Raw genomic sequence first — 71615 nt, 5'->3', positions numbered from 1 at the left:
ACAACTAGCAAGCAAAGATTGAAGTGATTTCGAGGGTATGGTCATCTTGCCTGCAAAGTTCTTCGAGTTGACGAAAGCTTGAACCTCGTAAGCGTGCTCAACGGGTTCCTCGATCACGTAATCGTCTCCTAGCTCTACCCAAAGAAAGAATACAAGCAAAGGAAACAACAATCAACCATGGTGCAATGTGCAAGCAACATGATGCAAAACATGTCATGATATGCGGGATGTGATATGCAATGCATATGCGAGCTCTGGAAGGAAAAGATTTAACCAGGCCTCAACTTGGCAAACCAAGTGTGCCGCTGTAAAGATGAGTTGATTTCGGTCGAAATCGATATAAAGATCACCGGAATCGGATGCACGGTTTGCAAATGGCAAGCAAAACAATAATGGCACAATTCTGCGATTAACAGCTAAATGCCATCTAGAATGCAACAAGGAACTAAGCTATTGCACTCCAACATAACAACAAAGCACATGGCAGTGATCTACTCAAGATGCTTGACAATAGATGAACACTGAGATACAGGTAAATCACACAAGAGCAGGTTCAAACAAGCATGGCAAAAGTGCAAAAGATATCAGCATGGCAAAAGTGCAAAAGATATCAGTGAAAATAATAACATGTCAGGAATTAACATCAGGAAGCAATGTTTAGAGCAAGATAACAACATGCTACAGGATCAGATCATAGCAATACAAGGCATGGCATGAATCTACTCAAAGCATAGAACAAAAGTCCCTTACTGACCATAAGCAAAAAAGGATCAGAAGATATGATGGCACCCATGTAAACGACCGAGACATCTCTCCGGCCAATAACCAACAGCAGGCTCTGGATACTCATGTTGGTTCTCACATGTTCCACGCTGATCTCATCGGATGAACCACGATGTCGGGGATTCAATCAATCCCGTATACAATTCCCTTTGTCCATCGGTATGTTACTTGGCCGAGATTCGATCGTCGGTATCCCCATACCTCGTTCAATCTCGTTACCGGCAAGTCTTTTTACTCGTTCCATAACGCATGATCCCGTGACCAACTCCTTAGTCACATTGAGCTCGTTATGATGATGCATTACCGAGTGGGCCCAGAGATACCTCTCTGCCATACGGAGTGACAAATCCCAGTCTCGATTCGTGCCAACCCAACAGATACTTTCGGAGATACCTGTAGTGCACCTTTATACCCACCCAGTTACGTTGTGACATTTGGTACACCTAAAGCATTCCTACGTTATCCGGGAGTTGCACAATCTCATGGTCTAAGAAAATGATACTTGACATTAGAAAAGCTTTTAGCAAACGAACTACACGATCTTGTGCTATGCTTAGGATTGGGTCTTGTCCATCACATCATTCTCCTAATGATGTGATCCCGTTATCAACAACATCCAATGTCCATGGTCAGGAAACCATGACCATCTATGGATCAACGAGCTAGTCAACTAGAGGCTTACTAGGGACATATTACGATCTATGTATTCACACATGTATTACGGTTTCCGATCAATACAATTATAGCGTGAACAATAGACAGTTACCATGAACAAGGAAATATAATAATAACCACTTTATTATTGCTTCTAGGGCATATTTCCAACAAATCCGACACGGTTCACGGAGAGAAAATATGTGCAAGCATGCACACAGTTACCGTTTGCAAAGCGTGTGTGATGTCAAACAATATTACAAACGTGCGGGCAAACTAAATGTTTGTGATAGTTGCCTTATCGTACAAGATTCGCAACCATGAACTGTTTCTGATGAAGTATGCATCGTAAACATTGCACCACGGAATAGCGTGTGCGATAGTTATCGTGTACAATGATGTTACGACAGTCCGATGTTTCGTAATCCTGTCCGACACTCGTACGACGATTAGCTAATCTTCTTAATTAGTTATCGCATACGCTCTGGAAAAAGCGAATGTGTGTGATTATCTGCTTATCATACACGTTCTATAATAGTGAACCATTTGTGATGGGCTGCGCATCGTAAACATAGCACCACAGATTACCGACTGTGATGGCAATGCAAGCACAAACGAGTAGGAGTACTGTATATGCATATTGGATCCCTATCCCGACGGTTTCTAGGTCGTGTTAAAAGGACCCCCCTATCGCCCACACTCACTTGGTGACGGTTCCAAATGCCGTCGCGGAAAGGGGTTAAAAATCGTTTGTATAGTACCTCATTGTACCAGTGATGCATTGTTCCCTCTCGGAACCACGAGCCTTCTAGTGAGTTGCTCTGGTTTGTGCGGGGTGTGTGTCCAAACTTTTGTCAAGCATGCCAATTTTTTTACCACATCATCTTGGTGGCATGACATTACATCAAGCAAGGTTTCATGTGTTTCTGATCTTTTTTTTGGAATTTAAATGCCATGGCACTCCATGCATGTGTCCATGCCATGAGACCAATATGTTTGAAATTTCATTCTAATTTGCTGCACATGGAATTGACTTGCACACAAGTACACAAATATGATTTTTCAAACCATTATGGTTAGCCGTTGCATGTAGATGTAGTTCAAATTTGGATTATGGTCAAATGACCCTTCAAATTTTCCAAATTTTGACATGACAATTGTATTATTGCACGTTAAATGTAGAAAAAAAATTAAGGCCGTAAGAGGAAGCTATCACCCGTTCGTCATCGAACATGCATTATTCCCTATCGGAACCATGAGCCTTCTAGTGAGTTGCTTCGGTTTGTGAGGGGTGTGTATCCAAACTTTCGTCAAACATGCCAAATTTTTTACCACATCATCTTGGTGGCATGACATTACATCAAGCAAGGTTTCATGTGTTTCTGATCCTTTTTAATTTTTTTGGAATTTAAATGCCATGGCACTCCATGCATGTGTCCAGGGCGTGAGACCAATATGTTTAAAATTTCCTTCCAATTTACTGCACATGAAATTAACTCGCACACAAGTAAACAAATATGATTTTTCCAAACCGTTATGGTTAGTTGTTGCATGTAGATGTAGCCCAAGTTTGGATTACAGTCATTAAATGGCTAGAAAATCACTTAAATGTCTTAAAAAGGTCAAATGACCCCTGAAATTTTCCAAATTTTGACACAACGGTTGTATTAGTACACATTAACTGTAGAAATTTTTTGAAGCCCGTAAGAGGAAGTTATCGCCCATTTGTCATCAAACATGCATTGTTCTCTCTCGGAACCACGAGCTTTCTAGTGAGTTGCTTCAGTTTGTGAGGGGTGTATATCCAAACTTTCGTTAAACATACCAAAAAATTTACCACATCGTCTTGGTGGCATGACATTACATCAAGCAAGGTTTCATGTGTTTCTGATCTTTTTTATTATTTTTTTGGAATTTAAATGCCATGGCACTCCATGCTTAATTATGTCATAGCCGTGAGACCAATATGTTTGAATATTCCTTCCAATTTACTGCATATGGAATTAGCACACACACAAGTACACAAAATATGACTTTTCAAACCGTTATGGTTAGCTGTTGCATGTACATGAAGTTCAAATTTGAATTACAGTCATTAAATGGCTAGAAAATCACTTAAATGTCTTAAAAGGTCAAATGACCCATGAAATTTTCCAAAATTTGACATGACAGTTGTATTAGTACTACAAATTTTCTCGTACATTTAAAACACCATCTGTTGCCACTTTACTCCAAATTCGTCTTTCATAGCTAATAAAAAATATCAACAATATCACACACAGTTTTTTGTAGGAACCGTTTGCGATGAAAATTCCTAGGTCTATTTAGGTCTTCCTCCTTAAGCTTCCCCGACTCATCTGCTCCAGTGCCGGCAACCCCCGAATCCAGGAATCCCGATCCCCATTCCCGCAACCCCCTTGATACGGCTCCAATGTATCTATAATTTTTTTTATTGTTCCATGCTATTATATTATTGGCTTTGATGTTTTATATGCATTAATATGCTATTTTATATTATTTTTGGGACTAACCTATTAACCTAGAGCCCAGTGCCAGTTCCTGTTTTTTCCTTGTTTTAGAGTTTCGCGGAAAAGAAATACCAAACGGAATAAAACTTTCGCGATGATTTTTCTTGGACCAGAAGACATCCAGAGGACTTGGAGTGCAAGTCAGAGAAACCACGAGGCGGCCGCAAGGAGGCCACAAGGACGGAGGGCGTACCATCAACCCTTGTGGGCCCCTCATGACTCCACCGACCTAGTTTCTTCGCCTATATATTCTCATATATCCCAAAACCACAAAGAGAGCCACGAAAATATTTTGCACCGCCGCAACTTCTGTACCCGTGAGATCCCATCTAGGGGCTTTTTCGGCGTCCTGCCAGAGGGGGATTCGATCACAGAGGTCTTCTACATCAACACAATTGCCCTTCTGATGAAGCGTGAGTAGTTTACCACTGACCTACGGGTCCATAGCTAATAGCTAGATGGCTTCTTCTCTCTCTTTGATTCTCAATACCATATTCTCCTCGATGTTCTTCGAGATCTATTCGATGTAATACTTTTTTTGCGGTGTGTTTGTTGAGATCCGATGAATTGTTGGATTTATGATCAGCTTATCTATGAGTATTATTTGAATCTTCTCTGAATTCTTATATACATTATTTTATCTTTGCAAGTCTCTTCGAACCATCGATTTGGTTTAGCCAACTAGATTGGTTTTTCTTACAATGGGAGAAATGCTTAGCTTTGGGTTCAATCTTGTGGTGTCCTTTCCCAGTGACAGTAGGGGCAGCAAGGCACGTATTGTATTGTTGGCATCGAGGATAAAAAGATGGGGTTTTCATCATATTGCTTGAGTTAATTCCTCTACATCATGTCATCTTGTTTAATGAGTTACTCTATTCTATATGAACTTAATACTCTAGATGCATGCTAGATAGCGGTCGATGTGTAGAGTAACAGTAGTAGTATATGCAGAATCGTTTCGGTCTACTTGACACAGACGTGATGCCTATATTCATAACTTTGCCTTAGATATCGTCATAACTTTGCGCTTTTCTATCAATTTCTCGGTAGTAATTTGTTCACCCACCGCAATATTTTCTATCTTGAGAGAAGCCTCTAGTGAAACTTATGGCCCCCAGATCTATTTTCCATCATATAAGTTTCCGATCTATAATTTTAGTTTCCGTTTTACTTCCTTTGCAATCTTTTATTTTCCGATCTATAAACCAAAAATACCAAAAATATTTACTTTACCTTTTATTTGTCTCTATCAGATCTCACTTTTGCAAGTAACCATGAAGGGATTGAGAATCCCTTTATCGCGTTGGGTGCAAGTTGTTTGATTGTTTGTGCAGGTATTCAGTGACTTGTGAGTTGTCTCCTACTAGATTGATACCTTGGTTCTCAAACTGAGGGAAATACTTATTCTACTTTGCTACATCACTCTTTTCTCTTCAAGGAAAAAACCAACGCAAGCTCAAGAAGTAGCAGGAAGAATTTCTGGCGTCGTTGCCGGGGAGATCTACAACAAGTCAAGACATACCAAATACCCATCATATACTCTCATCTCTTGCATTACATTGTCCGTCATTCGCCTTTCGTTTTCCTCTCCCTCACTTCTAAAACGATTTTTGAAAATATGTGTCTTTTCTTCGCCCCTCTTTCGTTCATCTTCTTCGCTTGCTTTTTGCTAATGGGCACGACTCGTGCAATTTTAAGAGATGATAAAGTTACTTTCAATATGAGAATTGATTTGTGTGGAGAAGTCTAGATAACGAAGGCTTTGGCTTTAAGATTTGAATTATCTCTCGTGCAAAGGGCCGGATGCAATCGACTATTTATCAACTTGGATAAATTCAAGGGCATTAACATCATAACGAATGAAGAGGTATATGCGGGAGTGGCGGCAACTGTTTTTGATAATTATTATTGTATGACTCATGACTTCCCTCTCACTAGTTTCGAACATTGTAACGAGGAAGCAAATGTGGTCACTCATGAGTTCGCGATGGTAACTAGATTTTATATGCAACTCATGATTGGTTTGAGAAAGCTCTGAAAGACATCGTGCCCCTCCTCATAAATGATGTTACCGTGCCCAATGTCCAATAAAGTTCTTTTTTCGTCAAAAGAAAAACGGTTTTGCTATTTTTCAGTCGAGTGATTTTCAATTGGCTGTCATTCAAATTTGTGGCTGTCTGATCGTGCTTTGTGATTCGCGCTAAGATATGTGGTTTTCTGGCTGGTTTCCTTTGTCTCGGGTTTGGTTTTATTTTGCCGGACACGGGTTTTTGGGTCTGCCCGTTACTGACTTACCGGACGCCCGTGTTTCTTTTCCTTTGCCCCCCTTTTGAATTCTTCTCCATTATCATTTGGGCAGAACTTTTTCGAAAGGGCAGAGAGGCAGCAACAGGTGGCGCTCGAGCGGCGGAGGCGGCGAGGCGATTTGTGTTCTCTTCGATTAGTGCTTCCCTGGTTAGTTCCCGTTGTCGCTCCCTCTTTCCCCCATGCGATTTGCTTCGATTTTGGTCCTGTAGCTTCCAGATCTAGGTCTCGCGGTCGATTTGTTGTTCTTGTTGTGGATCATGTTACTTCTTGATGATTATTAGCGGTTGGTTAGTGTAGTTTGTTGTTAACCGATGCTCATCTATGGAGTTCGCCATGGATTCCCTCTGTTGGCGTCAGTTCCCCCCTGAAATTCCCCTCGGTCGGTGTTAGTTCGCCGTGGAATACCCTCTGCTCGCGTCAGATTGTCGCGGGTCCCCTGTACTCGCTTTAGTTCGCCACAGATCCCTTTTTCTCCGGTATTAGGTTTATGTTTCAGGTCTCGTTGGCGCTGTTAGGTGTACTTGTCTGGTTTTGTAGCTTAGGGTTATTGTTGATTGCTTGGTCCACTTTTTGCGGTATTGTATTGTCGTGCCCCATGTATTATCACTGTAATTTTTTTCTTTCTGAATTTCTATTTGATGTATCCCTGATTTAGACTGTATTTCCCCTAGTTTCAGTTTTGTTCTTTATGCCCGATGAATACTGTAATGTATCTCTGAAGTTCACTATAGTATGTTTGACTTACATTTGTATGGCTGATTTATTGTATTTGTGGTAGGGCTTACACTGTAATTTATCCTAGTTTTGCACTGCAATTCTCTAGAGTTTTATAATGTACTTAGCATGGTTGAGTAGTTCACTTGCAATGTAACTCACCGTAGTTTTTACAGTGTATTTCCCTAGAGTTTTATACTGTAATTAACCTAATTTGAGGACTGTAATTGTGGTAGGGCTTACACTGTAAATCTCCAGAGTTTTACAGTGCATTTCCCTATAGTTTTATACTGTAACCACAGGGCTTGCACTGAAAATCTCCAGAGTTTTACAGTGTATTTCCATATAGTTTTACATTGTAGTTTGTATGGTTACAATGTAATTCCCTAGAGTTTTTCACAGTAAGTTGTATGGTTGGAGGACTGTAATTTCTGTATGACTTACAATGTAATTCATCAGAGTGTTACACTCTATTTCCCTAGAGTTTTTCACTGTAAGTTGTATGGTTGGAGGACTGTAATTTCAGTATGACTTACAGTGTAATTCATCAGAATTTTACACTGTATTTTCCCTAGAGTATTACACTGTAATTTGTGTGCTTGAGGACTGTAATTTCAATATGACTTACAATGTAATTCATCAGACTTTTACACTGTATTTCCCTAGAGTATTACACTGTAATTTGTGTGCTTGAGGACTGTAATTAAAGTATGACTTACAATGTAATTCACCAGACTTTTACACTGTATTTTCCCTAGAGTATTACACTGTAATTTGTGTGCTTGAGGACTGTAATTAAAGAATGACTTACAATGTAATTCACCAGACTTTTACACTGTATTTTCCCTAGAGTATTACACTGTAATTTGTGTGCTTGAGGACTGTAATTACAGTATGACTTACAATGTATTTCTCTAGAGTTTTACAGTGTATTTTCCTCGAGTATTTCACTGTAATTTTTGTGGTTGAAGACTGTAATTAAAGTATGACATGCAGGGCTTGCAGTCTCAAGTTTTGTACATGCGTTTAATATTCAGCTATCTGGTTGGTTTTGTAGCTTCTAGATCTAGGTTTGGGGATTGTTGTTTGTAGTGTTTGTGTTGGTTCTGCTTCATTTGCCTTTTTTATTTTAGGTTTGCTTCAATGGGGCGGCTGCGGAAAGTTTCTCACAAGGGTGTACCACTAGTCTCTCTCTTGAGAGTGCAGATTCTCTGAATGATCCGTTTGTGCCTAACGATTTTGCGATGATGGTTCTAATCCTATGTCTTTGGTATTTATTTCTTTTTCTTCCCTAGTTTTAATTAATTTGAACTATTTCTTTTCATTTTTAAATTTATGTGTATGTTCGCTTTAACTTTATTTCAGGAAGTCTCTAGGAGGGCTTGACAAATCTCTATTTGACTTCTATATGGATCATGTATGTGTTTTTGTTTTTGTTGGTTTAACTTTAAGTGTTTTTTTTCTGATGGCTTATAAATTGTTGTCATCCTAATTTTTTCAGAAAGTGAAATGTTTGAAGAGGAAGTTATCATGTGCTGGAAGAAGAAACATGGTTAGTCCTTTTTTGATATTGATCTCTCTCTACACTTTATTTTGTTATCTTCTCTATTGGTTGCCAAATTTTCTCCAATGCACTATTACAGTCCTGTATTTGTAATGCATTTCTCTTTTTGTTTTTTGTAGAAACTGAAGCTGTGTACTGATTTCCCGTTTATTCTATTTCCCTGCTTCAATGGCCACTTAATTTTGGTCTTCACTCAATTTTCTGATGTGAAACCTCGGATTCTTGCGTGGAGAGGTAACAAAGTTAAACAGTTTTCAGAGCTTGACAGAAACAATAGCCGCTCTTATGGAAAGAGGCCATTGAAGAGAGCTTGTACTTCATTTAGTTTTCAGATTAGTTAGTTTTGCTTGTTTTTTTTTCTTTGTGCTGTGTGGTTCAGTTTTATATTTCTCATGTACCACTCTATTGTTTCAGGGTTCTGTTCAAAAATCTTCAGCGAGTAAGAGTATGGATTTTGATGCATCTGATGTTCCATTTGCTACAAGAGTTGAGTCAAATTTTGGTGATCATTTTGGCTCTGAGGTAATTGCTCTTCCTAGTTATTGTTTGTTGCTGTAGTAGTCCTACTGTAATTCCTACTATTTTTATTCGTACTGATTATATGTTATTTAGTGGTATTCTAACTCCTTTTATTCTTTCTTTCTTTTTTACAGTTTGCTCATGAACTTGTGGATCTTGTTCAGGCCAGACATCAAGAGAAGCCTAAGATTTTTGTTGAATGTTCAGAGTCTCTCATTGTTGATGTATTGAATTGTGTGTTGCAATCTTCTTTTCTTGCAAACATTCATGCTTCCGTGGAAGTTTTTGGCAGTGAGAATCATTCACTGAGCAAGTTCTCATTTGGTTAGTTTCATCTTTTTTACTTTCGCTTTCATTTTATTTCCCTGTTTATTTTTTTCTTTTGGTTTGTTCATAATTCAATTGACTGCTAGTTTTTTCTGTGATTTTGCATGCAATAAGAGTGTTTCTATTCAATCTGCTATCCCCAATACAAAGTCTGCGAGATTTGATGATATTCCAGGGAAGTGATATCCGTTTTGTTTATTGGGAGGCAATTTCAAGCAGAGATGTTTAACGGCTCTTTTGCTTCTACCTTTTGTTGTCAGGTGTGGTACAGGGAAGCTGCTGGGAGGGATCACGTGGGGTTTTATTGTTCTTTTGGTTTAGTTGACAACTGGGTCTTTTTTTTAGCCTGACCCGTTTAGTGGGAATGAGAAGTATCAGTGGTTTTGGGCAAATACAGATGTCAACAGAACATTGCTCAGAAAATTTGAATGATATCCAATTGGAAAACAGTCAAATGTTAAATAGATAGTCCCAAGAAAAAAGGCTTAGTCAACAGCAATTTTAAGGAGCGAACGTTCTCCCTACAATCATCCAGCGCGATGGAGTAATAGCCGTTGGATTTGTGTGCGCGGCCGTGCGCTCGCTTGACACCAGGTGCCGCGCCGTAGTGGATAAGTGGAGTCCGTTTTGGTTTTGGACTAAACTGGAATTTTAACAAGTTTTGACGGGTCTTAAGGGTTCCCCGTCCTCGACCGGCGATTCCCGCCGACGCCTGCACCTCCCGCCGAGTCGCCTCTGTACCTGAAGTAACACCGCCACCATCACCAACCTTTCCCCGGATTCCACCAATCCCGTGTTCGGCGGGCAACCTGATTCCCCGCCAAATTTGTTGCCCTAGAGCCTGTTGCGTCCGACCTCGGTATCAAGATCCATGGCGCTCCCCGCTCTTTCCTTCCAGCCCTCCACCCTGATGGGCTCAAAAGCCGCCGACTCCGCCTCCGGATTTCCCGACTGGGTCTTCCTCTGCGAGGAGCCGCGTTTCTTGGAACGCCGGAACGAGACCACCGCCAAGTGCCGGACCAGCGAGGGCCAAGCCGTGGAGGTGTCCTTCTGGCTCGTCGACCCGCCGGGCGTCTCCTACTTCACCTTCAACTGCCCCGGTCTCGACCCCTCCGTCTTCCACGAGAAGGAGCCGCCCTCCCTCGTCTGCGCCGCGGCCGCCTTCGTCGTCTTCTGCCTCTCATTCAGGGGCTCCATCGACCACTTCGTCTACAGAGCCGCCCCCGCAGGGAAGCAGTCGCTGCAGCTGCTCCCGGACCGGGACCCCAGCTCCACGGTCTTCAGGAGAACGGGGTTCGGCCTCTTGCCCTGCGCCGACGGCCAGCACTACGCCGTCGCCTACATCGACCGCCAGTGTCTTGGCAAAGATTCTGATTGGTGGTTTCATGCGCACGTCTTCTCGTCTGAAACTCGGGCGTGGAGCAGCCACAGGGTGTCGTTGCGGCACTTAACCAAGTCTGAGAGGCTCATGTGTTGTCGACATGGCATGTCACAGCAGATCTCTGTTGCAGGCTCACTGGGCTGGGTTGAGCTCATGCGTGGCATTGTCCTTCTTTGCAACCTGTTGGACGGGAATCCTGTCATCAAATTTATCCCGTTCCCCGAATCAAGGGTTAGCTTTCTCGACGAGGATGGCCACCCTGAGCTCGCCCCTCAGTATTATTGCAATGTTGCCTGCTCCGGCGATCTCATCAAATTCATCGAGGTAGAATTTGATGACCCTGTTGTCAGGACCAGCGGTATAGGTTGGAGAGCCACTGTGTGGGAGAGGAAGATCTCCTGGGACAAGTGGGAGATCCGCTCCACGGTCGATGTTGCTAACATCTCAGTTGACCAAAGTTTTTCTGCTGTATTGCCTGGGCTGTGGTGTGATGAGACCCAAAAACTGGACTTGAAGAAACTTATTTTCTATACCCCGCTGCCGAGCAGGCGTGATGACGATCTTTTTTACATGGTGGCTAAGGTGAATGCTGACGACGAGACTGCCTGGGCCATCGCAGTTGACATGGAAAGGGCAGGTGTGGAAGCAATGGTCCAGTTCTCTCTTGGACGGTACACGTACCACATTGCAATGTACTCTTCATGCGACTTCCCCAAGTACCTCAACATGACCCCAGGTGCTTCTTCTACCTTTATGCCCATGTAATAATTTAACTCGCAGTCTTATCTTTTGAATTCTTTGTTGTCTGTTGGTTATATGTGCTTAGGACAATGTTTCGGTATTGACACTATGGACATTGGACTGTTCGTGGTCATTAACTTTTAGCTGGTTTCATTAATGTTAAAATCTAGCTATGATTCATACATGTTGATGCGTTAGAAACACGCATGAAGCTGCAGCCCATACTTACTAAATGTGCTACCAGCATGGACCCTGTGTATGGACTATGGAGACCTCACTTATACAGGCAGGCAACACGGGGTTCATGAACACACATCATATATTCTGTAACCTCAAGTTTCATATTGTGCAAGTATGCAAGATGAAATAGCTGTTGACATTGTCAAAGATAGTCCAGGTGTATCATGAGGCCATTTTTTGTTTTTTGTGGGATGATCCCATACCTAGTTAACTTGTTCGGCACTTAGTGCTTATGATAACTGAGGCTGTGCATGATGAACTGACTCATCCATTCCTCCAACCAACCAGGAAAAACAATGATTTGTTGCTGCTAATTCAAATCTGTTCCATGAACCGAATTAAAGCATCAATGGATATAGACAACCTCAAGTGGCTTATGCAGCATGAAATACCACAACTATCATGAAATCCACTAATAACAGCAATCTGCTAGGGCCAGTGTCTTTCCATCTCATGTTGCTTGTCCTTTCGGCCATGTGTGCTTGACCAACCTGCGCACATCCTCAGACACCATATTACCACTGCAGGATGGTCTTGCTATGCATGCTGTTTATGGCACACTGGTATAATTCGTTAGAAGAAATGAGAGCAATCCAATGATGTAATGATGTATCCTCCAATTTTTTTGATCCATTATCTGCTGACGGGGCAATAAAATTACTCAATTGATAAGGTATACATTTTTCTTTTGCCGTCCTTTTTATCTAACTGTTTCGTTGTCTCAAACTATTGCAGGGGCAGGCATGGATAATCCAGCGGACAAGTGCTCTAAGCGGTAATTCACACATCGCTAATTTTAGCTGTTCCAGTATTTGATTTTTTGCATGATATCTATTTCGTTTATGCTGCTGCTTCTGTAGGATGTCTGTTGCCAGGTTGAGTGCAAAGCAGTGTGTGGTGCAAGTGCTGCGGACTCTAGACTGGCTTCAAGAACTTGGTAACTAATAAGCCTGACTTCTTGATATATGATCTTTATTTGTCTTGGTTATGACATACTAGATGTGCAGCCAACATTCACCAAGTGCATGTTTAGACCGTTGATCTGTAATTAATTTCTTAGCATCATCTGTTAATATCTTCTGAATTTAATCTGCAGTATTACTCTAAATGCTTGCCCATGTCAAGTATAATATGCTTGTAAATTTTATGTGCTTTCACTCTTCACATGTATGTCTGTAACTTTCTTGGTGAACATCTTAAGCAAGCGCAGCCCATGTGATAGCATCATTAGCTCTGCAGATATATGTTCTTGCAAATTGGCTGTCATGACCAGGACATTCACATCTGTATGGTCAATTGCAGATCAATGCTTGGAAATTGAGAGGTCAACTGACAACACATACAGATTATTACTTCAGTTTTCTCCAGTATCATCTCTGCGTTCCAGTATCAGACCAGTAAGTTCTGTTATTGTATCCCACAGATATAGTCCAGGGCTTCATGTTACGAGTGTATCCTTATCTCTTTGATATAAACCCTTTGTGGTCAAGTTTCTATTTCTGTTTCTTTGGACCACGCACACAACTTCTCTTTGACAAGCTTCAGATTCTTCATTTATTTGTCCAAACTATTTAGGCAGCTGTGCTAGCGTGTTTATAAAGCAATTGCTTGATTTCAAATTATGAACCGTCAGCATTCTTGGGCAATTATTTAAATTGATGTTATGAATTCCCATTGTGACTGAATCCTAATAAAATCGTGATGCAGATGGTAAAATATGCTAATGATCAAGGTGAAGCTGCATCGAAGGCTGTGGATTTTTGCCGAAGGTATATAGATGAGGAAACCAGGCATATGTTTGTGAAATAAACTTACCTTTATATCTGATCATAATGTCTGTTGTTTCCTAGAGCTTTGGAAGATTTCGACTTGGCTCTACACGGATCACCGAGTGATCCTTCAGCATCCGTTGAAGCCATGTGTAGCAAAATCAGTGATGTCATTCAAGCTTTGGACAAGTACAAGAAAATGAGTGGCCTCTCTTCTTTATTATTAAACGGAGCCCTTAGTGATTTTAATTTTGTACCTGGTTCAATTGTTTCAGCATCATGCAAATTGTGCCATCAACACTGATACCGAAAGAAAAGATGCTTGGAGATGCCAGCGACCAAAAAAGATCAAAGGCAACATCTGAAACTCGTGAGAAGCCATTCGAGGCAAAGAATACAGTTTATGGGTGTGGCTGCTACTGAGATTGATGTCCTTTCATTGGGACTGGTATCAAGTTCACAGGAGATGGATGAGAGCTACCCGTGAACAACGACGGGCCGTGGTCGATACAAAGGATAAACGTGGCAAGTGGCAGCAACGGAAATTCAAGCCCAGTAATTCTGGCAGCAACGGACCTGATATCGATGCCTGTGGTTGTGTCATCTTCCCACCGTGATGTAAAGGAGTCGGTATCTTACTGATATGGAATGTCTGTAGAAACATATAAGCTTATGGTAGATTGAGTGTTGAGTTATGGTTTCGGCCGTGGTTATGGGCATGATGCTAGCTTATGTGAAGGTACTGGTTGCTGCTACCTAGTAGACACCTAACTGTAGTAGTACTACATATGTTGTTGCTACTACTTGCTAGTACCTTCTTCCTGCTTGCGTGCATGAAGAAACTGGTGGCGGGTTGTGCTCTTCTAAGTAAACTCCAATTAGAACCCCAGATCTCAATCCTGGTTGTACCTAGTAGTAGGTAAATGAAGTATCGGTTGTTTTACTCAATTGTTTCTTGTATCATAAGATTGTATCTGCCATGCGAGCAACTGAAGGCGCCAGAGTCCATCATGTCGGTGGTACCAGGCTGATGATGTTCACGCGGTGGTGTCTATGAGAGACAAGGTAGCGTCTGTGGATGCCGAGGTTGATGAGGTAGGGGCTTTGGCACCTCAATCTGAGGCGCTGAAGTCCATCCGATCGTCCGACTTTGACTGGGAAGATATGTTGGCATGTATTGACGAGGCGGTGTTCAAGAGAAAGCTTTGTGGCTTGCTCGCCTCCCTGGAGGCAGCTAGCCCTGTGTCTGGCAAGGCAATTGCTTGCCTTCTAGCGGAGGAGTCTTCTACGGGCAAAATCAAGAAGGTAAAGAAGGCTCTTCTACGGTCAAAATCAAGAAGGTGAAGAAGGCTCTTAGGAGCATAGGCAAAAAAAGTGACGCCCTTGATAAGGCGTCTGTGGCTGCTTAATAGATAATTCTCAGCCTCTTTGACCGCCATCTCAGAGTGGCTCGTCTCCGTGGATTTGGTGGTGTCTGTTGTCTTTAACCTTGGTTTTGTTGGGGGTTTCTTTGCGACATAGAAGTGCGAGGGTTGTGGTTGCTGCGTTGTCAGGTTGATCATGGGGTCATGGAGTTTCTTTCTTAGAGAGTAGTCCACACGTGGTCTATATGTATCGGTTTTCGGCTGATGTTTTGTTAATTAACTAAGCAATTCTATTTTTAATTAATCGATGAGGCAAATCTTTTGCCTTCGTTTTGAAAAAAATATTGTATCATGAGATGAGCTCGAGTCATGTGTTGCTGGAGGCTGTAAAATCAAGCTGAGGGATAAGTATCTACACGGCGTCCGTGTAAGTTCATTCACTTATCGGTCCAAAAGTTAAAAAGGTGTTTTCCTCAAAAAAAACCACTATCGGTCTAACAATTAAAGAAAGGTTTTTTTTCACAAGAATAAACATCGAGCTAACTAAACGGGCCTTGCGGAGCCGTTTATTGTGTCATTCACATCCCTAGGTATTGAGATTGAGTTATAAGTAAAACTCTAGTGTATTATGGTCGATGTAGACCCTGCTTGCTATTTGTCATGTGAGGCGAAGCGGAGATGGGCTGAAGAGCCAGACCGAAAAGAGGTTTGGTGGGTGGGTGCATGTCAGTGATTTTGTTGATGCCTCGCATGCTATGTAGGATTGGATGTCGAAAAAAATAGGTTCGGATGGGGAAGCGGGATTTTCTGCAGAAGGTGGATGCTTGAAGAGAAAGTGTGGTTCGGTGTAAAAAGCTAAAAAAGTTAGAGTGAAGAGTAGAGATACATGTGTATTGAGTCTTTATTTTCTATTTCTTGATAAGACCCACTAATGGTAGCTTACATTGGAGAAAGAAAATCAGCGTAGACACCTCAAACTACCTTTTCTCATGAGACATATATATCCATATGCCACCCTAACTCATGGCCTAAGAGGGCAGGTCCTAGAGGGATTGCCAGGGCAATGACGAACCATTGCTTAGGCCAGCTTCAACGCATACATTCATTTTTCATCTGGTTTGGTCCGTTTGGGTCCTTGAGGCCAAAAACACGGCCTAACGTGTGGAAGTAAATGCAAATTTTGTCTGCTTGGTGCCCGTCTAAACGCATTTTTGTTTTAAATTCAGGTTCAATTTGTGTCCACATGAACACGATACGTATGCGCTATGCGTCCACGGTGTCCACCTTAAACCCGCGTGTCGGCCACCCAACCACCACCCTCTCGCCATTTTTAAGCCCACACTTGTGTTGGGGCCCGCACATCAGCCATAGAAACTCGTCTGGCACATTCTTTTTAATGCCACACATGCGGTGGGGGCTCGGCCAGTCCACTTGCTCCCCTTTGACCAGCCCTCTTCCTCTTCCTGCCCCAGGCCAGTCGAGATGTAGCCCTAGCCGCCACCCCACCGCTCTACGACCCATTGACACAACAATCCCATGGAAGTGGATCCTGGCAAGCCAGGGAAGCACAACCAGGAGGCTTGGGTCCTCATCAGGGTTAGGAGCTAGCGGGAGGAGGCCCAACAACAGGCGGCCGCACAGCTGGATGCGGCGCAAGCGGTGTGGCGATGTGGTAGCAGGCCTTTCCCATGAGCGGCGTCGTAGTTCATCGACATGACCCAAGATGATGAGGACAAGGACAAGTAGATTAGGCTTATTTGACGTTTTTAGGTTTTATTAATGTTAGACTGGACTTCTGGGTTGTTTATTTCTTTAATTAAAAAAATCTGGATGTCAAATGTTAAATACGTCCTCTGGGTTGGGCGCACTTACGGCCGGTGGACGAAACCATACTTGGGTGTTTAGCTGGCCAACCTAAACAGACAAAAAAAGCAAAATCCACGTTTGTTTCAGCATCTGTGTTGGAGTTGGTCTTAGACATTTTCTAGGGGAGTTTCAGCCGTCAATATTTTTTGCGTGTCTTTGTTATCGAAACAATCATAATAGGCACTCCCTTGGCCCTTGGGTAACAATTTATATCTTAATATGAACTATATACGAAGTGAAAGAAATGAACAAATACACTAAAACATATCAATACTCTATATACACCTAACACATGATTCAGACAAAAGTTAGAACCCCCCCGCAAAAAAAAAAGAAAGACAAAAGTTAGAACATCTTATATTTGTGAATGGAGGGAGTATCTAAACTACAACTCCCTCTGCTCACAAATATAATATATTTTATAATATAGATTACATATATATTGAATTGAATGAACAATCACGTCAAAATTCGTCTACATACATCTCAATCGGAAAGGAGAAAGAACATCTTACAATAGTGAATGGAGATGCATATTTTGGTGATACTTTACAGATGCTAGCACTGGAAATTATAGTTGCCGCCGCTCTTCGGTCTTCGCCCAAAATTGAAAAGAAAATTTCCTCAAAAAGAAAAATTTGAAAAGAAAAGCGTTTGCCACACACTGAACTTATAGAAGGAAAAAAAACAAGTGAGAAAGCCAATCCAATTCCCCGCGGCCGTGCCCTAGCTCGCCGCGCCGCCGTCAACCCTGGAGAGATCCATGGCGTGGATCACCACCGCTTCCTTCAACCCCTCTGTGACGACCCGATGAAGATCAGATCGCACGGAAGGGAAAGGGGATGAGATGCAGGAAGAAGGAGGACAGCTTTACTTGCAGGAGAGGAAAGATTCAGAGTACAGGTGAGAGAGCAGAGTGACCACACACCATACGCATGCCTCACGTGCCCACGCAGGGGCTGGCATATAACCACTCGACGGCTAGGCCCACTGATGATCTGGTCTAGCGATGACTTGTCCCTCCTTTCCCTATTGGCTGATTCAGGTCCACCGTGGCACTTGCAGGTGCAGGTGTGACATTTCCCCCTTCTTCAGAAGGAGCGTCACCTGGCGCTCCGGCCGCCCCTTGCCAGATCACTGCTGTCGGAAAACGAAGCTTGAGTGTGTCGTAGTCTTCCCAAGTCGTTGCCGAAGGCGAAGAAGAGTTCCAGCGTACTTGACGTTGCACCAGCGCCGCATTGCCGCACTTGCCCATGCGTCTGTCGAGGATCTTCACGGGCGCCATCTTGACCGTGGACAAATCCGGCGGCTTGGGAAGCTCCGTGAAGACGGGCGCGTAGTTCGGTGTGTACGGCTTCAGCTGGGAGACGTGGAAGACGTTGTGGATGCGATTGTCCGGCGGCAGAATCAGCCTGTAGGCGAGTGTCCCGATCTTGGCCTCCACCTCGAATGGCCCGAAGAACTTGTAAGCTAGCTTGGCGCGGGGTCGATTGACGACGGAGGACTGCGCGTACGGCTGTAGTTTGAGCAGCACGTCCTCGCCGACCTGGAAGCTTCGCTCCGTGCGATGGCGGTCCGCCTTCTTCTTGAAACGGCATTGAGCTCGCAGCAACTGTGCGCGGAGGCGGGCTGTGTGCACGCCCCAGTCCCACTGCTCGTTGTCGATGACTGGCGCCGTCTTGTCGTCCCAGAGCACCGTTGCCCCCAAATTGGGCTCGGTGCCATACAGTGCTTTGAACGGGGTGCAGTTAATGGATGCATGGAAGGAGGAGTTGTACCAGAACTCGGCAGTCGGAAGCCACCGGCACCAGTGATGGGGTCGTCGTGGATCGCGCAACGCAGGTACATCTCCATGCATTGGTTGATCCGCTCGCTCTATCCGCCCGTCTGGGGGGTGGTAGGCCGTAGAGTACAACAGCTTGGTGCCCGCGGCCGCGAACAGTTCGCGCCAGAGCGCGCTGGTGAAGACGCGATCGCGGTCGGAGACGTCGCGCTTCTGTCCAGGCCAGAGGAAGAGCTTCTTGACACGCTGGTAAGTGGTGGTGATGCCCGAGTGGCCACCCACCACGCTGTCGTGGAAAGCGCTGATGAGTTTGGTTCGGAGCGCCGTGTTGCTGCCGATCCAGAGCCGGTCGCCGCGGCGAATCAACCCTTTGTGCAGCTCAAACCCCTCCTCGTCTGGACTGTGAATAGCGAGGCGGGAGAGCATCTCTTGCGCGGTGGCGTCAGTCGCGTAAGAATTGGCGACCTCCTGCACCCAGGCCGGTTGGCAGAGGGAGAGCGCGGCCACGCTCAGCGCAGCACCCACCCGAGACAGAGCATCGGCCGCGCCGTTCTCTACTCCGTGCTTGTACTGAAACGTGAACTGCAGTCCTACCAGTTTGGACATCGCCTTGCGTTGCAGGTCCGTCTCCAGTTGTTGATCCCCCAAATTGGATAAGCTCTTATGATCTGTAAGGATGGTGAACGGTCCGCGCTGCAGATAGGCACACCATTTCTCGACGGCCATCATCACTGCCATAAATTCTTTCTCGTACGCCGACAACTTCTGATTGCGGGTACCCAACGCCTTGCTGAAGTATGCCACCGGATGGCCCTCCTGGACGAGCACCGCGCCGATGCCAGTGTCGCACGCGTCTGTCTCGACGACGAACGGCTTGTCGAAGTCGGGCAGAGTGAGAACGGGTATGCTTGCCATGGCGCACTTGAGTAAGTCGAAAGCAGCCTGCGCTTGTTCAGACCACTCGAAACCTTTCTTGGTCAGTAAGTTAGTGAGCGGCTTGGCAATGATGCCATAGCGCGCGACAAACTTCTTGTAGTAGCCGGTGAGGCCGCGGAGAGCTCGGTGGCTGTCGTCGGTGTAGGCCACCGTAGCATCGCCTGCGTCTTGTCCGCGTCCGTGGCTACGCCCTCCTTGGAGATGATGTGGCCCGGGTATTCGATGATGTCTTGCGCAAAGGAACACTTCGAGGCTTTGACGAACAGCTCGTGCTGGCGAAGAAGCTCGAACACTTGCCGCAGGTGCTCGACGTGCTCTTCCAAGGTGCTGCTAAAGACCAATATGTCATCGAGGAAGATGATGACGAACTTGCGCGCGTGCTTGCCGAAGATTGTGTTCATCAGACACTGGAAGGTCGCCGGCGCGTTCGTCAGACCGAACGGCATGACGCGGAACTGAAAGTGCCCGTGGTGGGTTTTAAACGCCATCTTGTGCCCGTCCTCCTCGCGCATACGAATTTGGTGGTAGCCGGCGCGGAGGTCGAGTTTGGAGAAGTAGGCCGCGCCTGCGAGTTCGTCGAGTAGCTCGTCCACGATCGGCAGGGGAAACCGATTCTTGATGGTGATGTCGTTGAGCCGCCTGTAGTCGATGCAGAACCGCCAGGTACCGTCCTTCTTCTTGACGGGGAGTACTGGCGCCGCGAAGGGGCTCACACTGTGGGTGATGACACCGGATTGCAGCATCTCTTCGACTTGGCGTTCGATCTCGTCCTTCTGCAGCGGCGAGTACCGATACGGGCGCCCGTTCGCCGGCGGTGCGCCGTCCACTAGAGTGACCGCATGGTCGTACTGCCGATGTGGTGGCAGCTTCTTGGATTCGCCAAACACGTCGGCGAAGTCGTCAAGGCCCACTTGCACTGCTGGCGGAGGGGGCTTGTCCTTGTTCATGCTCGGCGCGCGCCAGTCCACGACCGCCATGTACCAGATGTCGTTCCTGGCGTGCCACTTGGCGAACTGGTCCGGCTCGATGCAGTCGATATTGGTAGTGGTGCCCTTGGGACGAACGCCTTGCAGTGTCACGGTCTCGCCCTGGTGCGCGAAGGAGATGGTCTTCTCCAACCAGTGACAGTTCATGGGACTGTTTTTCTCGAGCCAGTCCATGCCCAGCACGCCGTCGTACGCCCCGAGCGCAAGCTGGCGCATGTCCGTTCTGAAAGTGTGTCCGTGGCACCACCACTGGACAGCTGGAATCATGTTGTCGCAGACCAGGCGCTCCCCATTGGCGACACGCACCTCCACGGGTGGCAGGGGCGTGCTTGTTGCCTTGATCCGCTCCGCGAACGCCTGAGATATGAAGCTGTGTGTACTGCCCGAGTCCACGAGCAGCAACATCACTTGATTCCCCACCATAGCTCGAAGGCGGATGGTGCGCGGCGAGTCCCCGCCAGAGACCGCGTGTGTGGAGATGAGGCAGCACTCTGGTGCGGGTTGCTCCGGCACAGGCGCGTCCAGAAGGTCGAGTGCGTGCACCGCATCGTCAGTGAGCAGCTCGCCGTAGTCGCCCACTTGAATGGTGAGTAACTGCGTCTGTTGTTTGCAACGGTGCTCGCGGGAGTATCGGTCGCCGCATTTGAAACAGAGCCTGTTGGCGCGTCGGAAGTCGCGGAGTTGCCGCTCGCGGGCGAAGTCGTCGTTCGCCGGCCGAGCCGCTGCTGCCGCTGCTGGTGGCCGCAGGGGGATCGCGGCGGGCAGTGGCGGGGGACGCCCGGCAGGGATCAGTCGAGGGCGCGGGCGACAAGCGTCGTTTTCTTCCTCCTGGATACGGACCAGCACCGAGGCACGCGTGATGCTGGTCGGAGCCTGAAGATGTACCGTAGCACGTAGGTCGTCCCGCAGCCCGAGGAGGAACTGGGTGACGAAGAAGCGCGGGCTCAGCGAGGTGTCGAGGGTGAGTAGATGGTACATGTGAGCTTCGAACGCCGCTCGATACTCCGCCACCGTGGTGGTTTGCCGAAGTTGCAGGAGTTGATGCATCTCCAGTTCAAACTCGTCCGCCCCAAATTCTTCACGGATTGCCGCACAGAAGGCGTCCCACCTGAGCGCGCGATGAGCTTGACGGTACGCCTGAAGCTAGTGAGCTGCCTGTCCCTCGATGTACAGCGTCACCGTGGTCACCCAATTGTGTGGCGGGACGCGGTACAGCTCGAAGTAGGCGACACAACGATCGATCCACAGGTACGGGGCTGAGCCGTCGAACCATGGGAAATCGTGCTTGGGCGGCTTGGTGAAATACTCCTCGTGCTGCAGCATCTCCGGATCGTGGTGGCCTTGAGCGGGGTCGCCGTGGTGTGGACCGTCGACGGGGCCTCCTCCGTGCCGAAGTTGAAGAAGAGGCGGTCCGTTGTTGACGAGGCGAGGTTGATGTGCGTGCGGATCCACCGGTGCCGCGGAGGAACCGGTTAGGAGGCCGCCCCGTGGCGTACTTGGAGGGCGGCCGCGCGGCGAGGTCGCGGGCGGTGGTGGTGCGGTCTCACGCTGCTGGCGCACCTCGTCGACGTCGGCCTGCGTCAGATCCACTTGCCGGCGCAGGTGGGCGAGATCGGCGGAGACCTGCTTGTTGAAGGCGATCTGCGCCTCCGCTTGCTTGTCACCGGCGAGTTTGCTCTCGTCGAAGCGGGTGAGCAGGGACGAGAGCATGGACTTGAGTTGCTCCTATGATTCCGTCATGGCGAGGAGGATATGCTTGGTCTGCGCAGAGGGCTTGGACGATGGCGCCGTACCTGCTCGATTGATTTAACCCCGCTTGGGATTTCGCGTCGATTTGCCGAAGCAATTCAACACCCAGAGCAGTGGATGTTACAGATTAATCGGCGAAAGCGGTGGAAAAAAAATCGGCCGGAATCAAGATGGCTCTGATAACCAGTTGTGACGACCCGATGAAGATCAGATCGCACGGAAGGGAAAGGGGATGAGATGCAGGAAGAAGGAGGGCAGCTTTACTTGCAGGAGAGGAAAGATTCAGAGTACAGGTGAGAGAGCAGAGTGACCACACACCATACGCATGCCTCACGCACCAACGCAGGGGCTGGCATATAACCACTCGACGGCTAGGCCCACTGATGATCTGGCCTAGCGATGACTTGTCCCTCCTTTCCCTATTGGCTGATCAGGTCCACCGTGGCACTTGCAGGTGCAGGTGTGACACCCTCCTCCCTGACCGGGCCATACGTCGCCGGCGGCGCCGCCGCCGCCTCCCCACGCTCCTCCGCCTATCCCGACTGGGTCCTACTCCGCAAGACGGCGCGCATCTCGGCGTTCCGGAACGTGACCACCGCCGAGGGCCGAGCCGTCGAGGCGTCCTTCTGGCTCGTCGACCCGCCGGGCGTCTCCTACTTCTCCGTCCACTGCCCCAGCCTCCAGGAGGACGACTTCTCCGGCGAGCCCCAGGTCGTCTGCGCCGAGGCCGCCTTCGTCCTCTTCCGCGTCAGATTCAGCTTCCCCAGCGAGAGGCGGATCTCCACCCACCACTTCGTCTACACGGCCCGCGGCGCTGCGGGGCCGCCCTCACTGCAACTCCTCCCGGTGCCCCCCCGGCGTTGAGGACGTCAAATCCCATCAGCTTGGCCTCTTGCCGCGCGGCGGCGAGCACTACGCCGTCGCCTTCCTCGATCGCAATTGGACCGCCCAAGGTGACGCCTGGCAGTGGCAGTTCGACGCCCACGTCTTCTCGTCAGAGACATGTTCCTCGCTGGGCTTATCGGAGGCCTCGCTGGGCTTATGCGACCTCCAAGCAGATCGTGGTCGGAGCAAGCACACTGGGCTGGGTTGATATCTCACGCGGCATTACTCTCCTCTGCGACCTGTTCGACGAGTGTCCTGTCGTGAAATACGTCCCCTTCCCGGCGACAGGGGTTTGCGTCGCACCCTACTACCGTCTCACTCGTCACTCGGCGCAATGCTTCCACGATGTCGCCTGCTATGAGGATCTGATCAAATTCGTCGAGATAGGCTTCGATGAACCTGACTGCATGATAAAGGGTAAAGGCTGGAGAGCCACCACATGGATCAGAAACATCTCTTGGGGAAGTTGGCGCAAGCACACCAGAGTTGATGTCGCTAACATCTCGGTTGACCAAAGATATTCTGCTCTGTTGCCTGAGCTGTGGAACCATGAGACCCATAAGCTAGAGCTGAAGAAACTGGTTTTCTTACTACCCAGTACCCACCCTGAGCGTGCGCAACGATGATCTTCTCTACATCATGGCCAAGGTGGGTGGGGAACATGACAAGGCCTGGGTCATCGCCGTTGGCATGAAAAGTGCGGTTGTGGAGGGACTAGCCCCTGTTTCGACCGGACGGTACTGCCCCAGTACAATGTTCTCCCCATGTGCCTTCCCGTTACCTCAACTACATGACCCAAGGTCTGGTTATTCTGCCTTCTTTCCCCTTATACCTCATGTCATATGATTTACTCAGCATTATATCTTTTGAACTCTTGGTTGGTTAAGTGTTTACTCAGGACAACTATGTTCTAGTTTTGACATTATTGACATTAGACTGTTTGTGTTCATTATATTTAGCTGTTCATCAAACTTGAAAATCAACAGCTAGTTCAGTAACCTTCATGAGTTTATGTTTCATGCTGCGGTTAGTTGCAAGTATGCAAGGTGAAACAGCTGCCGATACTGTCAATGGAGAGAGTCAAGATGACTCAGGATCTTTGCGAGATGATTGGTACATTACTTCTTTTATTGGCATAGTGCTTATGTGATGTGAGGTGGTGATGAGCCAACTCGTTCTGTTCCTCAAATCAACCAGGGGAAAATTTGCATTTTACTCCGAATTGCATATTTCGGAGACTGTCAGTTTGGTTCTTTTTTTGGCAATTATTAGGAAACAAGTTGGAATATAACCATTCATGGCAGAGACTGTCGGTTTGGCATAGAGTCAATATGACTCCTGATTTCTGTGGAACGATTACTTTGATAAGTCCACTCCTCGAAATACTAGTTTTTTATGGGATTGATTTGGTTGTAATATACCACATCTTCAGGTGCAGATATGCATGCTTAAAGTTTTGATTCATGTCAGAGAATGTCAGTTTGGCATAGAGTCAAGATGACTCGTGATTTCTGTGGAATGATTGGGACATGACTTCAATAATTAGTGTCATGCTTATGGGGTTCGAAGCTGTTATGTGCCAACTTGTTCCATTTCTCTAATCAATCAGGAAAAACACATTTTAATTTGCATTTTCTCCCAGTTGCATTTGTTGGCAGACTGTCACTGTCATTTTTTTTCAATTAGGAAACAAGTCTGAAGAACCACTCGTTGGATGTGATGGAGGAATCTTGGAAGAACAGGAAATTCAAGCCGAGCACAGGATAAGAGGCAAGTTGCATTTCTTGTTCATGTTGATCTGCGTCTATGTTACGTATTTACTTCATTATCTATGTTATGCACTGTTTTCTTGGTACCGTTTGAATGATATGCTATCTCGTGCCTACCATGACATATTTATTATGTAAAAGATATCCAGAGAACAAGTACTTTGAGATTCCCCCTCATAAAAAAAATGCCCCCTTGAGAAGTTGTATCATCTCTTTCCACATTTTTTTGTATGTAACTCTTCCTTTATCAAATAAATTGCAGGGCCTGAGATGGGCAATCCAGTGGACAAATACTTTAAGAGGTAACTCGTGCATTGCTATCTTTACCTGTATTTGAATTTTCATTTGCATGACATCGTGTTGATATCTGCTGCTGCTGTTGGCTGCCTGTTGCCAGGATGAATGCTTCACAGTGTGCTCTGCAAGTGCTGTTGACTCAACGCTGGTTCAGGGAACTTGGTAATTGATAAGTCCACTCCTTGAAATACTACTTTTTTATGGGATTGATTTGGTTGTAATATACCACATCTTCAGGTGCAGATGTTCATGCTGAGAGTTTTGATTCTGAATTAATCTCCTTACTACCTCTGCAAATGTCTTCTCAGTTTAATCTGCAGCATTACTGTAAATTCTTGTTCAAGTCAATAATACTATTATTGGAGATTTTGTTGAGCAAGCATATCCGCTAAATTGTTACAGAACAATTGTTTGCTTCTGCGTATATTGTGAATTGACCATGATGACCAAAATATTCACATCTATTTGGTGTTGGTCCTTTGCAGATGAATGGTTGGATTCTCAGGGATCAGCTTGCGATGCATACTGCAAATCACTACCTTACTGGTGTCCAGCATCAGCTCTGTGTTTTGATATTAAGGCAGTAAGTTCTGTTTTGGTGACTTGCAGGCTTAGTTAGTCCTGGTTTTCATATTCCGAGTCCATCATCGTGTTCTTTTTGCTAAATCTTTGTCCTCAACTTCGTCTCGTTTTCTATCTTCAAACTGTGCACACATCTTCCCTTCCAGAGCTTCAAATTCTTTTTTGAAGTTTCTTGAAATACGACACAGCCATCACTAGCGTATTTGTATTCCAAAATATGAACTGTCTAGTTACCTAGATCCTTAAAAAAATTGGTGCAGGTGGTAAACTATGCTTCCTATAATGGTGATGGAGAAGGTGCTTCCATGGCTGTAGATTCCTGCTTACGGTATGTATGTGTTTGTGTATATACGAGGAAACTTTATGAACTGCACTTTGTTTGTGTGACTATATAACGCCTCTTGTTTCCCTAGAGCTTTGGACGATTTCTATAAACTACTGAAGCAGTCACCTCTGAGTGATCCATCAACAACTGAAGCCATGAAGCGTCAAATCATGGTTGCCCTTGGCGCTCTAGACAGGCACTAGCACTTGAAATGAAAAAAAAAAATCCGTATCTACTTCAAAATCGGAAGAACCATTTACTGACCTATTCTTTTCTGCACGTTTTCCATCTTTTCAGCATCTTGGAATTTGTACCGCTAAACTGTATGCCAAGGAGCATACAGAAGGTGCTTGTAGATGTCTGCCTGGAACAAAAAGAAAAAACACTAGTATGTGAACACTGCGAGAAGCCAGGCCTTACAGAGGATGAATCTGACGAATGGCGGCAATGGGGATCAGACTCGGGGGACGAATCGGATGAATGGCAGCAAGGGTCATCCGACTCGGAGGATGAATCTGATGAATGGCAGCGAGTGGGACCTGACTCGGATGACTCGCTAGAGACCCGCGGGGAGAAGCAGGCACAGGTTCTGGATCGCCGGTCGGGGCACTCGTATTGGCTGTATTTTGTTTCCTGCGTATATTGGTAGTGGTGGCCGCAAGAGCGTTGAGCCATCCCACTTTAATGTCATAGAGCCAGTATCTTGTTATTCTCTCTCTTCTAGGAGCTCCTATGCCGTGCATGTAAAAAGGTAGTGTTCTGGAAACTAGTGTTAAATGAGGTTAATATCGGTGGTGGTTAATGTATTAGCATTATCCCTGTAGCTAAGTTCATGTGCTGCTGCTTTTGTTCCTGTTCCTTTTCCTGAATCAGATAGATTTGGTCTTGAACCTGAAGGACATGTGTGGCTATATGTTGTATCTGCTGCTTCTGGGCTCTCACAGGTTCAGATGGCACTGACAAGGTGTTGTGGTCACTTTAAGCTGCTCAGCAAGTTAGGGAAGGGAAAAACAATGGTTGGGAGTATTTGCAAATAACCACTAGGTTGTGCTAATATAACTGTCCACTATGAGGAAACCGTACTATTTGACCCTTTCTTTAGTTATTAAGATATACAATTATATACCCACAATACTTTACATGAAAACGAAAGAATAAAATTGAAAATGAAATCTTAAAACTAGTGAAAACAACCCCGAATGGTTTATAGAAATTGGGAAAAGCTCGCAGAAATGTTTTTTTCTTCTAAATTTGAGAAAATTTCATCGATTTGAAAAAAGTTCATTAATTTTGAAAAAAAGTATATGAACTTCGGAAAAAGTTCACTAAATTTTGGAGTAAGTTGGTGATTTGAAAAAAAGTTCACGAGTTATGCATTTGAGAAAAGTTGAACGATTTTGAAAAAAAAGTCCATCGGTTTTGAAGAAAATTTCATGAATTTGAAAAAAAAATTCATGAATTTTGAAAAATACTTCATCAATTTTGAAGAAAAGTTCACAAATTTGGAAAAAGTTCACGGCTTTAAAGAAAGTTCATTGATTTTGATAAAAAAAAAGTTCACCAATTTTAAAACAGTTCATGTATTTTTAAACTACAAGTTCTAAAAAATTATCAATTTTTAAAAGTGCGCGAATTCAAAAAAAGGTCACCAGATTTTGAAAAAAAAGACACAGATTTGAGAAAAGTTCGTTGATTTTGATAAAAGTTTCAAATTTGGAAAAGTTCACTATGTTAAAGAAAAGAAAAGAAAAGGGAACAAAGGAAGAAAAATAACTGGAGTAAAAACCAGGAAAAACCCGTAAAAGAACAGATTCATGAAGGTACCGAATAAGAAGTAGACAAAAGGGTTGGTGAGCACAGCACCCGTAGTTTTGGTTACCTTGTTTTGAAAGTAAACAGTATAGTTGACATTTCGAATTACAGCACCCGTAGTAGTTTTTGAAGGTAATAATAATAATAATAATGAAAATGGGCCAAGCCTAGGAACCAGCGTGGGTGTGAGCCGATTTGTTTCTTTGCCTTTAACCAGCGCCATGCTTCCTGGTACTTACGTTGGCTCTTCGGCGTTGGTCTTTCACGGACTCACGGACCCGACAACATTAGAAGCTCTTGCTTGCCGGGAAGCCACTGCTCTGGTCAAGGACTTGAGGATTACTAATATTTGTGTGGCCTCGGATTGCCTCTCTGTTGTCAATGATATTCATACTGGAACTCTTGGGATTACTGCGCCAGTTGTGAAGGAGATCAACAATATAGCTATATATTTCCTCTCTTGCTCCTTTATTCATGAAGGACGTCTCTCCAATAAGGAGGCTCATAGTCTAGCTAGGCATACTTTACATCTAGATGAAGGTCGTCATGTGTGGTTTTTTAACCCTTTTGATACTGCTATTATCTCTGTAATTCGTACCATTGATCAATAAAGTAAAGCATGTTAGCCCTCAAAAAAAAAAAAACGGCGCCATGCATCCTCTTCTTTCTCCGGTCTCACTAGTAGTTTGGCTGGCCCATATTCTGCTTGCTATTTTTTCTTCATTTTGTTCGACTGTCTTTGCAGTCGCTAATTTTTCTGCGTGTAGCTTGACTGTAGTTAAATCATGATCAAAGAAAAGAACAAAAAAAGGAATTATTCACGAACAAAAACAAAATAAACTTCTCTTAAAACTTCCAAAACATAAATGAATTACTCGTGAATTCAAAGAGTGTCCATGAATTAGAAAACATGTTCGCTAATGCAGAAAATGTTCATGAATTCAGAAAATGTTTGTAATTTCGAAAAATGTTTGTGAATTCAAATACACCCTCAAATTTATGAAAATTTTCATGAAATCAAAAAAACATTTGTGACTTCAAAAATACTTCAAGAATTTATAAAATTGTTCTAGAATTCAAAATAAATAAATAAACTCGATTACAAAAAATGTTAGTGAATTTGCAAAATATTTCCGATTTCAAAGAAGTTCACGAGTTCAGTAAAATGTACATGAATTTGACAGGTTTATACCTTGAGGGTATGCCCAAGTCATACGGCCCATCCAAAGGCTCAAGCCAATCAGAGATATGGTCCATAAGACAATGAGCTAATGGGGTAACATGCTAGGGCAATTGAAGTTGCAACCCAAGGGGTTAGAAACCAGGGGGATCCTTACCACCAGTCGATGTTGCCAACCACAGTCACAGTCACCACCAGCCTCATGGGCACCGCGGCAACCTCACCACTACTCCAACATGCCGGGAGCCGTCGTCGAGCCTCCACTCATCCTCCATGCCACCCATGGGAGGGCCCAGTCACCATCCCCACTGCTAGACACCACTAGCCCCCCTCCCCCCCCCCCCCCCCAGCCAGACACCACTAGCTCCCAATGCTAGAGACCACACGAATATGATACGTACGCGCTATACGTCTGCTCGGTGTCCGTCTCGAGCCCGCGTGTCGGCCACCCAACCACCACCGCTGGTCATTTTTAAGCCCATGCTTGTGTTTGGGCCTGCACGTTAGCCATAGAAACTCGTCATGCGTGTACTTTTTAATGCCACACGTGTCATGGGGACCCGACCAGTCCACTTCCTCCCCTTTGACCAGCCATCTTTCTCTTGCCCCCGGTTAGTCGAGGTCTAGCCCTAGCCGCCGCCCCACAGCTCCACCATCCGTCGATGCAACAATCCCGTGGAAGTGGATCCTGGCAAGCCAGGGAAGCACGGCCACGAGGCTGGGTCTTTATCAAGGTCGGGGCCAGCGGGAGGAGGCCCAACGACAGGCGGTGCCACAGTCGGATGCGGCGCAGGCGGCATTGGCGACGTGGCAGCATGCCTTTCCATGAGCGGCGTCAGAATTCATTGACCTAACCCAAGATGATGACGACGGCAAGTTGATTGGGCTTATTTTATGTTTTTAGTAATGTTAGACTGGACTTTTGGGTCGTTTTTTAATTCAAAAATTCGGACCTCAAATGTTAAACGCGTCCTCTACGTTGGGCGCACCTATGGGCTGGTAAAAAAATGGACAAACTCCGCATCCATTTTGGATCTTCGTGTTGGAGTTGACCTTAGACTTTTTTACGGGGGAGGGGAGGGGTTCGGCCGTATTATTTTTTTGGGTGTCTTAGTTTCGAATCAATCATAATAAGCACTTCCTTGGGTCACAATTATAAAAGTTTCTAAATATTTTAGTATAAACTACATACAAAATGAAATGAATGAACAAATACACTAAAATGTGCCTATCCTCTATATACACTCGATTCAGGAAAAAATTAGAACGTCTTATATTTGTGAATTGAGAGAGTATCTAAACTTCTACTCCCTCCGCTCACAAATGTAACATGTTTTAGATATTTTAATATAGATTACATATATATTGAATTGATTGAACAAACACACTAAAATTCGTCTATATACATCTCAATCAAAAAGGACATCTTACAATATGAGAAAGAACATCTTACAACAGTGAATGGAGATGCATATTTTGGTGATACTTACGGATGCCAGCACTGGAGCGTATCCACTCTTCGGTAAAAAGTAGTTTGATAGCAAGATAACTTGTAACGAACAAGTAACGATAACAGTAACAAAAGTGCAACAAGGTAGTCCAATCCTTTTTGTAGTAAACGACAGGCCGAAATGGTATCTTATAATAAGCAAAGCGTTCTTGAGGGCACACAACAATCTTAGTCACTTTCATCATGTTGGGTTGATTCATGTTCGCTACTTGGCTAATTTGATATGTGGGTGGACCGGTACTTGGGTGCTGTTGTTACTTGAACAAGCCTCACACTTATAATTAACCCGCTCGTAAGCATCTGCAACAATGAGAAAAGTATTAAGATAAAATCTAACCATAACAAGAAACATATGGATCCAAATCAGTCCCTTACGGAATAGCGCATAAACTTGGGTTTAACCTTCTGTCACTCTAGCAACCCATCATCTAATAACTACTCCACAATGCATTCCCTTACGCTCAAAGATGGTGAAGTGTCATGTAGTCGACGTTCACATAACATCACTAAGGGAATTACAACGTACATACCATCAAAATATCAAACGAATATCAAATTCACACGATTACTTGCAACATGACTTCTCCCGTGGCCTAAAGTAACTACTCACAAAAAATATTCATGCTCAAGATTAGAGGGGTATTAATTAGCATAATGAATCTAAACATAGGATCTTGCACCAAATAAACCGCTAGCATCAACTACAAAATGTAATCAACACTACTAGTTACCCGGCCCACAAGTACCAATCTGAGGTTTCGGTACAAAGATTGAACAAAAGAGATGAACTAGGGTTTGAGATGAGATGGTGTTATTGAAGATTGGCCTCCCAAATATGAGAGAGTTGTTGGTGATGACGATGGCTTCGATTTTCTCCTCCAGAAGGAAAGTTCCCCTAGCGGAATCGCTCCGTCGGAGGGCAAAAGTCCTTCTGCCCAAGTTTCGCCTTGAGACGGTGGAGCTCCGTCCCGAAAGTCCCCTTTATTTGTCTTGGTAACTAGATGTGCAGCCAACATTCAGCAAGTTCATGTTTAGACCGTTGATCTTCAATTGATTTCTTAGCATCATCTATGAATATCAGCTGAATTTAATCTGTAGCATTACTCTAAATGCTTGCCCATGTCAAGTATAATATGCTTGTAAATTTTATGTGCTTTCACTCTTCATTTGTATGTATGTAACTTTCTTGGTGAAAATCTTAAGCAAGTGCAGCCCATGTGATAGCATTATTAGCTTTGCAGATATATGTATTTGGGGAAGACACATGAGAAGCAGAGTGTAGTGAGGACCAATTTGAAGGAAATATGCCCTAGAGGCAATAATAAAGTTGTTATTTATATTTCCTTATATCATGATAAATGTTTATTATTCATGCTAGAATTGTATTAACCGGAAACTTAGTACATGTGTGAATACATAGACAAACAAAGTGTCACTAGTATGCCTCTACTTGACTAGCTCGTTGATGATGAGGAACGTAGTAATTTCAAAAAAATTCATACGCACACGCAAGATCATGGTGATGCATAGCAACGAGAGAAGAGAGTGTCGTCTACGTACCCTCGTAGACCGTAAGCGGAAGCGTTATAACAATGCGGTTGATGTAGTCGTACGTCTTCACGATCGACCGATCCTCAGTACCAAACGTACGACACTTCCGAGTTCAGCACACGTTCAGCTCGGTGACGTTCCGCGAACTCACGATCCAGTAGAGCTTCCGGGAAGAGCTTCGTCAGCACGACGGCGTGGTGACGGTGTTGATGAAGCTACCGACGCAGGGCTTCGCCTAAGCACCGCTACAATATGACCGAGGTGGATTATGATGGAGGGAGGCACCGCACACGGCTAAAAGATCAATGATCAATTGTTGTGTCTCCAAGGGGTGCCCCCTCCCCGTATATAAAGGAGTGGAGGAGGGGGAGGGGCCGGCCTCCTATGGCGCGCCCCATGAGGAGTCCTACTCCCACCGGGAGTAGGACCCCCCCTTTCCAAGTAGGAGTAGGAGTAGGAGAGGAAGGGAGGGAAGAAGAGAAGGAAAGGGGGGCGCCGCCCCCCTCCTTGTCCAATTCGGACTAAAGGGGGAGGGGGCACGCGGCTGGCCTGGCCGCCCCTCCTCTTCTCCCACTAAGGCCCATTAGGCCCAATATACTCCCCGGGGGGATCCGGTAACCCCCCGGTACTCCGGTATATGTCTGGAACCTCCTGAAACACTTCCGGTGTACGAACATAGTCGTCCAATATATCGATCTTTACATCTCGACCATTTCGAGACTCCTCGTCATGTCCGTAATCATATCCGGGACTCCGAACTACCTTAGGTACATCAAAACACAAAAACTGATAATACCGATCATCACAAAACTTTAAGCGTGCGGACCCTACGGGTTCGAGAACTATGTAGACATGACCGAGACACGTCTCCGGTAAACAACCAATAGCGGAACCTGGATGCTCATATTAGTTCCTACATATTCTACGAAGATCTTTATCGGTCAAACCGCATAACAATATACGTTGTTCCCTTTGTCATCGGTATGTTACTTGCCCGAGATTCGATCGTCGGTATCTCAATACCTAGTTCAATCTCATTACCGGCAAGTCTCTTTACTCGTTTCATAATGTATCATCCCGTAACTAACTCATTAGTCACATTGCTTGCAAGGCTTATAGTGATGTGCATTACCGAGAGGGCCCAGAGATACCTCTACGACAATCGGAGTGACAAATCTTATTCTCGATCTATGCCAACTCAACGAACACCATCGGGGACACCTGTAGAGCACCTTTATAATCACCCAGTTATGTTGTGACATTTGGTAGCACACAAAGTGTTCTTCCGGTAATCGCGAGTTGCATAATCTCATAGTCATAGGAATATGTATACACTACTAGGGAAAAGCCTATACACAGAATTTTACCAGTAGCGCTGTACAAAATCAAGCGCTGCTGCTACTTAGTAGCAGCGCGCGTAAATAAACCGCGCTACTGCTATGACTTTAGCAGTAGCGCGTACCAGCGAAAAGCGCTGCTGCTACGTTTGAACTGGGCGCACATGGCTAGCCCAACCTAGCAGTAGCGCGTATAATGGCCCAGCACTACTACTAATCTCCTTAACTGCAGCGCGCTTACGTGTAAAGCGCTGCTGCTAACGGAAATAAAATAAAGGGAAAAAATGGGAAAAAGGAGAAAGTAATAGCAGTAGCGGGTTTCAGTAAACGCGCTATAGCTAACTTAGCTATAGCGCGTTTCCGGAAACGCGCTACCGTTACGTTTCACTTAAACAGTGGTTTCCCCCCACCCCGCCCCCCGGCCACCAATTCTTCCCCAAATCGTCCCTCGCCCTCGCCGCCGTCTCCTCACCGCCGCCACCCGAGGCCGCCCTCAGCCTCACCGCCGCCGCCCGAGGCCGCCCTCAGCTTCACCGCCGCCGCCCGAGGCCGCCCTCAGCCTCACAGCCGCCGCCCAAGGCCGCCCTCCACGTCACCGTCGGCGCCCTCCACCTCATCGCCGCCCCGAGCCCATCCAGGACCGCCCTTGCCCGTGCCCGAGCCCGCCCTCTCCGCACCTGCCTCCGTCACCGAGCACCTCCCCGCCACCGTCTCTCCCCTCTCTGTAAGTCCCCCACCCCTCCCCCTCACTCATCTCTCTCTGTATTTTAGAGAAAAAATTAGATGTTAATTAGATGTTTTTCAGTTAGGGCACTAGAGTTTTGCTAGCTTAATTAGGTTAGTAGTGCTGCTAGTAGTATTGCTACAGTAGGTTAATTAGGTGATGTTAAATGAATAACCTAAATGAATGAAATTAGTAGTTAACTGAAATTTTTTTCCTTTCATCATTATAGAGCACTAAAGTTAACTGAATTTTGTTCTATTAGTAGTTAAATGAATTTTCTTCTACACTTTGTTTTTCAATTAGCTTGCGAAATTTGGACATGTGGTTGCTCGTGTATATTTGGACACTATTTGCAGGGAATGATGCTTAGTGGCCTATGTTTTGCCGGAATGTTGATTCATTTCTTTTCCGGCAAATTTCAGGTTCTCGATTTGTCCACTTTTTAGCAAAGCTCATGCCAAAATTTTCCGTGAATTTCGGCATGACTTGTGCTACAAACTAGGACATATCGAGTGCCCGTGATTTGCCGCACCAGGAAGGAGTCAACATTCCTGCAAAACAATAGGCCTTTTTATGTCATTATTCATTTTATTAGGTCTAGAATTAATTGACTAGATTTAATCATAGGAAACATGGCTAGCAACGATGAAGGACAGGGTTCTGGTGATTGCGACGACGCCTACCGGGCGACAGACGAATTTTTTAGCCTTACCGATGATCAACCGATGTTATTGCTGGGCCCACCGGTGGCATCGGGGACTGAGACCGACACGTAGACCGGTGCTGAGACTGAGACCGACGCTCAGACTCAGACCGGCATCGAGACCGGCGCTGAGACTGAGACCGGCGCTGCCTCGGGGAGCGGAGCCTGTGTAGAACCGAAAGCAAAGAGGCAACGGGTTCCTAACAAACTCAGGACTACTAGAGTGGTGGTCATGGAGGTGGACGACGGCAATTTTGAGCCAATGGCGCCCAAGCCGATCCCCCCGAACGTCTTCAAGGTTTTCGTGGCCAGTGTCAAACCGGGCCACGAGAATTTGCCTCCTCCAATACTACTGGGGGATGACGACGAGACACCGGGGCGGCTTGGTGATTGTTGCAATGCTGGGTGGTTCCTGTTGTGGCCAAAGAGTCTGCTTCGTCTGGAGGCGGCCGGGAGCACACCCACGAGCACGCAGCCTCAGCAAGGTATGAACATCAACACCCCACCTACCCAATTATCGTCGGGTGTCGGGTTGGGTGATAGCAGACGGGGTAAGGAGGAGGCTCCATTAGTCGCTGATGACGTCGCCATGGATGAGGATGAGGACGACGATGGCGATGCTGAACAGTATGTCTATACTGGCGCCTCCTCAGGGTTTGAGCGTCATGAGTCGGTGCCTGAATTGCCGTCTCAACATATTATGGACGACCTTCCGGTAGTAAAGAAGTTTAGGAAGAGAGCGAGGAAAGGCAAAAAAGCTGTTTCTATGATCCAGCCGCCACAGCAGCCTCGGCTTCAGGACCGTATAGATATCCCCGGTGCGGATAAATGGCATATCCCCAGTCAACCAATCCTACCTGCAACAGCGCTACGGGCCAGATTCGATGATCTAAAGAGACTTCATGACGATGTGCTGCGGGTAGAGAAAGACCTCATCACCTCGAAAGATCCAGGATACCCACTCTACGTGGTTAACGTTCTACGGAAAATGTCGTACATCGACAGCTTCCCCGCGGATAAGTTCTTCCTTCGATTCGATTACATATTCGACATGTTTCACGTGAAGAAGCTGGATTTTACGTTTGTCCGCCTTTATGCCTTGCACATGAACTACATCATCGGGGTTGAGCAGATATCTCATATCTGTGTCGCTGACCCGTACTACATGCACGAGAGCTTCTTGGGAGTCTGCGCAAATCACCGTGAATACGCGAGGGATTACATCGTCAGTTTCATGCTCACCAATAAGGACAAGGGGGCGATTCTCGTGCCTTATCATCCCATGTAAGTCATCCGCGCTGCTATCCTTCCTTCGATTTCAATCATTCATTTGCACGGTGGAGGATAATTAATTTGAGGACTTATTTTGCGCAGCGGCGGGCGCGCCGTCCTCATCATCCTCTACCCCCGATTCTCCCACGCTCTTTACTTGGACACGTCGAAGAACATTCACAAAAAGGATTACACCCACATCAAGGATGTTCTCGATAGTGCTATGTATCACTACGCCAATCACTGGGTGGAGAGGTCAGGGACAAGAAGATGAGGGGCGGCAGGTTCGCCTTCGGCCATAAGACCAACTTCTGCTGCATCCAGCAACCGGACGATTCTCTTAATGATGGATTCTATGTCCTACACCACATGCTGGAGTACAGACGGGATCACCAGAACCTTCGCATGGCACCTTCTTCCGGCGATGCCCATATTCTGCAATGGGCAAAGGACATAGGAGATATCGAGGATCATCGACTTCGAGCTGAGTTCTATAACATCCAGCGCGAACTTGCCCAAAGCATCATGAAGGAGGTCGTCGGAAAAACAGGGATGTTCTACGGAGAAGGACAAATGTCGCGGGAAGACGTCCGAACATGGATAGCCTCTCAGCGTCTCGACCTGAAGCCTTTCACTAGGCTCGGGGACTATCTCCCTGACTTGGATGGATGGAACGACATGTTGGAGTGATTGTCGATATATGACAATGTGTCCGTTTAGTCCATACTTTCTGTATGACAAAACTTTGAGTTATGCACGGTGAAACTTTATTTGTGATGTAATTAAACCGTCCTCCTCCTCGACTAGCAAAAATCACTCTAGTTAGGGCATTTTGGGGTACGATGAACTTTGTTATTTATGCTTATGATATGTTGTTCTTATTTTTGCCAAGTCTGTCTCTTTCTGTTGCTCAACTATATATGTTGCATATCATTGACTCATGTGATGATGCAGGTGCATAGATCATAGATGGCGAAGAAGTGCTATGCCAGGAGTATATATACGACAAGTGGTCGAAGTGTCAGGCCCTTCCGGTTTCCAAGCGACGGGCAGCAGTTAGTTTAGAGGTTCACGCTAATGCGAAAGAGGGATACGAACTCATGTTCTCAAAGTGATACTTCTTCTCGCGTATATCATTGTTTAGATGGATGACGATGTATTTGCATATCATTCGAGACTTGTATCGCTATTTTCGAGATGATGACGAGAGACCACTTTGTGTTGGATGATGATTATGATGATGACATGATTTGATGAGACTAATTGTATGTATATGCTATGATTACATTTGTATGTGTATGATATGCTAAAGATTATTGTATAAAGCCTATTCAAATACAAAACAAATACAAAACAAATATGCAGGAAAAAAACTAATAAATAAACTAGTAGTAGCGAGGGGGGAAATTTAGCAGTAGCGCCGCATTGTCAGTAGCGCGTCCCAGCAAACAGCGCTGCAGATAATATCAGTAGCGCCCTTTCCCAAAGAGCGCTACAGCTATTCATGTATAGCAGTAGCATGGGACAACCGGCGCTACTGCTATACGTTAGCTGTAGCGCCTTATTAGTAGCGTCGGTGCTCGCCCTACTGAGAGGCCCAAAACCCTCGCTGCTGGTAGGCTTTTCCCTAGTAGTGATAAGTCATGAAGAAAGCAATAGCAGTAAACTAAACGATCAAGTGCTAAGCTAACGGAATGAGTCATGTCAATCACATCGTTCTCCTAATGATGTGATCCCGTTTATCAAATGACAAATCATGTCGATGGCTAGGAAACTCAACCATCTTTGATCAACAAGCTAGTCAAGTAGAGGCATACTGGTGACACTATGTTTGTCTATGTATTCACACATGTATTATGTTTCCGGTTAATACAATTCTAGCATGAATAATAAACATTTATCGTGATATGAGGAAATAAATAGTAACTTTATTATTGCCTCTAGGGCATATTTCCTTCAGCCTCCCACTTGCACTAGAGTCAATAATCTAGATTACACAATAATGATTCTAACACGGGCAATCTCTTTCGGAGTATCAGGGTTTCGGACAATCTCTTTAGGAGTATCAGGGTTTCGGACGAGAACTCATCTGTTACACAGGAACTTCAATGTTTTTAAAACTTATTTGAACTCCAGACTTTTTTGCATTCAGTATGCAACATTCAAAGCGACATCATCAATTTCCAACACATTTTGACATCATTTGTTGTTTTTCAGTCATTTACCGATTTGTTTAGAGAGCTAAATTACCGTGATATTAAAAATCACTACAAAATGAACTCTGAAAATGTTGAAACTTGGCATGGTATCATCATTTTACTCGCATAGCATGTGCGAAAGAGTAGAGAGGGTCACGGCAAAAACTCGACGCACTTCATGTACAAACTGGACAATCTCTTTCGGAGTATCAGGGTTTCGGACGAGAACTCATCTGTTACACGGGCACTTCAATGTTTTTTAAACTTCTTTGAACTCCAGACTTTTTTGCGTTCAATATGCAGCATTCAAAGCGACGTCATCAATTTCCAACACGTTCTGACATCATTTGCTGTTTTCAGTCATTTACTGATTTGTTTAGAGAGCTAAATGACCATGAAATTGAAAATCACTACAAAATGAACTCTGAAAATGCTGAAACTTGCCATGGTATCATCATTTCACCCGCATAGCATGTGCGAAAGTGTAGAGAGGGTCACGGAAAAAACTCGACGCACTTCGTGTACAAACTGGACAATCTATTTCGGAGTATCAGGGTTTCGGACGAGAACTCATCTGTTAGACGGACACTTTAATGTTTTTTAAACTTATTTGAACTTCAGACTATTTTGCGTTCAGTATGTAGCATTCAAAGTGACGCCGTCAATTTCCAACATGTTCTGATATCATTTGATGTTTTTCAGTTATTTACCGATTTGTTTAGAAAGCTAAATGACCGTGAAATTGAAAATCACTACAAAATGAACTCTGAAAATGTTGAAACTTGGCACGATATCATCATTTCACCCGCATAGCATGTGAGAAAGAGTAGAGAGGGTCATGGCAAAAACTCGACGTACTTCGTGTACAATCTGGACAATCTCTTTTGGAGTATCAGGGTTTCGGACGAGAACTCATCTGTTATACGGGCACTTCAATGTTTTTTAAACTTATTTGAACTCTAGCCTTTTTTGCGTTCAGTATGCAGCATTCAAAGCGACGTCATCAATTTCCAACACGTTCTGACATCATTTGCTGTTTTCAGTCATTTACCGATTTGTTTAGAGAGCTAAATGACCGTGAAATTAAAAATCACTATAAAATTAACTCTGAAAATATTGAAACTTGGCATGGTATCATCATTTCACCCGCATAGCATGTGCAAAAAGACAAAAACTATATAAAAAATTTACTCAAAAATAAACAGAGGAAAATAAATAATGCAGAAGAGAAAAAAACTATATAAAAAAATTGTTATATTCACAAAGAAACTAAATACAGCAAAAAAACTACTCAGAAATAAATAGAAGAAAATAAATAAAACAGAAAAGACAAAACTATATAAAAATTTTACTCAAAAATAAATAGAAGAAAAATAAATAATGCAGAAAAGAAAAAATTATATAAAAAATTGTTATATTCACAAAGAAACTAAATACAGCAAAAAAACTACTCAGAAATAAATAGAAGAAAATAAATAAAACAGAAAAGACAAAAACTATATAAAAAATTTACTCAAAAATAAATAGAACAAAATAAATAATACAGAAAAGAAAAAAAACTATATAAAAAATTGTTATATTCACAAAGAAACTAAATACAGCAAAAAAACTACTTAGAAAAAAATAGAAGAAAATAAATAAAACAGAAAAGACAAAAACTATATAAAAAATTTACTCAAAAATAAATAGAATAAAATAAATAATGCAGAAAAGAAAAACTATATTAAAAATTGTTGGGGCACTGCCCAATGGGCCTGCTAGACCTAGGGTTTGCAAATACAGGCCCAGAAGGGCCAGCAAGCTCACAGGGCAGCGCGCTGAAGTTAGGCCCAGAAGCCTGCTATATAGAGAAGTTCGAAGGAGTAGCCCTGGCTGGGTTTATAAACCAGTGCGGCCGCCCTTCGCTCGGCGAGGTGGGACTAAACATTGTGCACTGCCGGTGGCAGCGCACAACCATTAGTACCGGTCGGTACTAATGCGTGGGTCTTTGGTACCGGTTCAAGCCACGAACCGGTACTAAAGGGGGTCGTTTCCCGCCGCTTGACCTGGCGAAAATTGGCCTTTAGTACCGGTTGGTGGCTCCAACCGGTACTAAAGGCCCCTCCTATATATATGGCACTTACGAAATAATCAGTTTCATCGATCCACTTCTTCTCCAACTTCTTCGCGCGACATCGTCGCCGCCGCCGCGCCGTCGCCCATCGCGCGCCACCCTCGCCGGCCCCGCCGCCCTCGCCGCCCCCGCCACGCGCCGTCGCCCCCACCGCCCGTCGTCGCCGTCACCGCCGTCGCCCCCGCCACCCGTCGCTGCCACCCCGTACTACGTCGCCGTCTCGATCGCGCCGTCGCCCCCGGCCCGCCGCCCGTCGTCGCGCCGTCCTCCTCGCATCGCCGTCTCGCACCGCCGCCCGTATGTCACCGCCCCCCGCTCGTACACACACACATATTTTTTTTTACTTATTTTCTATTTTTTGTTGTTTAGATTAATGTTAGATGAATTGCATAGATAAGAATGTTAATGTTAGATGAATTTTATGGAAAACATGTTAAATATTAATGTCAATTTTAGATGAATTAGCTAGATATTAATTATGTATATATATGAGATTTGAACTAGTTGAATTAATATTACTAGTTTATTTTTAGTATGAAAATTAATAGAACAAGTTTAGTTTTAGTAAGAAAATTTAGGTATATGAGATTATTTGAACTAGTTGAATTAATATAACTAGTTTATTTTTAGTAAATGATTAGTTGAACTACTTGAATTAGTAGAACTAGTTTATTTTTAGTAAGAAAATTTAGGTATATGAGATATGATGTAATTAAAATATTATTATATATAGCTACTTTATATATTTTAGTAAGAAAATTAATAGAACTAGTTTATTTTTAGTAAATTCTTAGTTGAATTAGTTGAATTAATAGAACTAGTTTATTTTTAGTAAGAAAATTTAGATATCTGAGATTTGATGATCTAATTAAAATATTACTATATAGAACTAGCTACTTTATTTTAGTAAGAAAATTAATAGAACAAGTTTATTTTTATTAAATGCTTAGTTGAATTAGATGAATTAATAGAAGTAGTTGAACTAATGAAAGTAGTTGAATGAGTTGAATTAATAGAACTAGTAAGTGTTTAATGTTTCACCTATATGAACATAGGAAATGTCGTCTGACGACGAAAAAGATTTCATTAAGTGCGAATACTGTGAAGACGAGCGCGGCCTGTGCGACAGAAATTTCCTTGTTGATGATAAGCGCTTCAGCATCAAGCTGGATGAGACCTTCGAAGTGGATACAATAAGTCACAACGACAAGTCTTTTTTCGTAATTAAGCATGACTTATATATGCTTCATTTGCTTCAACTTTTAATTTTAATTTTTCACTATTCTACTAACGTATCCCCTGCCATGCAAGAATTTTTGTCTTGGATAAGATAGGTTTCAGTCTTAACAAAACTATGGAGGTAAAAAAAGTTTACTTGAAGACCGAGCATGGTTATACCTTCAACGTCAAATTATATAATGCAGACACATACACCTATTTGAAATGCAAAACTTGGCAAGCACTATGCAAGGCTTATGCATTTGAGCCTGATATGGTTATCACCTTTGATATTCGTCCGGAAGATGATATTGAAGGTAATAGAGACATCTGGGTCGATGTGCAGACGCCTCCAGTTCTACCATTATGTGAGTTTATCAACCATATTTATGTCTTCGATATTGTTTATTTAAAAATAGTTGACAAGTAATTTTTATTGACAGCTTATTTCCAATCAAGCAAACATGTCCAACGCTTGGTAGACAGGACCGTCCACTGTCCAGGGGCTGAACTAAACTGCGAGGAGACAAACCATTATGTTTCATGGCTTGAGGATCTTGATGCTGTCAAGACAATTTTTTTTCTGCACTTAGAAATGTTAGTACTCAAAACGTGCGACCAATAGTGTTCGTACTGAACTACGGTCACATATATTTAGGAAAGATGGTAAGATTTCTACTATTTCTCCTCAGTGCATCTTTTGCATACATTATTTTTTTAAGCTAAACTTCATTGCTAAGTATGTTACTATATGATGTTCTTCAACAGGACTCCCGATGAATGTTGTGCCTCATTGGATCGAGACTAAAGGTACCATGAATATTTTTAGCTTAAGGCCAAGATATCCTACAATGCACTTTAGTGCATTCAGGATTTCTAATAGCGAGGAATGCTTAATAGTAAAAGGGTGGAGCAAAATTGTGAACGATCGCAGAGAAGTACTAGGGGGTAGCAATCAGAAACGCAACCCACGTTTAGGAGATAGGTTCATCTGCATGCTCCAATATGATGAATCAGGAAAGCTATGCTTGTTCTATGCTATTTTACCTGAGAGAGAGCAGCAGGAGTGATTAGCTAGTTCATGCTCTTAGTACCTATCCTCTCATGTCCGCGTTCTTCGTCCTGAACTTAATCTCAAAGAGTGATTTTCTTTTGTGGTGTTATGAACGCTTATAATATCATTACCATGTTGAACTCGATGATATCTTTGCTTCTGGTACAAGTGAATGTTTCTTCTTTAAGCTAGTGTTGGTGGTGATTAGATAGCGGTAATGACTATATGATGATTAAATAGTGGTAATGAGATGACTATAATGACTAGTATATACCGTTGTTGGTGATGATATATGTGATGCAAGAGTTTTTATATTAATATGATGATGATGATGATGATGAGTTATTTTGAGTTATTATATCATTTATGAAAGAAACCGCAGATTAGTTTCAACTGGATGGATCCTAGATAAGTGATCAAGTATATGTCATATTCATATTACCTCGATCACTTAATTAGGTGATCAAGTATAATATGGATATGGCATATACTTGATCACTTAGCTAGGATCCACATGCATCTAGTCGAAACTAATCTGCGATACTTTCACCTAATGATTTAACAACTCATTATAATGTAAAATAATAACTAAATTAAATTGAAAACACAAAATTAAAGTAAAAATAAAAAATAAAACCAAAACACCCCCAACCATTTAGAACCGGTTGGTGTTACCAACCGGTACTAATGTCCTACGCGCACCCGGGCCTGGCTCGTGCCACATGGTGGCACTTTAGTGCCGGTTCGTGATGAACCGGTACTAAAGGGGGGGGACCTTTAGTCCCCACTCTATAGTGCCGGTTGTGGAACCGGCACTAAAGGCCCTTACGAACCGGCGCTAAACCCCGGTTCTGCACTAGTGCATCTAGATCACCGTTGGCGCCAGGCGGAGGTCGCCGCGGCGCTCCGGGCACGGCGGGAGCTCGGGGGAACGTAGCTGCCGTCGCTCGACTCCGGAGACTCACTAGGCTTAGGAGAGTCGTTGGACTCCCAGGAGTCGTCGCTGCTGCTGGAGGAGCCATCGGCAGGACGCACGGCAGGCACTGCGCCCGTCGCCTCTCCATGCTGACGGTCTCCTCCGGGGCAGCACTCTAGACGGCGGCCTTCCTCGTCGAAGACCTTGAATAACAGTGTGGAGGCGTCGTCATACTCGAAATGGATGGCGAGGGCCCCCTCTGTGCGGCAGGCGCGGGCGACCACGCCCCGTCCGCGAGTCATGAAGATCTTGCCGGGGGAGACGACCTCAACCTCCGCTCTCATGGCTAGACTGTAGCACCCAACGTACTGCAGCCACATCTCGAGCGGCCCCCTCGGCGGCATCTCTTCGGCGAAGAACTGCGGGAACCGGATCCACATGCGCGGAGGCATCGCCACCCACATCACGAACTCACGCGAGGAGGCCTCGGCATGGGTTCGCAAGACAGACGGCCGAGCAGCCCCAGCTTGGTCCCCGCGGCTCACACGGCGTGGGACGCTGCCATCTTCTTCCGAGCCTGGCGCTCAGGCGTACAGAGGAAGTGGGAAGCCAGGGGGTGGTCGCTCGTACCAGGGCCGCATCACCTCCTGCCTTGCCCCAGCGTCGTGAGGGCGTCGGGACCTCTTCTTCGGCGGAAGCAGCTCGGGCTCCATGAGGGGGGGGGGGTTCCCTTTTCCGCTGCAGAAAACCTCCTGATCGGCGCCATGGATGTTTCGGCAAGATAGCAGGATGGAGGGACCAAGAGGAAGAAGAAAGAAGGGACTGCGGGAAGACAAAGATGAGCAAGGGGGGCTCCGTCCCTCCCCTCATTTATAGCCAGGAGGAGGCGAACCGCCGGCCTCCATTATCGCACGTAATGATGATTTTCCTCTGCATGCAGCGGAGTCTCGTCAAGTCGGACGGTTGCCGAGGCAGCGTGGTGAAGCGAAGACGCCCACGTCCCATCAATCGCCACACGTCGACCAAGGCCGCAGGCGGATGGGGCCCGTAGCGCTCCGCACTTGCCCTTTGGCTTCGCCTCGAAGCCAAGCTCGAGCGTGCCTTGGGCCCGGAGGCTACTGTCGGCGTCCTGGGAATGGGGGTACCCAGACTCGCCTGCCTGCGGCCCATGGCGTGGCCCCATCAGCGGCCTGGTAAGGCCCAGTTCTAGCAACGACGGCTCAAGACCCTCGCGAGGGGCCAAGCCTCGTGAGGCGGACGACACCAAGACCCCCCTGGGGGCGGCCTCACTAGGCTGCCTCCTGAGGAGCAGAGATATCAAGGCAAGGAGCACCTCGCGAGGTTCACATGACGTGAGCCATGACAACCAAGGCCAGGCCGGCCAGTTGGCGCAGCGTACCAGTTTCCCCTTTGGTGCCAAGGGAGCAAGGGCAGGCGCGGAGCCCCGATGAATCAAGCAAAGGTTTTCATATTGGTGCAACAAGACCAATACCACCAGGACGACAGGACGGAGGTCATCGCGGAGCCCACTACAGTGTCACCACCAGAGCCTTGCAGGCGAAGACTACTTTTGTCAGGATAACTTGTACTAGTTGTCTCCCTTTGAATTTGGCCGTTGTGGGATCCCTTCCTGCCTACATTTGGAAAAAGGACCAAGGCCACTATAAATAGGACTTAGCCACAACCGTAGCAAGGGATGGACCTATCTAGCTAGGAGAGGGATCGGATCGAGAACACCTGACCTTTTGAGGCTGTTCTTCCACTTTACTAGTTCATCATCAGCCCCCCGAGGCAATCCACCATGAAGCTGGAGTAGGGTATTACATCGCAAGGTGACCCGAACCAGGATAAACTGCTATGTCTCTTGTCCCTTGGGTTCGTCGAGCTAGGCTATGGAATCGTTGGGCCGGCAGGTCGGGGAGAAGGAGTTCTTCGTAGGCACCCCATTGTTCGAACCTCTCAAGGGTCTGCGGAGCCCCGAATCCGACAAAAATAATTGTCAAATACTCATCTATCTGTTATTGAGTTGAGAACAATTTTTTTTGTTAAATATGTTATAGATGAATGTAAAACCGTGAATAACTTGTTTACTATTTGATCTGCCCGTTGGATACCCAATGGGTATGGGAACCCGTCGGGTATGAGTACGGGTAAAGTTTCATACCCGTGGATATGGGTATGGATAGAATTTCATACCCATTGACTACACGGGTATTGTATTGCTCCACCCGCCTCATACCCTAACATTGCCATCCTTAATTGTGTACGAAACACTTAATTGCGCATAATTATGCCTAATCGCGCCTAAGCTAAAAAAGCATAAGTAAGTGGCAAAACGCATAATTAACGTCTAGCGTTTTTTTGAACTTTGATATATTCATCTCCAACCCCTCCCATCATACAACTACGCCCACAGCTCAGGCTGGACGTACCGAGCGGGCTTTTAGGCCCGCTCATGAACCGCTCTGGACAGGACCGATCGATCCTGACCCGTTGGAAAAATAGGCCGGTCCGAGCTGGGAATTTCGGCTTGAAAATCGGCCGGTCCGGTCCGGTCTTGTCCCGGTTAACTCGATTGGACCGATTGGACCGAAACAACACGGCTGTTTCTTATGCACCAGTAAACTCACGCGAGGAGCGATTGACGGTTATCTTCACGATTTATTCGAGGTGGTTATTTCTTCACGATTTTCTCTCTCACGATGCGTAAGATTTATGGGGCAGAAACAGAAAGAACGAGGAATATGGGCTCGATCTGATCGTTTGGATCCCCTGCCATCTCACGACTAGCAAAATTGATGCCTCTTCTCCGTCCACTACGCCCACGATTTAGATAAAAGTACTTCGTATCGTAGGTACTATTCCTTTTATTCAATCTAGTAGATACAGAAAGAGCGAGAAATATGGGCTCAGATCCGATTCTCATCCCACGACTAATGAAATGGGCGGTAGTAGGCGTCGGCGCGCCGGCCCAAAGTTTGGGCCGGTCGTGCACTAGCCGTCGGATTGGCCCCCTCTGAGCCGCTTGATTCTTATCCCTTCGGGTCATCTTCTTCTTTCCCGCTGCGCTCCTCTTTCTCATCCTCCTCCTCCTGCGTGTGTGCGTGCCCCTCACACCGCAGCGAGAGCCGGCTGCGCGAGTGCCCATCAATCTCCGTTGTAATTTGCAGCCCTGCCGCCGGTCGCCGCCATTTCGCCGCCGGTCGCCGCCCTCGCCGGTGGTCAACGCCTCCCATACGTTTCTCGTCGGTCGCCAACCGGGTCGCCGCCCTCGCTACCGTGTTGCGTCAAATCTCCTCCTTCCCCCTCCCACCGACCGCCGTTCGAGCAACCCCGGCGACCTTGCAGCGCGCCTCGCTGCGGTGGCCGTCGCAGTTCACCGCGGTGACCTGTCACGGCTCGAAAAAAAGCTTCGGTTGTTGCAGCTTTGGAATTGCTAGTTCCAGCAAAATTAGATACTGGTTGAAGCAAATTTTCTCCCTGGTTGTATCAAAAATTGCTTTGCATCTTTGAAAAACATAGGCTCCAGCAAAAATTCCAAAGGTTTCAGCAAAAAAAGGTGCTGGTTGAAGCAAAACTGCTCGCCGATTGTATCAAAAATTGCTTGCCGATCTCATCGAAGAAGAAAGCCATTGCCGCCGTGAACAAACACCGCCATGGGTGGATGTAGCAAAATTTATCTTCGATTCCAACAAAATCATAACATGGTTGCAGCAAAAAATCGACTGAAAAAAAACAGGTGATATCATGGAGATAGATGTAGCACAAATTCGCAAAACATCAGTAGTAACAAAAACCAAAAACAGTTGTAGCAAAATGGTTCGCCGGTTCCAACAAAATTAACGTGGTAGCAGGATTTTGATGGGTGGGTGGTAGCAAATACATGAGCTGGTTCCAGCAAAAAAAACATGCTTGTAGCAAAATCCTGCTGCGACGGCCATGCTGCCGTTCGCAGCAAAAACAACGTGGTTGTAGCAAAAAAAAAATATTGACGTCGGCCCGCCGCTGCGTATAGTGGTAGCAAATCATGTCGCCGGTGGTAGCAAAAAACTGCGTGGTTTGCAGCACAAAAAACATTGCCCCCCATCGTCGAGGTTGCATCATCTTCGCGAATGATGTAACAAAAAAATGGTGGAAGCTTTTTGCGATGCCGGTTGAAGCTTTTGTGACACCCTGTCGAAGCATTTTCCTGTTGGCAGCAGCCAGCCCTAGCATCGTCGTTCCCTGGTTGAAGCTTTTTACAACGCCGATTGAAGCTTTTTGTGACGCCGGATGTAGCTTTTTGTTGTGGCCATGACCGGTTCCAGCATCTGTCATTCTTGGTTGAAGCTTTTTGCCTCATCGGTTGTAGCTTTTCAGAAAGCCGGTTGCAACATCACGGGGGTGTCCTTTGGTATGTGCCCCCATAGCAGCTCGTGGCCATCCCTCATCGTCATCCGCCTGGAGCTCGTAAGCCTTGGCCCCTGGTCTGTGAGCTCATAGGCCATGGCCTCCTGTCGTAGTACCGCCGGTGCTCACCTCCGTCGCGTGCGGCCATGGCGAAGGGTGCAGCCACGGCGATGCTATGATCTCGTAGGAGAGAGAAAAAAGTAACTAGAGGAAGAAGAGAATCGGTTGCAAGAGAAGAAAAAAAAGGAAACGGTTGGTCATGGGCCCAGGAGATTAGTCAACTACTCGAGATGCGCTGGGCCGAGGATCTACGTGGATCGAACGCGTGCTATGGAACCGGCGGAAGGTTCGGCCGGCGTGCCGTTCCCAAACATTTACCTAACGAAATTGACGCGTCTTGTACGCCCACTACTAGCACGAATAGGACACCGCTCCACGTCAATCTTGATCCACTAATCACGGAAGGCTAGCACACAAAAAATTATTGGCTCATGCACGTGTTATCATATTTGCATGCGTCTAAAAAATCGCTGAGGCAAAACAACAAAAGGGCTGGTTGTGGGCTTCTGCCTCCCGGAAGATCCTGGCGCGCGCGTTCTTGATAGAGCACGAGAACTTCGCCGGCACGCTGGACGACCACGGCACACGCGTTGCTGCTGCCTCCGGTGTGTCGTTCGTGGCCGCGACGGCTCGCTCTGGTGCCTCACTGCGTCCATGGTCACCACGCAGAAGCTCAAGACCACCTCCTCCTCGTCCTGGAGCTGCCACCATGGTCACCACATCTCCATTTGCGGGTCCTCTCGGTCCGGCCCGGGCTTTCCGGCCGCCGGTCCGGTCCTTGAAAACAGGACCGCCAGGCTGCTCGGTCCGGACCGCCGGCGGCCGGTCCAAACGACGGCTCGGTCAGGGACCGGACCGGCCTGGACCATGTCCACCCTGATCCACAGCTCTAATCAATGCTAATTCTTCTTCAGTAGCCAGTGCCATCCGCTAGATCTTACTATTATATATGATCATTGTAATAGAGAGTAATCAGGAGGCTAGCTCATGAAAATGGCTAGGATAACTAGATCTTAGTTATATATGATCATGTAATAGCCCTAAGCTAGCATCTCCTGCAATATCATTTCCCGCAAGATCTTCCATACCATCCAGATACCATCCAGCAAAGTGACAACATACCAACAGACATCAGCATGCAGCCGCCCAAGTACCGCCAACAGTTCAAAGCCACATCCCGCCCAAAGTTATTGCGCTTGAAAATATGTTGCTGCTGCTTGTGAGTCCTTTTCTTAGCATGGTTTCGCTTCTTGCTGTGGCGAACCTTCACAGCATTAGAGCCAAGCGACTGGTCGCCCTTCTTCGTATAGCCTGACTTGTCATACTGCTCAAATATTCCTACTACTTGGTACCTTTCTTCAGGAATCATTGTTGGTAGCATACTCTGCAAAAGACTGCAAAGAGGGGAAGGTATAGAAATATCAACAAATAATTATTTTTGGTGATAAAGAAGACACATGTGTATGGTTTTCACTTACTTGTCTAAAATTGGAAGGGCCACAATGATTTTGCTCCTCAGGGTCTCATCACTTGCTTGCTCATTAAATGACTCGGTTAGCAGCATGTCAAAACCGTCAAATGCTCTACGAAACATAGACATTATAGTCGGAAATAACGCTAACTTAATTCCAGTAAACAAGTGCATGAACAGGTTTCTACGTTTATATACCGTAAGAGATGTTGCATGTTATTGAAGGCTTCATCAGTGCATGTAGCATATTTCAGTAGCTGCATCAAAATGTTATAGGATTCAGGAAAAATTAAGATATCATAATTTGAAACCAAGAGCATATTAGAGGAATATAAATTTGATAGCAATTGCATGCGTAGTTCAAAGAGATGATAAATAATTTGAAGCTTGTGGGAACAAACATAAATATACGTTTAAGGAGTACATCTATGAGTCACCAGAACAGAACTTACCGCATGAATATGTACACACAAAGAGGATACTGGGCAACACTCGGTAAGCAGTGCTTTGGATTCCTTGTAAGTTGGCAAGTCACAAGCTAAGAATAGATCTGCAAAGCACCACACAGACGTGAATCTTCTAGTCATGACAGTCACAACTTTGTAAGAACGTATATGTGCAGCAGCAGGAAATAATGCTTCAAGGGCAGTACTTGCTTAACATTTCTATCGGACACAAATGAAGGGGGAAATCAAAAGATATTCAAAGATATTATACTTGACCCGATCATAGTGATATTGCATATTAAACTAACACATTTGCATATTGCCACAAGGAAAATCATTTAAGATCAAGACCCTAAATATCCACTTGGTTGAAGTTGGCAAACATTCACTTGCACATGTGATATATTAGAACAGAAGTCAGTATAAAAGGCTAAATATATCAAGAGCGGACTAATACCAAGTTCCCTGAACCATTCTCGAGTCTGCTGCACTTGCATAACAAACTGCGCCAAACTCATCCTGGCAACAGTCATGCAACATCAGCATCAGCGTTCAACAAGATGTCGTGCAAATAAAAATAGAGAACTGGAACAAGTGATGGTAGCATAGCAATACATGAATTACCTCTTAAAGTGCATTTCCATGATCATACATTTCTGTCCCTGAAAAATTGGACAAATAAATAGTTACATACACAAGATTGGGGAGAACTGCAATTAACTTCTCAAGGGTGCAATTTTAATGGAAGAAGGCATCAACCTTAGTGCCCCCAGAACCATAGGATCGTAATCTAATCATGAAGACAACATGAACGCTTTTGAGATAAAGCCCTGGGGCTACAGAAGTTGCTAGCATAGCCACAGTCACAGCAGTGAGCTATGCATTGGTACCAGAGAGCGACACAGCCCAACAGTCAAGGCCATCCACAGTGGTAAAATGGGGTTTGGGATGTGCAGAAGTTGGTCGACCAGAATGGGCATGAAGGACCGACAACGTAATGATGAAAGGACACTGGATCTAGCCGACTGCTGTAACACACGAGGCTTGGATGACAACATGGTGGCATTTTCATGATAGATGTGGCACTGTGCAGTTTGCACAAGAGCTACTTGTGCTTCGGTATTGTGTAGTGCAAACGACACTTGAGGATAAACTTGTCTCTCATTTGATACTTTAATTAATTTTATTCCAGGAATGGATTTGAATTGGCATCAACAATTCCTTTCTGTTTATAGAAGGAATGGAATGAGCCGGTTCATTACAGCCTCAATTAACATAACATTATGCTAGTAGAGCAAGTTAATTAGCCCTGCTGACGACAGCAGCTATATCACCTTGCATACTTTTAACATGCAGTAGGTCTACCTATATGACTGAGGTCTTTATAGATAAAGGATCCATACTGGCAGAACATTTTGTGTGTGCCGTCTGCTGCCTCATGCCAGTTTCTATCGCGTAAACATGTATGATGAAAGTTAACAAACAGCTAAAAAGTCCAATGGCAACAGCGTCAATACTCGGTACTGAAACGTACATTCCGAACAAACAGCAAATCAAGAATCCAAGTGATATCATAGTATGAATCAATGCACGGGAAACCCTAGTCTATTTCTAATGTTAACGAACAGCTAAACTAATTAATCCGAAGAGCCCAAATAGTGTCAAAACTGAGACGTTCTCATGAGCACTTACACGTTACGTATATGACTAGCATACTAGCATACAGACCAAGAATTCAAAGATAGCATTGCTGGTTAAATGACATGGGGAGAAAGAAGGAAGAAGCACCTGGGGGAATGTTGAGGTACTTGGGGAAGACGCATGAGAAGCAGAGTGACAGAAAACTTTGCCAGTGCCTTGAGAGCTGCATGTTTCATGTCAATAGTGATGGCCCAGGCTCGGTCGTCTTCATCATTCACCTTGGCCATCATGTAAAGCAAATCGTCATTGAGCATGCTCAGAATCGGGCCTTGGAACATCAGGTTCTTCAACTGCATTTGTTGAGTCTCACCATCCCACAGCTGAGGCAATTTAGCAGAAAAGCTTTTGTCAACCGACATTTTGGCAACATCAACTGTGTAGCGCTCGCACCAATTTCCCTCGGAGACCTTCATATTCCACATTGTAGCTTTCCAACCTGAACCTCTGGTCATAGCATCAGGGTCATCGTATTTGATGTGGACGAATTTAATGAGATCATCGCAGCAGGCAACATTGTAAAAGTACTCAGGGGCACAGTAATTGTCCTCCGGTTTGGTTGGCTCGGGCAAGCCAACGGTTGTCACGGGTAATGGGATTATCTTCATGACAGGATGCCTGCCAAACAGGTCGTCCAGAAGGAGAATGCCATAGCGGGTATCAACCCAGCCCAGCGCGCTTGCTCCAACCTTGATCTGCTCGAACAAGGCATGTCGACAACACAATGGCTTGTCGGCAGGGTCTGATAAGCGGGCCTTCCTGGTCGTCCATGCCTGCGTTTCAGACGAGAAGACATAGGCATCAAACCGGCAAACATCGTTTTGGATATTCCACTTGACGTCGAGGAAGGCCACGGCAAAGTGCTCGCCGTCGGCGTCGCCACGCGGCAAGAGGCCAAACTGCTGCCCGCCGAAGTAGGCATGGTTGGGGTTTGGGAGCAGCCGCAGGGACTGCTTCCCGGCCGTGTAGACGAAGAAGCGGGCGGTGCCCCAGAACTTGAGGCTGAAGAGGACCAAGGCGTCCTCGACGCAGATAAGCCAGGCGTGGTACTCGTGCTTGATGCCGGGGCAGTTGACGGAGAAGTAGGAGATGCCCGGCGGGTCGACCAGCCAGAAGGACACCTCCACGGCCTGGCCGTCCTCGGTGCGGCACTCGGCGGTGGTCGCGTTCCGGTCCGCCGACACACGCGCCACCTTGCAGAGGATGGCCAAGTCGGGGAACCCGGGGCCCAGCGGGGTGGAGGGGTTGAAGGGCAAGGTGGGGAGTGCCATGGATCTGGAGGTGTTGTGCTCGCCGCAACAGGCTAGGGCAGGATTCGGGGATTAGATTGCCTTGCCTTTTGAACACGGGATCGGTCGAGTCGGGGAAGAGGAGGATGGTGGTGGCGCGACCGACTCGGACTACGGGTAATTTGCTTCCCCCCGGCAGGTGATCCGTCTCGTCTCACACAGATTTTATTTTCTTTTTCTTTTGAGGCTAAACACGCTCCGCTCTACTCCTGCTATAAATCAAAATCAATCAATAACACACACAGTTAATCGGAATACAAATTCATTTTTTGAGGGATTAGGATCAATCGGAATACAATTGAGATCACGGGCAGCGATGCCGGTTCACTTTGCAATTTTGCAATATCATTCGTTCAGGCGTTTGGTAGCCTGCATATACCTCAGTTAGATTCCCTGAATGTTGTTTTAGGTTGGTTGGATGTTTGGCATGCATGGACGGGTGAGGCGGTGGCGGTGGCGCCGACTCCAAAGAGCTCGCCGGCAAGCCGGCCTGTATCCGGCTAGCTCGTCGAGCCACTCAGTCGGCTGCAATGTCAGAGAGATTCTTCTTCTGCTCGCTGGAGAGGTCGTCCCACAGGGCTTTTGAGTCTGATGCCATGGCTGATATGGTGCAAGGAGAAGATGGACTGCGAACTTCCATGCAAAAATCTAAATAAAAAACTACATTTAGTGTGATGTATGTATGCACATGGCAAATCATCTCTTCATCTGGATTGCACAAGATATATTGTTGCTTCCATTAAAGTTTTTTTTAGAAAAGGAGAATATACCCTCGGCCTATGCATCTGGACGATACATGCAACCATATTATTAATTATTCACAAAGACCATATAAGGTGATACATCAATAAGTCTGAAGCCACCATCTTGGCAACACCGTTGCTACTCCTATCCCTTTGATGAAGGCGTGCCAAATATCCGGGCCTAATACCAAACAGACATCGCACCAAAGCCTAACATCTAAAGTTGGGTGTCCCATCCAAGCCACTACCTGGATTGGGTCCCACACCGATCTGGCACACTCCCAGTGAGCATCGCATGCTGCAAGGGCCGTCACCTCCATCATCCCTCGGTCCATCCTCAGAGCACAACTGAAGCACCGACCTTGCCAAGCCTCTCTGCCATCAACGCCACCATGACGCCATACAACTTCCTCCTCCTACGCGAGTCCATCTCCGCGCATCAAACGCCGAATCTCCACAGCGCCACGCCGCTGAGATCCGCCACCATTGATGTGTAAGATGAAGCACCGCTCCACCAAAGACGCTGTCCTCTGGTCCCTCGAGCCCGTGTGCACCTTCAAAAATGACGCCCCCAAGGGGGAAACGACACCAGAGAGCAGCCGTCTTCCGATCTACTGATCTAGGGTTTCCCCCGGAGGTAGGAAAGAGTGGTCTTGAACTTCTCCTCGGCGATGACTTCAGGAAGGGAACGACGCGGACAGCGTCGCCATCATCGGCCTTGGCAATAGCCAATAGCAGGTTTTTCACCCAGATCTGATCGAAGACCTCCATATCTCGTGCACGGGCTGCCGCCATCCTTGCCAGGATCTGAATGATCCAGGCCACCGCTGCCAAATCTCAGCAAGGAGAAGTCCCCCCACCGAGACCCGCCGGCCGAGTAGGGAAGGCCGAGACCGCGCCCGCAGGACCAGATCCACGATGGATCCGTGACCACGCCGCCGCCTCGAAGCCAACCCCTCGCGCAGCCACCACGGCCTGGCCACTCGCTCGCGCCGCCGTCTGGCCGCCGCGCCGCACGACACTCCCTCGCCGCATCAGGCAAGACTCCGCCGCGCCGCTGCATCTCGCGCTACAGCCGCATGCCGGGAGGAGAAGAAGGGCCCCGCCGCCGCCGACGCGCACCGGGCTTCGCCCGGCGGCGCCTTCTGGCGGCGGCGAGGGGAAGGGATGGTGTAGGAGGCGGGCGCGGGGTGGGGGCTAGGGTTCCCCCGCCGCCTCCCGCGAGAGCGATGCGAGGGACGAGGGTTGGGGCTGCTTCCATTAAAGTTGTGCAACCAATCTTTTCAAATCTTAGTGCACCTACTTTTACTGACAAATTCATTAATAAAGTTATATTCAAACCCATGTATACCACGCTAGTAAACAAATACATAAATTGGAGCTCTCCTACCATACTCCTGCAATTTGTGGCTATATATAGTCCACACATAAAACTCACAAGTTAGCTATGAAAGCAACAAAATGAAAGAGAAACATAATTTAAATAAGTATACAACCATTCATACTTTTTTTTAGAAAAGGAGGATGACCCCTGGCCTCTGCATCTGAGAGATGCATACGGCCACTTTATTGATTATTCTCGAGGACCTTACAAAGTATTACAACAATATGCCTGAATCCACCATCTTGGCAACATATACCGCTACTCCTATCCAAAATGATAAGGGGTGCTAGCTGGGCCACTACCCAAACCACTCACCTAAGCCTAACATCAAAAGCCGGAAGCCGAAACTCATTCGGATGCCCCAGCCGAGCCACATACCGGGTCTGGGGCACAATCCGGTCAGACGCACTCGTGTGTCATCGCCGCCATCTTCCACAGGTCTTCAGATCATATTGAGGCTTCTACCTTGTCTGGCCACTCAACCATCGATGTCACCATGACGCCAGACAGCAACCTCCTCCTGCGCGAGCCCATCTCCGCACATCGGACGCCGAGTCTCCACAGCTCCATATGCCATCGATCTCCGCCGCCATCAAAGTGTGAGATGAAACACCGCTCCACCATCCCTCCAGCCAGCACTTGCTCCAAGACGATGCCCCCAGAAGGGTAAGCGATAGAACACCATCATCATCCGATCCAGAGGACCCAGATCTGGGGTTTCCCCCTGAGCACCCCGAACCTGATGGCGTAGACTCCCGACGATGCCTCGGCCATCGGCAGTAGCTCCACCAGACGAGCGTCGCCTACGTCGCCGCAGCCTCCAAGATGAAGCTGACCAGAATGCATGTGTCGACACCGAACCGCCGCCACTTCTATCGCCACTTGAGCAGCCCCCGAGCAACGCCTTCAGGAAGGAGCACGGCACCGTGGTGTCGTCGTCGCTTGGAACAGGGGGTTCTGAGGTTTTCACCTGAGCTCCTGGGAGGGGTGGAAGGAAGGAGGTCCTCTCCGAAGCCTCCAACGAGGGAAGCAACACCCAAAGGCACTGCCATCGGAGTGGCCGCCACGCCGGCCAAGAGATTCCCCCGCAACCCTTCCAGCCACCGGATCTGCAAGGCCAGCACCCAAGAACGGTGACCGAAGCCACCAAGGGCCGGAACCGCTGCAGATCGGAGTAGATCGGGGTCGAGAACGAACATCACCATGGCCACCAACATCCAACGAGGAACCGCCGCCGCAGCCGAAGCCCACCACCTCCCCGCCATCCACATGGCCAGGGAATTGGTCCACCTGTCCATGCCGGCGCCGCCCGCCGCCAAGCTGCGCCGCGTGCCACCAGCCATGGCTGCCGCCATGGATCCGAGACGTAGGCGGCCTGCCAGCCGCGGGGCCCCGCGGGCACACCAGATCCGGGCCGCCAGAGCCACGGCGCGGCATCCAGGCGCCAGATCCGGATCCCCGGCGCGCGAGCACGGCGCCTCAGCGCAGCCAAGCCCGCCACAGCGTGCGCCCTCGACACCAGAGCCGCGCGGGCTGGAGACCTCGTGCGCCCACGGCTCCTACGCCGCGACCATGGCGTGCCGAGCAGCGCCGGCCCGCGCACAACCACACGCCGCAGCGCCTCGCGCCTGCCTCCTCCGCTTGGCGCAGCTGCCCCGCGCAGCCCACCTCGCGAGCGGGAGTGGAAGAGCCCGCCGCCGCCGACACCACACGGGCTTTGCCCGGGCGGCGCTCGCCGGCGGCGGCGGGGGAGGAAGGGGGATAGGTGGCGGCGGTGCCCGGCAGCTAGGGTTAGCGCCCGGGCCGCTCGCGGGGAGCGACACGGGGCTGCGTATTCCTCTGTCTTACAACCATTCATACTTGACGTAGGCCAACCATTACCACATCGTATATGTCTTTAGGAAAAGGAGGCACTGGGGAATGGGGAGGAACTACATGGACTGAAACGGTGACAGTGAAATCAAAATGCCCCATGGCAGTGTGCACCTCCTCCACACAGGCGCTCTGAACGTGAAACGGTGACTGCGCTGAGGCTGTATAACGTGTACATGAACGAGAGCCGCAGTATTATGTTCCACTCCAGTTAACCACGTCCCAAATAACGATTCAATGCTAACTGGAGGGACGATGTTGAAGGCTATATGAATTGTTCACCAAAGTAATTTGGCGAGAGGGCAATCTATGAAGAGATGTTGAATTGTTTCATCATGATCACAAAAGCAACATCGCGAACTGTCTACCCATCGTCGCTTTAACAAATTATCTTTGGTGAGGACCACCTGCTTGTGGACAAACCACATAAAAAATTTAATACGCAAGGGACCCTTAACCTTCGAGATATGAATAGATCTCGGGATTGGGCCAAAATTAATAAGATCCATATAAAAAGATTTTACCATAAACACTCCGTTTCTAGCCAAACTCCAGTGTAAAGAGTCAGGTTGGTCGGATAATTGAATATCCATCAATCTCCGTACCAAGTGTATCCAGGAATTCCAACGCTCCCCAACTAAAGATCGCCTAAACTGGATATGCAGGGGAGCCGATTGTAATACTGTGCCTACATAATCTCCCTTACGTTGCACAATATTATAAAGGCTTGGATATTGTATGGCTAATGGTGTCTCCCCTAGCCATGTATCCTCCCAAAATCTTGTTTTCATCCCATTGCTAACACCGTTTACGACGAAGACCAACACGAACACAAGGAGCCCGCCAAAGATCTCCAAGCTCGACCTCCGACACTCTCAGGGGCTACTAACGATGCAATGCAACGGGGGTGGCTTCTCCATGGGAGCTCGACAGCAGGCCTACCAAAGGACCCACCATACCCTTGGCGGTAACTGGGAGCCCGAAGGACTGGATAGACACCAGCAAATCATCTAGGTTCCCGAGCCATCCTTGTGGCGAGCAAGATCGGATCCCTCTATTGTAAAATCCTAGCCCCCACCGAGCATATAAGGTGGAGGCCGCAGGGCTCTCATTTCCCATCTACTAGCTTAGAAATAACTCACGGTAGCATATCATACTCTTCATTGCAATCCATCACACAAGGTACACTCACCATGAATAATAGTAACAAGTAGGACATAGGGTATTACTCCTCACCGGAAGCCCGAACATGGATAAAACCCTTATGTGACCCCGGATTTGAGACTTCCAACCACGTTAGCAACCCTACCGAGGGTACTGACTGGATCATGCACCGTCATCTACAAACTACAAAGATCCCATATAAGTATGATGAGATTAAGATAACGACTCCAATGACGATTTCCCATGGGAGATTACATAACAACACTATCGATATGAGTAACCAGCAAATGAGAGACAAGAACCAGCGACGACCCGAGACCACAGCTCCTTCACGGCTCGGTTTCTCACAAGTTTCATATACTGTTTGTCCTCTTTCTTGGTCGCTGGCATCTCCGAGCATCCTTCCTTTTGGCATCAGCTTTAATGGCACAATTTGCAAGATACTAAAAGGATTGAAAAATTATAAGATTAGGATCGCTAGATGGTTCCTTTTAATACTAAAGAAGAGCAATGGCTCGTTTTATTGTACTTGTCCAAAGCGTCAATGATGACAATGATTTTGCTCCTCATGGCTTCAATAGATGCTGACCCATTGCTTGGTGATTCGTGTAGTGCCAAGTCGAAATCTTCCAGAGCTCTAGGGAACACCAGACACTTAGTCAGATATAAAGCTAAGTTATCACAAAAAAGTTTCTGGTTTCCGCATCCATATACCGTAAGCAAAATTCGACAGCCTCCGATGCAGCTTCACCTTGTCCAGAATGTTTTACCATCTGCATCAAGATTTTCTTTAGGATTCATAATATGAACTCAATCAATTGTCCATGAAAGTCGAGAGTCCATAATTTAAAATTAAGCAACTGCTTTGTAAACACATAAGCAATGGCTGTCTCCATAGTTTGGACCCAAAGAAATGAATAATCTGAAGCTTGTCAAAGCAAAGACGCTTGCCCAGTTCCAAGAAAAAAAATAGAAATACTTGAGCACAAAGGGTTAGCAAAGAGAAAAAGATGCACTCGCAACATGAAGCCCTGGACTATAATCCATGAGACAGAATAATATAACTTACTGATCTGATACTGGAACGCAGAGATGATACCGGGGAAAACTGAAGTAATAATCTGCATGTGTTGTAAGTTGATCTCTCATTTTCCAAGCATTGATCTGCAAAGGACCATACAGATGTGAATCTCCTGGTCATGACAGCCAATTTGCAAGCACATATATGCTATCATGGCACTTCATTGCTGTACTTGCTGAACATTTTCGCCAAGCAATTTACAAGAATATTATACTTGACATGGACAAGCATTTAGAATAATACTGCAGATTAAATTAAGAAGATATCCACGGATGGTGTTTAGGAAATAATTGTAGGTCAACAGTCTAAACATGCACTTGCTGAATGTTGGGTGCACATCTAGTGTATTATAACCAAGAGAAATAAATAGAATACATCTAGAAGTCAAACTTATAGTAGTTACCAAGTTCTCGAAGCCACTCCAGAGCCCACAACACTTGCACCACACAGTGCTTCACACTCAACCTGGCAACAGGCATCCAACAGAAGCAGCAGCGTAAATGAAAAAGATATCATGCAAAAGAATCAATTAATTGAACATGTAAAATTAGCGATGTTTGAATTACCACTCAAAGCACTTGTCCACTGGATTATGCATGTCTGCTCCTGCAAAAATTTGGTCAAAGAAACAGTTCAATAAAAAAGGACGGCAAAAGTACACACAAGTTGTCAATTGAGCAATTTTGTTGCCCACTCAGCAGATGATGAACCATTTCTTTTACGAATTATATCAATATAAACAGTCCAGTGTTAATACTGAAACATTGTCCTAAGCACATATAACCAACAGACAAGAAAGAATTCAAAAGATAACACTGCTGTAGTTAAATCACATGTAGATAAAGATGGAAGAATCACCTGGGGTCATGTTGAGGTACTTGGGGAAGTCGCATGGACAGAACTTTGCAATGTGGTAGTGGTGCCGTCCGAGAGAAAACAGGGCCATTGCTTCCACAGCTGCCCTTTCCATGTCAATTGCGATGGCCCAGGCAGTCTCGTCTTCAGCATTCACCTTGGCCATCATGTAAAAGAGATCGTCATCACGGGTGCTCAGCACCAGGGCATAGAAAATCAGTTTATGCAAGTCCAGTTTCTGGGTCTCGTCACCCCGCAGCTCAGGCAACAAAGCAGAACAACTTTGGTCCACTGAGATTTTAGCAACATCAACCGTGGATCGGATCTCCCACTTGTTCCAAGAGATGTTCCTGTTCCACACAGTGGCTCTCCAACCTTTACGGCTGGTCCTGACAAGAGGGTCGTCAAATTCTATCTCGATGAACTTGAGGAGATCATCACAGCAGGCCACGTTGCAATAATACTCCGAGGCGCGGTGAGGCCGGCCATCCTCGTCGAGAAAGCTAACCCTTGATTCAGGGAACGGGATGAATTCCATGACAGGATCACCACCGTCGAAGAGGTTGCGAAGGAGGAGGACACCACGCAGGAGATCAACCCAGCCCAGTGAGCCTGCAACGGCGATATGCCTGTAGTACAAGCTATGCTTACAACAGAGCAGCTTGTCAGATTCGGATAAGTGCAGCAGCGACAACCTGTGGCTGCTCCACTCCTGCGTTTCAGACGAATAGACGTGGGCATCAAACCGCCAGTCGTCGTCTTGGGAGATCCACTGGCGGTTGACGTAGGCCACGGCGTAGTGCTCGCCGCCGTCGCCACGGGGCAGGAGGCCGAACCGCCGTCTTCTGTAGACCGGAGGGTCCGGGAGCAGTTGCAGTGACTGCTTCCCTGCAGCTGCAGGGCCGGCTGTGTAGACGAAGTGGTGGGTGGAGCCCCTGATTGTGAGGCTGAGGAGGACGAAGGCTGCCCCGGCGCAGACGAGGGAGGGCGGCGCGTAGTCGTCGAAGGCGGAGGCGTCGAGGCCGGGGCAGTTGAAGGAGAAGTAGGAAGCGCCCGGCGGGTCGACGAGCCAGAAGGAGACCTCCACGGCTTGGCCCTCGCTGGTCTCGCACTCGGCGGTGGTCTCGTTCCGGAGCTCCGAGAAACGCGGCTCCTCGCAGAGCAGGACCCAGTCGGGAAACTCGGAGCGTGGGTAGTCGGATCTGGCGGCGTTTGAGCCCGTCAGGGTGGAGGGGTGGAAGGAAAAGGTGGAGCGCGCCATGGATCTGGACACCGAGGTCATACGGAACAAGGTAGGCCGCAGCACGCCTGGAGCTTCGGGCTTGGCCGCCGTTGCCCAGATACCCCAGCGTGCACGGCAGGTGTTCGCTGAGAAAATAAGAATGCCGAGTAGGAATTGCAAGAAAAGAAGGAGGGGTGATTTGCAAAATTTCCATACAACCACGTCACTCTTATCTTTTCCAAAAAAAAGGGCGATTATAATAGGGGCGTGCTATGCGTCTGCAGACTAAAAGATCAGCCGGGTTGTGAGCCGTCAGATCTGCCCCATCGAGCGGCCAAGCTCGTCTACACCATTGCAACACGGGTCTTGTTGTGAAATTATTTCCGCAACACGTGTCTTGTTGCAGAATTATTTCTGCAACACATGTTTTGTTGTAGAATTTTTTTGCAACAACTTTTTTGTTGCAGAAATATTTTTGCAAATGTGGTTTTGTTGAAAAAAAAAATCAATGGAGGTCTTGTTGCAGAAAATTTTCGTAAGAGGTTTTGTTGTAAAACGTAAACTCGTCGTAGACCATTGCAACACCACATATATTCCAGAAGCATAGCACCTGTTGCATGAAGGATGATATGTAGGCTCTCACTTGACGCGTGTCATCCAGGGAAGGTGGCGGACGCGGCTGCTGCGATCCGCCTGTTGATAGTAAGCGTTTCCCATTATAATAGGGCGTGCTACACGTCGGTCGGCGGATCATTTGGAAAAATTCGCCGCCTCGTGAGCTGTCGGATCAAGCTCAATCTAGTGGCCGAGCGTCATCTCTATTTCTGCAACATAAGTCGTGTTGCAGAAACGTTTGACAACATAAGTCGTGTTGCAGAAATATTAGCAACAGAGCTTGTGTTGCTGAAATTTTTCGCAACAGAGATGGTGTTGCAGAAGTATTTACAATTTTTTTTCAACAAAGGTCAAGTTGCAAAAAAATTGTGCAACAGAGATAATGTTGTAGGAACTATTGTCACGGCTGAAGCTCGAGGAGGCGACAACCATGGATGCCGGTGCTCCTCTGGGGCGACCGTGTCGGCGTGCTTGCCGACGGTGAGCTCCGATGGTGTAACGCCCTCGATGCGGCTATATCTCCCACGTGTCGAAGCACGACTTAGAGGCATAACCGCATTGAAAGCAATGTTGCAAGTGAGGTAATCTTCACACAACCCATGTAATACATAAGGGAAACAGATACATAGTTGGCTTACAATCGCCACTTCAAACAATACATGAATAAAGCATTACAACATCCAGATACAAACAAGGTCCGACTACGAAACCAAAATGAAAGAAGACTACCCCAAAAGCTACACATATCCCCAATCGTCCCAACTGGGCTCCACTACTGATCTACTAGAACAAAACAACACAAAGGACAAGGTCTTCATCGACCTCCTCCTTGAGCTTGGTTGCGTCATCTGCACGGTATCATCGGCACCTGCAAGCTGGTTTTGGAAGTATCTGTGAGTCACGGGGACTCAGCAATCTCACACCCTCGCGATCAAGACTATTTAAGCTTATAGGTAGGGTAAAAAGGTATGAGGTGGAGCTGCAGCAAGCGACTAGCATATATGGTGGCTACCTTACGCAAATGAGAGCGAGAAGAGAAGGCAAAGCACGTTCGAGAAACTATGATCAAGAAGTGATCCTAGAACAACCTCCGTCAAGCATAACTCCAACACCGTGTACACTTCCCGAACTCCACCGAAAAGAGACCATCACGGTTGCACACGCGGTTGATGTATTTTAATTAAGATAAACTTCAGGTTTTCTACAACCGGACATTAACAAATTCCCATCTGCCCATAACCGCAGGCACGGCTTTCGAAAGTTCAAATCCCTGCAGGGGTGTCCCAACTTAGCCCATCACAAGCTCTCACGGTCAACGAAGGATATTCCTTCTCCCAAGACAATCCGATCAGACTCGGCATCCCGGTTACAAGACATCCTCGACAATGGTAAAACAAGTCCAGCAACACCACCCGAATGTGCCGACAAATCCCGATAGGAGCTGCACATATCTCGTTCTCAGGGCACACTCAGATGAGCGCTCCATACAACTAAAACCAAACCACGAGTTTCCCCGAGGGGGCGCTGCACATGGCTCTAGTTTGGACCAACACTCAGAGGAGCACTGGCCCGGAGGGTTAAAATAATGATGACCCTCGGGAGCGCGACTCCCAAGGGAAAAAGTGGCTAGGTGGCGAATGGTAAAACCAAGGTTGGGCATTGCTGGAGGAGTTTTATTCAAGGCGAACTGTCAAGGGGTTCCCATTATAACCCAACCGTGTAAGGAACGCAAAATCCGGGAACATAACACCGATATGACGGAAACTAGGGCGGCAAGAGTGGAACAAAACACCAGGCATAAGGCCGAGCCTTCCACCCTTTACCAAGTATATAGATGCATTAATTAAATAAGACATATTGTGATATCCCAACAAAATATCCATGTTCCAACATGGAACAAACTCCAATCTTCACCTGCAGCTAACAACGCTATAAGAGGGGCTGAGCAAAGCGGTAACATAGCCAAACAACGGTTTGCTAGGACAAGGTGGGTTAGAGGCTTGGCTCAACAATATGGGAGGCATGATAAAGCAAGTGGTAGGTATCGCGGCATAGGCATAGCAAAAGAGCGAGCATCTAGCAAGCAAAAATAGAAGTGATTTCGAGGGTATGGTCATCTTGCCTGAGATCCCAAAAGGAAGAAGAACGAGTCCATGAAGAAGACAAACGGCCGTAGTCGAACGGTTCCTCACAAACGCGACGTTATCGGAACCAATCCGAAGAAGAAACACCGGAAAGAAGCACACAACATAGTAAACAACCAACACATGAACATGGCATGATGCACAACCAAGTATGATGCATGTCCGGTTTAAAGAGGCATGGCATGGCAAAGTGCACAAGCAATTCTACAAATTAAGTGGAGATCAATATGCAACGAGTTGCATATTGACAAAACACCACAACAAGTTATTTAGTTCGATCTCGTTTATGTACCCAACAATATTAAATGTTGATTAACATGGCAAGAGGTGAAGCACAACAAAACTACCTATCTAGGCAAGTTTAAATGATGCCGGAAACAACGAACAATAATTCCGGTAAAACCCCATATGCATATTTTAAGGTTTGGTACTGATCTGCCCTAAAACATATTTTAGAGTTATTAAACATGCAAGGTGAAGCCACCATGTTAAACTAGGCATTTTTTTACCCCATTTACATATAAAGTTTATTTAAAACCGAGCTACGGTTATTTAGTTATGAAATAAAGCATTTTAGCATGGCATTAGGTAAATTATAAGCAAACATCATTAAAAATATTTTAAACATGCATGAAAGTTGTATATTATTAATCTACACATAATTCTAAGCATTTTTCATATTTAAAGTTTTTACATAAACTGCATAGTTTGAGAGATATGATATGTATGAACCACAGGGGGTTTTCTGTAAACCTGGCAAACTCTGGAAAATTAGTCAAAATCGTCCAGGGAAATAAAAACATCCACGGGCTGAAACTTGTATCGAGCTGGGCTGCTCACCACGGCACTTGGGCCGGCTCAGTGGGGAAACTGGGCCTGCTGGCGTGGCACAGGGGAGCTGCTGGGCCGGCTCGCGCAGGGCCTTGGCAGGCTGAGGTCAACGCGCGCGGTCCCCTCGCTCGCTCGACTTGGAGCAGGGGAGGCAGATGCCAGCGACGCAAGCAGGGGCAGTCTCCGGCCTGTGCCCACCGGATCCGGCGACGACGGGCGCGGGGACGATGAGCTGGGCGCGGGGAGACAGAGCCGGGAACGCGGCGGACACCGGGGTGCGGATTGGGCGGCGGCGAGGATCAACTCCGACGAGTTGTTGTGCAGCAAAGGTGGCGGTTTGCAGGGAACTCCCAAGGCGGCTTGGTGCAGCTCGGGCGCAGAGGAGCGGCGGTGCTAGTGGCCTACTCCGGCGAGCAGGGACTCCGGGGAGCAACCTGAGGCGACGGCAGGGTCGCGAGCACCCTCTCCTGCTCGACTGAAGTAGAGCAGTGACTGCGACAGCTTGCAGGAGGGTCGCAGGGCACGGCGGCGGCTGCACATCAAAACGGGAGATAGAGAGAGGGAGGGAGATGAGCACGGGCAGCAGGGGAAGGAAGAAAGAAGGTACGGGAGAAGAGGCGCGGGGCTGGCTCCGGTGCTGCTGCTGGAGAGGAGCGACGGGAAGAGAAGCTCGGACTCCTGTAGGATTTGGGCGGCGATGGTGGTTGGACATGTAACACCCCGGATATGATTTACCCAATATGTAATCCAACTCTTGCCGTTTCCGGCGTTAAGTTATTTTATTTTCTCGGGTTCGGGTCTTCGCCTTCGTGTGTTTTTGTCGTTGTCATGCATCTCATATCATGTCATCATGTGCATTGCATTTGCATACGTGTTCATCTCATGCATTCGAGCATTTTCCCCGTTGTCCGTTTTGCATTCCGGCGCTCCGTTCTCCTCCGGCGGTCATTTCTACCTTTTTTCGTGTGTGAGGATTAAACATTTCCGGATTGGACCGAGACTTGCCAAGTGGCCTTGGTTTACTACCGGTAGACCGCCTGTCAAGTTTCGTACCATTTGGACTTCGTTTGATGCTCCAACGGTTAACCGAGGGACCGAGAAGGCCTCATGTGTGTTGCAGCCCAACACCCCTCCAAGTTGGCCCAAAACCCACCAAAACCTTCTCCATCATCTAGAACGTTCGATCACGATCGCGTGGCCGAAAACCGCACCTCATTTGGACTCTCCTAGCTCCTCCTATGCCTATATAAAGAACCCCCTCCGAAATTCCCCTTCTCCTTCCCCGAAACCCTAGTCCCCTTCGTCTCCACGCGCTGGCGGACATTTTTTTGTCCGGCCGGACGCATCCGCTTCGTCCCACCGCCGCCACGTGTCGCTCCGGGAGTGGCCAGCGCCCGCGCCCACTTCGCCGGCCCGCCCGGGCCCAGGCGGGCCCCCCGGCCCGAGCTGCCGCCTCCCGCGGGCCAGATCCGCCCGCCGCCCGCGCCCTTCTCCTTCCCCGACACCGACGAGCCGCCGCCGCCGCCTCTCCGCCTCGGCCACCGACCGCCGCAAGCCGCCCCGCGTCCGGTGCCGGCGCGCTCCGCCCGCCGCCCGCCGAAACCACGGCGAGCTCCGGCTCCGGCGACCTCCTCCGCCCCGTCCCGCGACTTCCCCCACCGGACACCTCTTGCTCCGGCCGCCCCAGCTCTTGCCGGTGAACAGTAACGGCGGCGATCCTCGAAATCCGCGCCAGATCTGGATCTGAGGATTTGGACGGTTGACTTTTTGCCTGAAACCCTAAATATTTTGCCCTGTTCATCGTGCTATAACTTTGCATCCGTAGCTCCGTTTTGGGCATTTAGCATATCAAAATGTTCGTCTCATAGAGCACATCATTTCATCTCATTGCATCATTTTCATTTGAGTTCATCTTGATGCCCGAAATGCTGTTAGAAGAATGCTATTTGAGATAATTGTCAGATCTGCTGCTCCAGTTAGATATTGTCATATTTGCCATAATTATTTTGTGCATGATATGCCCAAGAGCTCTTCATGAGTTTTGTTATATGTTTTGCCATCTATCCAGAGGTGCAACCCATGTATTTTTGTGATGTGTGTGGTGACTAGCACAAGCTTGCAAAGTGGAGCATTCGTTAATGCTGATTTCATATGGTCATATGTTCATATGGTCATATGTTCATGTTGTTTCCTAGTGATCCGTGCCTCTTTTGAGTATGATCAGTAAGGATGTTTTGTTAATCTTGTGATGTTCTATCCATCCATGTCTTTGTTTGCAATTATGGAGCACCCTAGCTTGAGTCAATCGAGCTCTACTTTTGTCATTTCGTGAATCTGGGAAGATTGTCTACTTGTTAGCAATTTTGCCGAGGATGTTGTAGTTGATCCGTGCAGGCTATGCTATTGTTCTTGCCATGTCTAGCTTGCATTTTGTGTATTCTTGATGGGTGTATGCTTATATTGTCATGACATGCTCTGTAGTGAGTGCATCGAGCTCGTAAACATGCCTACTTGATATCTGATTCAGCATGCTCCAGTTTTCACTAAGTCTGAGAACTGATTATGTTTTTGCCATGTTCACATGCTTGCAAATGTATTTTCTGATCCCTTTTGGCTCAAGGTCACTAAGGAACTTTTGTTAAGCTCTTTGACTAGCTCCATGCCATGCTTTACTTTGCCATGTTCAGGTCCTGTAGCATATTGTTTTCATGCTCCAAAGAGTGCTATCTGATCAAAAATTCCAGACAAGTGTTAATTTCACTAAGTCTGAAATCTGTTTACCAAATGCATTTTTGCCATGCTTGTTTGAACCTATTAATGGATGAATTGGCCATAGCTCAGTGCTAATTTTTTGTTAAGCATCTTGAATGGATCCCTGGCATGTATTTTGATGCCATGTTTGGGTGCTGTAGCATGTTCATCTTGTTGCATTTAGATAACTACTTGCTGTAAATCGCAGAACGTGGCCATATTTAAATTGTTTGCCATTTCCAAACCGTAACTCCGATTCCGGTGATCTTTATATTGTTTTCAAGCAATTTCATCTCATCTTTCCAGTGGCACACTTGGATTTCCAAGTTGAGGCCAGGTTCATTCATTCCTTGTCAAATCTTGCATATGCATCACATATTGCATCCCGCATAGCATACCATCCTTGCATCATGTTGTTTGAGTTTGCACGTGGTTGATTGTGTCCTTGTTGCTTGTTTGTCTTGTTTGGGTAGAGCCGGGAGACGAGTTCGCTAACGAGGAGCATGTTGAGTTTGCTTTCGAGGATCCAGTCAACTCTGACAACTTTGCAGGCAAGATGATCATACCCTCGAAATCACTACTATCTTTGCTATGCTAGATGCTCGCTCTTTTGCTATGCCTATGCTACGATGCCTACCACTTGCTTATCATGCCTCCCAAATTGCCATGTCAAACCTCTAACCCACCATGTCCTAGCAAACCGTTGATTGGCTATGTTACCGCTTTGCTCAGCCCCTCTTATAGCGTTGCTAGTTGCAGGTGAAGATTGGAGACCGTTCCTTGTTGGAACATTATTTTACTTGTTGGGATATCATTATATTGCCATGTTATCTTAATGCATCTATATACTTGGTAAGGGTGGAAGGCTCGGCCTCTCGCCTAGTGTTTTGTTCCACTCTCGCCGCCCTAGTTTCCGTCATATCGGTGTTATGTTCCCGGATTTTGCGTTCCTTACGCGGTTGGGTTATAATGGGAACCCCTTGATAGTTCGCCTTGATTAAAGCTTTTCCAGCAATGCCCAACCTTGGTTTTACCATTTGCCACCTAGCCTCTTTTTCCCTTGGGTTTCCGGAGCCCGAGGGTCATCTTATTTTAAGCCCCCCCTGGGCCAGTGCTCCTGTGAGTGTTGGTCCAAACTAGAGTCCTGTGCAGCGCACCCTTGGGGAAACTCGAGGTTTGGTTTTAGTTGTATGGAGCGCTCATCTGAGTGTGCCTTGAGAACGAGATATGTGCAGCTCCTATCGGGATTTGTCGGCACATTCGGGCGGTGTTGCTGGATTTGTTTTAACCTGTCGAAGTGTCTTGAAGAACCGGGATACCGAGTCTGTTCGGAACGTCTCGGGAGGAGGTCTATTCCTTCGTTGACCGTGAGAGCTTGTCATGGGCTAAGTTGGGACTCCCCTGCAGGGATTTGAACTTTCAAAAGCCGTGCCCGTGGTTATGGGCAGATGGGAATTTGTTAATGTCCGGTTGTAGATAACTTGAACCTTAACTTAAATAAAATGAATCAACAGTGTGAGTTACCGTGATGGTCTCTTCTCGGCGGAGTCCGGGAAGCGAACACGGTGTTGGAGTAATGCTTGCGCAGGTTGCCCTCTAGTTTCTCGCTCGCGCTTTGCCTCCTCTTCTCGCTCTCTTTTGCGAACAGGATAGCCACCATATATGCTAGTCGCTTGCCGCAGCTCCACATATATTACCTTGCCTTACCTATTAAGCTTAAATAGTCCTGATCGCGAGGGTGCGAGATTGCTGAGTCCCTGTGGCTCACAGATTACTTCCAAACCAGATGCAGGGCCTGATGATTCCGCTCCAGATGACGCGCTTGAGCTCAAGTGGGAGTTCGACGAGGACTCACGCCGATACTACGTGTCTTTCCCTGATGATCAGTAGTGGTGCCCAGTTGGGGTGATCGGGACCGTGTCGCATGTTGTGTTATCTTTTATTTTGGCACCGTAGTCGGGCCATGAGTGTTTGAATGTTGTAATGCTATTTATGTACTTTGTTTGACGTGGCAAGTGTAAGCCAACTATGTATCTCCCCTTTTATTATCTTATATTACATGGGATGTTGTGAAGATTGCCTAACTTGCGACATAGCTTTCAATGCGGTTATGTCTCTAAGTCGTGCCTCGACACGTGGGAGCTATAGCCGCATCGAGGGCGTTACAAGTTGGTAATCAGAGCCTTCCCCGACCTTAGGAGCCCCATTGCTTGATCGTTTTTAGCAGCCGTTGCTGAGTTTAGAAAAATGTTTTGAGTCATTTAGGAATTATATATCGGAGAGTTTAGGAATTCTTTTTACTTCCCAGTCTCCTCATCGCTCTGGTAAGGCATCCTGACGTAGAGTTCTGACTCTTCTCTTCTGAAATTTCACTAAAAAAAATTTAGGATCACGCGGGTATCATGGAATCGTTCCGATGGTTTTGTGACGAGAACATTGTTCTTGGTGCCTCCTGTCTTTAGGGGTTGTGGCAGTGTCCCGGGGAGTTGAGCTCCGAGGTGTTGTCGTCACAATTTTATCGTTGCAGTTCTGGAATACCTGAGTTTAGTACGCCGACATCGAAAATCTCTTTTATGCAGTTCGTTGGTGAGATAACCTCGACGCCACCCGGTACTGGGGCGGGAGTTCGGGAGTATCGCCATAACTTGTATAACGGATGCTTTTCGAAGGTTGAGGTAGATAGTTTCCGAAGTTTTCTCGGTTATGTGTTGAAGGATGGATACAGCTGGATGTAGGATTTGCTAGATTTGGGTGAGATATTATGCTTCCCCTGTATCCCCAACACCTGATTGCATAACCGAAAAGGTTCGGGAGTTTCATAGGTGGGAATTCTTGTAGCTCTAGTTCTTCTTCCATGGATATTTGGTTTGAGATTGGGATTTCTTACCGAGTATTCGTTCTTGATCCGTACCTTGTTGATTTATTTCTCTACCTAAATTCTAAGTGGCTTCTCAATTTATGGATATGTGACCATTTCAAGAGGAATGCATTCATTCTTATGTTCGGATGTGAAGACTATATGTTGCAAATTTTCATCCAGTTTGATTCAGCTTCATTTTATCTGTCAATGTGCTAATGGATGTCACCCTCTTCAGGATGGCTCCCGCTAAGAGTACCAATCAGAATCAGAATCAGGATCCGCCACCACCTCCACCTCCTCCGGAGGCATGGCAAGCTGTGATGGCCGCAACCAATGCAAACACACAGTTGATCATGCAAATTCTTCAAGAGCGCAATCAAGCGAACCAAGGCAACCAAGGCAACAATCAGAATCACTTTGCTACACTCAACCAGTTCCTTGCTAACGGGCCAAAGACTTTCAGCAATTGTGTTGAGGCAACTGATGCTGACCATTGGCTCGTGGATCTGTGCAAGCATTTCGAGTGCATTAACGTCAGGCCTGAGGACTTTGTCAAGTTCGCTTCCTTCCAACTCAAAGACCAAGCTGCAGAATGGTTCCAGCAGTACAAGGATTCCAGAGGAGGACGTGTGATTACTTGGGATGAATTTCGTCAAGACTTCAGAGCTCATCATATTCCTCAGAGCGTGGTTGAAAGCAAGCGTGAGGAATTCCGCAACCTGAAGCAAGGCTCTTTGTCTGTCTATGACTACAACAAGTTGTTTCAGAAGCTCGCCCGCTTTGCTAAGCAGGACGTCCCTGATGAGAAGAGCATGATATACCAGTTCAGGGGTGGTCTCAGAGAAGAAATCCAGCTAGCTCTTGTTCTCTTTGAGCCCTTGAGGTACGATGAGTTCTACAACATGGCATTGAAGCAAGAGGCCGCTCAACTGAGGTGTGATGCTTCCAAGAAGCGAGTCAGAGACACTACTCCTTCTTCCTCTACTCAAGTGGCCAAGTAGCAGAAGTATTGGCTTCCTCCTCCTCCGTTCCGTCAGCCGTATCAGCAGAAGAGCAAAGGTGGCAGTGGATCTTCCCACCCAC

The 71615-nt window shown here is 46.7% G+C and overlaps 2 protein-coding genes and 3 pseudogenes across 3 annotated transcripts; 2 read left to right on the top strand and 3 right to left on the bottom strand.

The window, feature by feature from the left end:
* The first annotated feature begins 6282 nt into the window (after nt 1-6282).
* LOC125541767 (uncharacterized) lies at nt 6283-14348 on the top strand. The gene is made up of 14 exons (XM_087546161.1): nt 6283-6419; nt 8120-8256; nt 8352-8403; nt 8488-8538; nt 8670-8784; nt 8965-9072; nt 9204-9393; nt 9511-11513; nt 12494-12533; nt 12619-12695; nt 13061-13155; nt 13466-13527; nt 13609-13716; nt 13803-14348. The coding sequence occupies exons 8-14, from the start codon at nt 10268-10270 to the stop codon at nt 13948-13950; spliced, it is 1776 nt and encodes a 591-aa protein (XP_087402287.1). The 5' UTR covers nt 6283-6419; nt 8120-8256; nt 8352-8403; nt 8488-8538; nt 8670-8784; nt 8965-9072; nt 9204-9393; nt 9511-10267; the 3' UTR covers nt 13951-14348.
* A 9207-nt stretch (nt 14349-23555) lies between these two features.
* On the top strand, nt 23556-26884 carry LOC125542522 (uncharacterized; annotated as a pseudogene). The gene is made up of 8 exons (XR_015618032.1): nt 23556-23896; nt 24783-24866; nt 25128-25167; nt 25263-25324; nt 25648-25745; nt 26005-26072; nt 26158-26265; nt 26367-26884. The product of XR_015618032.1 is annotated as an uncharacterized LOC125542522 (transcript).
* Nucleotides 26885-46944: 20060 nt separating this feature from the next.
* On the bottom strand, nt 46945-52992 carry LOC125546546 (uncharacterized; annotated as a pseudogene).
* A 2737-nt stretch (nt 52993-55729) lies between these two features.
* Nucleotides 55730-57381, bottom strand: LOC147978218 (uncharacterized; annotated as a pseudogene).
* Nucleotides 57382-58239: 858 nt separating this feature from the next.
* Nucleotides 58240-61370, bottom strand: LOC147978217 (uncharacterized). The gene is made up of 7 exons (XM_087516537.1): nt 60113-61370; nt 59821-59860; nt 59658-59719; nt 59243-59337; nt 58888-58946; nt 58703-58810; nt 58240-58616 (listed from the first exon to the last, which is right to left on the bottom strand). The coding sequence occupies exons 1-7, from the start codon at nt 61368-61370 to the stop codon at nt 58346-58348; spliced, it is 1893 nt and encodes a 630-aa protein (XP_087372663.1). The 3' UTR covers nt 58240-58345.
* Nucleotides 61371-71615: the final 10245 nt, after the last annotated feature.

This window comes from Triticum urartu, chromosome 3A (genome assembly GCF_056163025.1).
Source record: "Triticum urartu cultivar PI428250 chromosome 3A, HENAU_Tu73, whole genome shotgun sequence".
NCBI lineage: Eukaryota > Viridiplantae > Streptophyta > Magnoliopsida > Poales > Poaceae > Triticum > Triticum urartu.
The sequence above is the reverse complement of the archived record's forward strand: the minus strand, read 5'-3'. Positions and strand labels throughout refer to the sequence as shown.

Coding starts and splice junctions, on each gene's coding strand:
- LOC125541767 (XM_087546161.1), top strand. CDS start 10,268: ATGGCGCTCCCCGCTCTTTCCTTCCAGCCCTCCACCCTGATGGGCTCA. Junction 11,514..12,493: donor GTACCTCAACATGACCCCAG/GTGCTTCTTCTA, acceptor AAACTATTGCAG/GGGCAGGCATGGATAATCCA. Junction 13,156..13,465: donor TGCGTTCCAGTATCAGACCA/GTAAGTTCTGTT, acceptor ATCGTGATGCAG/ATGGTAAAATATGCTAATGA.
- LOC147978217 (XM_087516537.1), bottom strand. CDS start 61,370: ATGGCGCGCTCCACCTTTTCCTTCCACCCCTCCACCCTGACGGGCTCA. Junction 59,720..59,820: donor GTGGACAAGTGCTTTGAGTG/GTAATTCAAACA, acceptor GCCTGTTGCCAG/GTTGAGTGTGAAGCACTGTG. Junction 58,947..59,242: donor TGCGTTCCAGTATCAGATCA/GTAAGTTATATT, acceptor ATCTTGATGCAG/ATGGTAAAACATTCTGGACA.